A 72,089-nucleotide genomic window follows, 5' to 3' on the forward strand; every position below is an offset into this window, starting at 1 on the left:
GGCAAGCTGTGTGTGCAACAGGAGGTCTCAATGAGCCCAATTTAGGAAGGGTGAGGTATAGGGCCCACACAGAATGAGATACGATTAAGGTCTAAGTCATTCACTACACTTGGTCACTTCCGCGGTCTTCAGAGAATATATGGCAGGGCTATAGCGTATCTGGTATATGGGTCATAATCAACAGAATGAGTCAGCAGGGTTGAGCCACCTTGTGTCTAAAACAGTGATGTTTAGTAAGATTGTAGTATTTGTCCACTGTTGTAGTTAGAGGATGTGAGGTTAAGCCACTAGATGGCGTATGATGCTTGCATAAATGAGTTGTTATAGTAAATTTAAAACAGCCATGTGCGCCAGCAAATGGTAAACGGACAAATGCAAACTTCGTTATCTCTCCAAATTCCTCTATCTCACTCCCTCCCTTTAAGTTAGCAAGGAAAAAACAAAGGGGGAAGAGGCATACAGTGCTACTAAGTCGCACCCAACACAGTGGTATATATATGAGGCAAGTCTCTAGGCAGGTGATGTGTGCATTTAACTCCAATGATGCAAAAAAGAAAAAACAAACAAGCTGTTGGCAGGGTTATTAAAATGGTCAAAATTAGCAGATCAGTCCCATCTCCTTAGCTCCTGAGTGTTTACCTATCTTCAGTAGTTTGTGTTTGAGACAAGGTAGCCTGCAGTGTATTATGTGCGTACTCACAATTATCCTCTGGCCCCGAGGCCCGCAAAACTTGGGAGTAAAGTTCTGAGCCCTAGGGCTATTCACCTCCGCCTGCGGTGCCCGTCTGTATTCAATTCAGGAAGGATTGATGTAGCCCAGGGGAGAGGAGCTCTCTGCTGCACTTCCAAAGGCCGAGGTGTCAGGATAATTGAGCAGGGATCAGGAACCAGACAGCTCTGTGACCCCCGCAGTGATGGCGTCTGTTCGCGCCCTTTTCTTTTTTCTTTAAATTTACCCCCGGGGACCAGGACCGGATGACAAGTCCTGCGTGTGGGAGATCAGCCAAGGCACTAATAGTCAGCCCGGCAAGAAAAGAAGTCACGGGGAGTGGAATATCAGCAGCGGAGACACTTATTAGAGCTGTGTGTATGCGGAGCTCTTTACCGCTGCTGCTACTCGGTCGTCCCGCCCACCGGAAGTCCAGAAAATGACAAATGTTTAGACATCCTCATGTTTATTTACTTTGTTTGTATTGGTATGACACAAAAAAGTGGACAAAAAAAAGCCAAATATGACATATTCCACACAAAACTCCAAAAATGGACTGGACAAAATTATTGGCACCCTCAATGTAATATTTGGTAGCTTACCCCTTGGAAAAAATATCTTAAATCAAATGCTTCCTGTAATCATCAATGAGTTTCTTACACCTCTCTACTGGAATTTTGAACCACTCTTCTTTCGCCAACTGCTCCAGGTCTCTCATATTGGAAGCGTTCCTTTTCCTAACTGCTGTTTTAAGATCTCTCCACAGGTGCTCTATGGGATTGAGATCTGGACTCATTGCTGACCAGTTCAGTACTCTCCAGCACTTTGTCTTAAACCATTTCTTGGTGCTTTTTGATGTGTGCTTTGGGTCATTGTCCTGCTGTGAGACCCATGACCTCTGACGGAGACCCAACTTTCTGACACTGGGCCCTACATTGCATCACTGAATTCTTTGGTAGTCTTCAGATTTCATAATACCATGCACAGCCAAGCCATCCTGTGCCTGAAGCAGCAAAGCAACCCCAAAACACCAGTGAACCTCCACCATGTTTTACTGTAGGGATTGTATTATTTTCTTTAAAAAAATAACAGTAGAATTATGGGCTTTAACAAAAAAAGCTGTAATTTTGTTTCATCTGTCCAAAATGATTTTGGCTTCCTCAGGTAAGTTTTGGCAAACTCCAATCTGGCTTTTTTATGTTTCTGTGTCAGCAGTGCGGCCCTTCTGGGTCTGATACCATAGCGTCCCTTTTCATTTCGATTGCAATGTATAGTGCGAGCTGACATATTTGTACCCTGTGCCTGAAAGGTCAACTTTGTCTGGAAGTTGATTAAGGTTCTTTATCCACCATTTGAACAATTGTTCATTGCAATCTTTGATCATTTTTTCTCTTTCATCCATGTCCAGGGAGATTAGCTACAGTGCCATGGGCTGTAAACTTTTTTACAATGATGCACACAGTGGACACAGGAACATTAAGATCTCTGGAGATGGACTTGTAACCTTAAGATTGTCAATACTTTTCCACAATTTTTGTTCTCAAATCCTTAGACAATTATTTGCTATTTCTCTTCACCATGCTCAGTGTGGCACACAGAGAGAGACAACAGAAAGGTTGAGTAAATTTGTCACCATTTTAACTGGTTGTCGGTGTGATTTCCATATTGTCTGCACTTGTTAATTGATACAGGTGAGTTACATTTTTGTCCAGTCCGTTTTTGGAGTTTTGTGTGGAATGTGTCAGATTTGTTTTTTTGTTCTCCACTTTTTTGTGTCATACCAATACAAACAAAAGAAAAAAACATGAGAATGCCTAAACAATTGTAATTGCAACAATTTTCTGGGCAAAGTGGTGCATTATTTGACAGAAATGCAGGGGTGCCAATATTTTTGGCCATGACTGTATGTATACAGTATATTTATTTATATATATATAGATTATTATATATAGGTATAGATATATATATATTTATATGTTCAGGAATATCTATCTTTGAATACATAGACCATATTCTGCTATGTGCAGAGCACTGGAATTGAAATATTTACAGCAAATACACACTATAACAATTTATTAAAAATGAATATTGCATAAACATAAACGTTTTTTCAATTCGCACACACACATACCTCTTTCTCTCTCTGTCTCTCTCTCTGTGTATATATATATATATATATATATATATATATATATATATATAAATATATATAAAATCATTAAAATTATGGGGGGAGATAGAAATCTGAAATTAAAATCCTCCATGTCTCAAAAATTAAATTCTGGGAAAAAGCAAGTGGGGGATCTTGCCTAGATGTGCTAATTTCCTATGCAAATATTTACATTGATATATATATATATATGAATTAGTATTTATGTGTTAAATACATACGTACACATATATAAACAGACACACACACACATATATATATCTATAAATATATATATATATATATATATATATATATATATATATATATATATATATATATATATATATATATATATATATATATATACAATGTCATAGATAGGATTGCACAATCAAACCTTCAGTACTGCCAAGGTGCACCGCTGACATCAAATCCAAGTACTTCCAAAAAGCAGGCACTCACTGGACTTTTCTTAAAACATATAAATTTATTTCAAAAGGTTAAAAGACAAACGTTTCGGCACTGCATTGTCAATGTCATAACAAAAACGAACAAACAATTGATTTTGGGGTGTGGAGCTGCACTCTGTTCGTTTTTGTTATGACATTGACAAAGGCACAATGCAGTGCCGAAACGTTTGTCTTTTAACCTTTTGAAATAAATTGATATGTTTTAAGAAAAGTTCAGTGAGTGCCTGCTTTTTGGAAGTACTTATATATATATATATATATATATATATATATATATATATTTACAGATTAAGCCTGACTAGCACAAGCCCCTGCATTAAACTCCTTATTGCTCAGGCGCAAATGTTTAAGCTCCACTCGTAAGATGGACTTATATGTGGAATGTTAAGGAAAAACCCAGACTAACAAATTAAAAATTTGCAAAACATAATTTGGAAAAAAAACAATCTAAAAAAAACACAATACTGTTATAACTGGTCTCTCTGGTAATGTGGTTCAAATATTAGACAAAGACAAAAACTTAATGAAGGAACATTTATTATGAACAAAAGGAGAAATATTAATTAATTATTAGTTAACCCTCCTTTTGTCATGCATTGACTATTGCAATCTACTGCTAAATGGCATACCCAAACAAGGCCTCTCCTTCATCTAATCTATTATGAAGTCTCTGATCTACATCCGCTGCTCCGCTTTGCCAGTCTCTACACTGGCTCCTCTTAAACTCCACAATACAATTTAAAATATTATTCCTAACTTACAAGGCACTCAACAGCCTCACTTCCAACTATATTTCCTCTCTCATCTCTGACCTACATCTGTCCACTCCTATTATCTATACGTACCACTACCGCCTTCAAGACTTCTCATGTGCTGCTCCTGTCCTCTTGAACTCTCTACCCCACTCCATAAGACTGTTTACCAACCTTGTGTAGCTTCAGATGCTCCTTGAAAATACATCTCTCCTCTGTTTTTCATACTAATCAAAATAATTATTGAACTGCCTTGACTCACTGCTGCAACTACAATCCATATGACAAGCTACCCCAAATCTTATGTCTATGCACCCTCAACCTGTAGACTGTAAGCTCTCAAGAGCAGGGCCCTCATCCTCCAGTACTAGTTGTTTAGTCTGTTATGTTTTGTAACTTATCACAAATCCTTGTCATTGTATACTTCTACCTCTGTGCTCAGTGCTACAAAAAAATTGCAGCTCTATACAAATAAATGATAATAATAAAAAGAGTCATAGTGCATTTGTCAGGTTTTTGACCAGGCCCCTACCAAAATGGGCAAGGAAGGTAGCCACCCCTTTTTTTATAGCCATAAACCACTTTGCAAACCCTGGCTGAAGTTATAATTGTATTATGTATATCCAGTACATATTCCATTATAAGCATTCCCATTGTGAAATCATGAGGATTATTTTGATACCAAACATGAAATGTCTGTCATATTTGATGACCCAGTATCACAAAAGTGATAAAAATGTGTCTTAAAATATCCAAGTGTTTCAGCTCCAATTGATCTCAGGTCTCTGTCTTAATACAGGACATTTGTGTTGAAGTCTTGTCCCATAAAAATCACTCTCCTGAGAAGAGCGGATTGCATCTTACATCTGGTTCTCCAGATGTGTGTAGTAGTAAAAAACATTCTTACCAAAAACCTTGCCTTTTTTATTTTTTTAGACAGCTCTGATAATAAGTTGTAAATAGCACAGGAATACAGCAGAAAAAGAAAAGAAAGGAAAATTAAACCCTGACATCCTAAAAGCATGAGGTCTTAATCACATAAGGGGAAACATCTTATAAGTTTATTGGAATGTGTCTGACCTATGCTGTTTAATTATATATGCAATGATAATAAGCACCAAAAAAAGTGTCAACACTATTGACGGTTGAAGATGACAGTCCAGGAAACAATAATAATAATAATGAAAAAAAATGTATTGAAAAATTGAATATCAGATCCTATTGGTTTAAAATCTATAAGCTGTAAATTTTATTGTCACCCTACTGATCCTTTTGGTGTTGAAGCTGCCTAGTTTAAAGGGGCAGTCTACTACAGAATTTGTATTGTTTAAAAGATAGATAATCCTTTTATTACTTATTCCCCAGTTTTACATAATCAACACTGTTATATTAATACACTTTACCTCTGTGATTACCTTGTATCTAAGCCTCTGCAGACTGCCTTCTTTCTTTGGGGCAATGCCCCAAAAAAGGCCCTTTTAAGGGCCATTGGTAGTTAATTTTAGGCTAGGGTTTTTTTTTGTTTTTTTTTTTGGGGGGGAGCTTTTTTTATTTTGAAAGGGCTATTAGATTAGGTGTAATTCTTTTTTATTTTTGATATTGTGGTGTGTTTTTTTTTCTCGTAATTTAGTGTTTTTTATTTTTTGTAACTTAGTGTTTATTTTTTTTTTTAAATTTAGTAATTTTTAATAAGCTTAAATAGTATATTTAAATAATTTGAGTAGGGTTAGGGTTTTTTTAATATGCAATTTAGTTATTTTAATTGGTAGTTTAATTTAAGAGTAGTATAATAGTTAGGGTAGGTTAATTAATAGTTTAAAAATAGTTTATTTTAATTCTACAGCTAAGTTTAAATTAATTATAAGATAAGAATGTTGTAATTTTAATTTAAAGTTAGCGGCTTGTTAGGTTTAGGGTTTAATAGCTTAATTTAGTTTATGGCGATGTGGGGGTCTGACAGTTTCGGGGTTAATAGGTTTAGTTAGTGGTAGTGCTGTGGGAGGCCAGAGGTTTAGGGGTTAATAACTTTATTTAGGTTGCAGCGGGGTCCGGAAGCGGCGGGATAGGGGGTTAATAACTTTATTTAGGTTGCAGCGGGGTCTGGGAGCGGCTGGATAGGGGTTAAACATTTTAGTATAGTGGCGGCGTTTAGTGACAGGGTGTAAATAAAGTTGGTAAAAAGCTGAATAGACGCGAGATCGATGACTGTCAGTTAACAACAGTCCGATGCTCATCGCCCTGTACTTGGTGCGCGGCTTTTTGCCGGCTTTTTTTATAAATATGGAGAGCGTATTCAGGTCTGCGGCCGCGATGTTAGGCAAGCATATTGGTGCAGTTGAATTCAACAAAGTTGATGGCTTGATAGATATCCCCCAATGGGTACAAACATACAAAATCCACGTCATCTTGCAAAGCAGGGCGAAAAGACAGCTATATATAAAATATAATACATGACAGCTATATTTTCACCTAAGCATTGATGCTAGAATTGTGCATTTAAAGGGGCAGTCAAGTCAAAATAACATTTTTATGATTCAGATAGGGCATGCAATTTAAAACAACTTTCCATTTTACATTTATAATCAAAATTGCTTTGTTCTATTGGTATTCTTTGTTGAGACTATAAGTAAATCCTCCAGCTGCTTGAATCTTTAAAAAAAAAACTTTATTTTTCACAAGACTAGACAGTGTGCCCAGATGCGCTTAGAAAAAAAACAAACCCACTCAGTAGAGCAAGGAGCGGCGGTCTGTAAAATGGTAAATTATAATAAAATATCTCTGCAATATTTAGATGTATAATGTTAGCGGGGGGATTTAAAGAGGCAGGAGGATTATGGTGGAGCAGGGTGGCTATCCAGTAAGTAGGAGCTGCGTTGTCCTGAAGTACACCACTGTTGAAGTCAGAGGCTGCAGGTCAGGAGGGGATCTGGGGGGCTATAAAACTTTCCTAGGTAAGTAAAAATGCTTAAACGGCATTTGATTATAATCCTGCTGTTGCAATATATAGTAACTGATTTTTATTTGACAAAGTATCTAAATAACACTTCCATATGAAATAACTCACACCACGGAGATATATTCCAAATGGACATACATACTTGCTATTGAATATTCCTTCAGGGAGTATATTGCCATTAATCAGTTAGTTGTAAACACAACACCAACTAACCCTTATATGTAGCTGTCTGAGCTCCACTCTGTGGATGTTGCCCGATACATGTAAGTCTGCAAGGCTGGGCAATTCACTTGGCATCTGAGTAGGTGTTGCTTCGGGAGGAGTGAGCATTCATGTGTGTGTATTCGGCACTTCTGGAAAACAACATCTTCCCACAAGCAGATCAGCAATTCTTGTCAACAGTATATAATCCAACACTGGAAAAGGGTTTAAAAAAAAAAAAAAAACCACACACATACATATATATATATATATATATATAGTAACAAACAGCAAACCGCTTTCCTGCAAAGCACTTGCCTTCTCAGTGTCAGATGGAGTGCTGCTGTTTTGAATGGAACAAACTGGAATTGATGGATGAGAGGCTCAGCTCACCACAAGCCTTTACAGATGCACTGAACGTTAACACAGTGGGGGGTAGTTATCATCGTGTCAACTTTTCTGCCTTCGCCGGCCCAATACGCCCGCCTAAGCTTGCCTACCTTCGCCGCCGCGGACCTGAAAAAATACGCCTAAGTTATCAAATAAAGCTGTCAAAAATCTGCGGGGCGATGAGCAGCGGACTGTGAGAGTTATCACTCATCCTATCTTGCTGCTCTTCGGCTGTTTGACAGCTTTCTTGCTAGCCTGTCACTAAGCACTCACACTAAACTACACTGTTCTACTCCCTATACCGGCACCCCCGGAGCCCCCCGCAACTAAATAAAGTTACTAACCCCTAAACCGCCGCTCCTAGACCCCTCCACAAGTCTTATAAATGTATTAACCCCTTAACCGCCACTCCCGGACACCGCTGCCACCTACATTATACCTAGTAACCCCTATCCTGCCCCCCTATACCGTCACCCTCTATAATAAAGTTATTAACCCCTATCCTGCTGATCCCGCACCTCGGCGCAAATAAATAAATAGTTTAACCCCAGAACCGCCGCTCCCTGAACCCGCCACAACCTATATTAAATTTATTAACCCCTATCCTGCCCCCCCTACACCGTCGCCACCTATAATACATTTATTAACCCCTATCCTGCCCCCCACTACACCGCCGCCACTGTAATAAAATTATTAACCCCTAAACCTAAGTCTAACACTAACCCTAACACCCCCTAACTTAAATATTAATTAAATAAATCTAAATATATTTCTATTATGAACTAAAATTAATCCTATTTAAAACTAAATACTTACCTTTAAAATAAACCCTAATATAGCTACAATATAAATAATAATTATATTGTAGCTATCTTAGGATTTATTTTTATTTTACAGGTACCTTTCAATTTATTTTAACTAGGTACAATAGCTATTAAATAGTTATTAACTATTTAATAGCTTACCTAGCTAAAATAAAGAGAAATGTACCTGTAAACTAAAAACTAACCTAAGTTACAATTACACCTAACACTACACTATACTTTAATAAATTATTCCTATTTAAAACTAAATACTTACCTGTAAAATAAACCCCTAACTTAAATATTAATTAAATAAATCTAAATATATTTCTATTATGAACTAAATTAATCCTATTTAAAACTAAATACTTACCTTTAAAATAAACCCTAATATAGCTACAATATAATTAATAATTACATTGTAGCTATTTTAGGATTTATATTTATTTTACAGGTAACTGTATTTATTTTAGCTAGTTTGAATACTTATTAAATAGTTATTAACTATTTAATAACTACCTAGCTAAAAGAAATACAAAATTACCTGTAAAATAAATCCTAACCTAAGTTACAATTTAACCTAACACTACACTATCATTAAATAAATTAAATAAATTAACTACAAATAACTACAATTAAATACATTTACATAAACTAACTAAAGTACAAAAAATAAAAAAAGCTAAGTTACAAAAAATAAAAAAATAAGTTACAAACATTTAAAAAAATATTACAACAATTTTAAGCTACTTACACCTAATCTAAGCCCCCTAATAAAATAACAAACCCCCCCAAAATAAAAAAAATGCCCTACCCTATTCTACATTAAAAAAGTTCAAAGCTCTTTTACCTTACCAGCCCTTAAAAGGGCCTTTTGTGGGGGCATGCCCCAAAGAGTTCAGCTCTTTTGCCTGTAAAAGAAAAATACAACACCCCCCAACATTAAAACCCACCACCCACATACCCCTAATCTAACCCAAACCCCCCTTAAAATAACCTAACACTAATCCCCTGAAGATCATCCTACCTTTAGTCGTCTTCAGTCAGCCGAGCCACCGATGGAACTGAAGAGGACATCCAGACCGGCAGAAGTGATCATCCAAGGGGCGCTGAAGAAATCTTCCATCTGATGAAGTGATCCTCCAAGCGGCGCTGAAGAAATCTTCCATCCGGGTGAGGTCATCTTCCAAGAGGCGCTGAAGAAGTCTTCTATCCGGGCAAGGTCATCTTCGAAGCCGGGTCTTGAATCTTCATCCCACCGACGCGGAACATCCTTCTTTCCCGACGGACTACCGACGAATGAAGTCTCCTTTAAGGGACGTCATCCAAGATGGCGTCCCTTCAATTCTGATTGGCTGATAGGATTCTATCAGCCAATCGGAATTAAGGTAGGAAAATTCTGATTGGCTGATGGAATCAGCCAATCAGATTCAAGTTCAATCCGATTGGCTGATCCAATCAGCCAATCAGATTGAGTTCACATTCTATTGGCTGTTCCGATCAGCCAATAGAATGCAAGCTCAATCTGATTGGCTGATTGGATCAGCCAATCGGATTGAACTTGAATCTGATTGGCTGATTCCATCAGCCAATCAGATTTTTCCTACCTTAATTCCGATTGGCTGATAGAATCCTATCAGCCAATCGGAATTGAAGGGACGCCATCTTGGATGACGTCCCTTAAAGGAGCCTTCATTCGTCGGTAGTCCGTCGGGAAAGAAGGATGTTCCGCGTCGGCGGGATAAAGATTCAAGACCCGGCTTCGAAGATGACCTTGCCCGGATAGAAGACTTCTTCAGCGCCTCTTGGAAGATGACCTCGCCCGGATGGAAGATTTCTTCAGCGCCGCTTGGAGGATCACTTCATCGGATGGAAGATTTCTTCAGTGCCCCTTGGATGATCACTTCTGCCGGTCCGGATGTCCCCTTCAGTTCCATCGGTGGCTCGGCTGAGTGAAGACGACTAAAGGTAGGATGATCTTCAGGGGATTAGTGTTAGGTTATTTTAAGGGGGGTTTGGGTTAGATTAGGGGTATGTGGGTGGTGGGTTTTAATGTTGGGGGAGGTTTTATTTTTCTTTTACAGGCAAAAGAGCTGAACTCTTTGGGGCATGCCCCCACAAAAGGCCCTTTTAAGGGCTGGTAAGGTAAAAGAGCTTTGAACTTTTTTTAATGTAGAATAGGGTAGGGCATTTTTTTATTTTGGGGGGGTTTGTTATTTTATTAGGGGGCTTAGATTAGGTCTAAGTATCTTAAAATTGTTGTAATATTTTTTTAAATGTTTGTAATTTATTTTTTTTATTTTTTGTAACTTAGCTTTTTTTATTTTTTGTACTTTAGTTAGTTTATGTAATTTTATTTAATTGTAGTTATTTGTAGGTAGTTTATTTAATTTATTTAATGATAGTGTAGTGTTAGGTTTAATTGTAATTTAGGTTAGGATTTATTTTACAGGTAATTTTGTATTTCTTTTAGCTAGGTAGTTATTAAATAGTTAATAACTATTTAATAACTATTCTAATTAGCTAAAATAAATACAAAGTTACCTGTAAAATAAATATAAATCCTAAGATAGCTACAATGTAATTATTAATTATATTGTAGCTATCTTAGGGTTTATTTTACAGGTAAGTATTTAGTTTTAAATAGGAATAATTTATTTAAGTATAGTGTAGTGTTAGGTGTAATTGTAACTTAGGTTAGTTTTTAGTTTACAGGTAAATTTATCTTTATTTTAGCTAGGTAGCTATTAAATAGTTAATAACTATTTAATAGCTATTGTACCTAGTTAAAATAAATTGAAAGGTACCTGTAAAATAAAAATAAATCCTAAGATAGCTACAATATAATTATTATTTATATTGTAGCTATATTAGGGTTTATTTTAAAGGTAAGTATTTAGTTTAGCGGCGGTTTAGGGGTTAATACACTTATTATAGTTGCGGTGGGCTCCAGGAGCGGCGGTATAGGGGTTAATTGGTATAGAGTAGCTTGCGGTGGGCTCCGGGAGCGGCGATTTAGGGGGTAATAACTTTATTTAGTTGCGGCGGTGTAGGGGGGGGCAGATTAGGGGTGTTTAGACTCGGGGTACATGTTAGGGTGTTAGGTGTAGACAGCTCCCATAGAAATCAATGGGATGTCTGGCAGCAGCGAACTTGTACTTTCGCTATGGTCAGACTCCCATTGATTCCTATGGGATCCGCCGCCTCCAGGGTGGCGGTTTGAAAACCAGGTACGCTGGGCCGTAAAAGTGCCGAGCGTACCTGCTAGTCATTTGATAACTAGCAAAAGTAGTCAGATTGTGCCGCACTTGTGTGCGGAACATCTGGAGTGACGTAAGAATCGATCTGTGTCGGACTGAGTCCGGCGGATCGAAGTTTACGTCACAAAATTCAACTTTTGCCGGTCTCTAGCCTTTGATAACTAAGGCGAATCAGCCTCGCCACAAATACGCTGCGGAATTCCAGCGTATTTGAGGTTGACGGCTTGATAACTACCCCCCAGTGATTCTACAGAGGTCAGGGGTGAGAGAACAATGATACTAAACTCAGTAGCTGAACTCTTTCTAGTACTTTAATCAGCTCCTACAAAACAAACATAAATTAGGTACTAAAAAGTAACTGGAAGTTTATAAAGTCGAATATCAAAGAAAGACATACCCTTTCTGATAGCAGAGGTATACAGGGTAAAGTTAATGTAAGCCAGACAGTCTGGGTCAAGGCCTCATAGGTAAAAGCAGCACAAAAACATTAAACAAATGGAGAGTCCACAAATAAGCTCAAGACATACCAAGTCAGTCCAAACAATGGGTTAATACAGAAGCACAGTCAGGGGAAGTAAAAATGAAATCAGAATATCTAAATAGTAGTAATTTGCCAGAGCAGAGGTAAACTCATGATAACCACATGCTACAAATACAGAGCTAATATAGACTACTGCAATTAAGGCCTAATTTGTTTTCTAGGCCTTCTTAAAGGTACAGTATGCCAGAGGCGTATCTAGAAACCACAGGGTCCAGGTGCAAGAATCTAAGAAGGCCCCCCTCAAAAAAAAGGTGAATTTTGTTAACATTTAACACAGAAGCATTTTTGTGAATTTACATGTCTGCAAAAGGAGGTACCCTGTGTCCACAGTCTGTGAGATGGTCTAACCCCCTATTACTGTATATAGTGACACTGTTTAACCCACCAGTACTGTATATAGTGAGTTAGTGATACAGTCTGTAATCTGTCGGTGAGGTGGCTGGCCTGACCCTACCCGCCCTAGTACTTTATAAAGTGACCACAGTAGTCTGACATGGTCCAGCCCCCCTGTACTGTATATAGATGTACTGTATAGTGACACTGTTTTCCCCCCATGCTGTAGTAACAAGGTTTGTAATTTGCTGGTTCCACAAACATACACACACACACACATACATGCATAAATACACACACAGTCACATACATACATATATACTCACACATAAACACCAATGGGTAAAACAGAAACACTAAACCCTGTAGTCAGAGACAGAGACACTAGTGAAGCATCATGTCACACTCACATGATATCAGTGCAGGCAGTGGCAGATCAACATTTTGTATTGAAAAAAAAAATTATTTATTTTTTGGAAGCTGGGTCCTCACCCTTGGAGGCCCGGTCGCAGTTGTGACTTGTGCAACCACTGTAGTTTTGCCCCTGAGTACACCTAACTGCTACAGGGACTCTTTTAACCAAGTTCCTGTTATATATGTAAGGTCTCTTCAATGTGCACTCTCACTATCAACAATCGTTAAGTTACCAGGGTGCCAGAATGTAGAATATATCCAATAATTTAGACGGCACTGGATTTTATGTGAAGCAAAACATAATGCTCTTTATTGTAGTCATGTTTATGGGAGGGGGTTAAGGAGTTTGAGCTTATGTATTGAGGTGACAGTCCTATGATAAGCACAAAAAAGGGGCCAGTGGTATGGGCTTATTTATGGTACTACCCCTTTTAGGCATGGTTGCGACAACAGACAGACAATGCAAGTTTTATTGAACAGGAAACTGGAAACAGGATTAAGCAGCAGTAATGCCCACACTGGAACTGGGTCAAAAGTTGTGCCCAATCTAAGGACAATAATCGGAGTGGCCACTTGAGAGCCAAAGACAGGAGTGCCCACTTAAGGGCCGAAGTCAGGAAGACTGAAGCAGCATACATAGGCTTGGCAGACACCCTCTGCTGGGCTTGGGTACTGGAGCAGGATACCAGTGCTTTGCAGATGCCCTCTGCAGGGTGTGGGTATTGGAGCAGGATAGCGGTGCTTGGAAGATGCACTCTGCAGGGCTAGGGTACTGGAAAAGAATACCGGTGCTTGGCAGGTGCCCTCTTCAGGGCTGAAGACAGGAAGATTTGAACAGGATACTGATGCTTGGCACACACCCTCTTCAGACCCAAGACAAATCCTCACCAGTCTCACAAAGTGGTCTGACCCTCTCTATTCCAATGAGTAGTAATGTGTCTGCCATAGGAAATAATAGGGATAACAGTTTTAGTAAAAGTCTGAGAACAGTTATCTCTAATCTCGGCGGGTAGGGTTGTATTTAAAGTATATTTAAACAACATAGACTGTTTTTACTAAAACAAAAAATGGTTTCTGTGTAGTAACATTTTAAATATTGCATATGTAAATAAAGTTTCACTGTACATTCACTAGATTTCTCACACAGTGCTTTAAAAATGAAAAACCTGTTGCAATGTTTTCCCATTAAAATACAAGTTACTGCCATGAAACGTCTATGAAACTCTCATGATTGCCAGTCGATTATTATAAGTATAATACTACGTTCAGAGCAGTAAATACATTTAAAAAACAAACTAGAAAGTCTTGGCTACTATAACATTTTAACATCTTGAACATGAAATCTTCTTCCTAAAAAAAGCAAAATACACAATTTTTAAAATCTTGACAGGACTTAAAGGGACAGGTAACTTCAAAATATTCTTTCACGATTTGGATAGAACATACAATGTTAAACAACTTTACAATTTACTTCTGTTATCAAATTTGATTAATTCCCTTATTATCCTTTGCTGAAGGAACAGCATTGCACTACTGGCATCTAGATGACCACATCTAGTCATCCAATCACAAGAGACAAATGTGTGCAGGCACCAATTAGCAGCTAGCTCTATTGTAAGATATGTGTGTATTCTTTTTCAACAAGGCGTACCCAGAGAACAAAGCACATTTGAAAATAGAAGTGAGTTTTAAAAGTGTCTTAAAATTACATGTTCTATCGGAATCATGCAAATTTATTTTTGACTTTCCTATCCCTTTAAAATACATACAGTGAGTGCAGAATTATTAGGCAAATTAGTATTTTGACCACATCATCCTCTTTATGCATGTTGTCTTACTCCAAGCTGTATAGACTCGAAAGCCTACTACCAATTAAGCATATTAGGTGATTTGCATCTCTGTAATGAGAAGGGGTGTGGTCTAATGACATCAACACCCTATATCAGGTGTGCATAATTATTAGGCAACTTCCTTTCCTTTGGCAAAATGGGTCAAAAGAAGGACTTGACAGGCTCAGAAAAGTAAAAAATAGTGAGATATCTTGCAGAGGGATGCAGCACTCTTAAAATTGCAAAGCTTCTGAAGCGTGATCATCGAACAATCAAGCGTTTCATTCAAAATAGTCAACAGGGTCGCAAGAAGCGTGTGGAAAAACCAAGGCGCAAAATAACTGCCCATAAACTGAGAAAAGTCAAGCTTGCAGCTGCCGAAATGCCACTTGCCACCAGTTTGGCCATATTTCAGAGCTGCAACATCACTGGAGTGCCCAAATGCACAAGGTGTGCAATACTCAGAGACATGGCCAAGGTAAGAAAGGCTGAAAGACGACCACCACTGAACAAGACACACAAGCTGAAACGTTAAGACTGGGCCAAGAAATATCTCAAGACTGATTTTTCTAAGGTTTTATGGACTGATGAAATGAGAGTGAGTCTTGATGGGCCAGATGGATGGGCCCGTGGCTGGATTGGTAAAGGGCAGAGAGCTCCAGTCCGACTCAGACGCCAGCAAGGTGGAGGTGGAGTACTGGTTTTGGCTGGTATCATCAAAGATGAGCTTGTGGGGCCTTTTCTTGTTGAGGATGGAGTCAAGCTCAACTCCCAGTCCTACTGCCAGTTTCTGGAAGACACCTTCTTCAAGCAGTGGTACAGGAAGAAGTCTGCATCCTTCAAGAAAAACATGATTTTCATGCAGGACAATGCTCCATCACACGCGTCCAAGTACTCCACAGCGTGGCTGGCAAGAAAGGGTATAAAAGAAGAAAATCTAATGACATGGCCTCCTTGTTCACCTGATCTGAACCCCATTGAGAACCTGTGGTCCATCATCAAATGTGAGATTTACAAGGAGGGAAAACAGTACACCTCTCTGAACAGTGTCTGGGAGGCTGTGGTTGCTGCTGCACGCAATGTTGATGGTGAACAGATCAAAACACTGACAGAATCCATGGATGGCAGGCTTTTGAGTGTCCTTGCAAAGAAAGGTGGCTATATTGGTCACTGATTTGTTTTTGTTTTGTTTTTGAATGTCAGAAATGTATATTTGTGAATGTTGAGATGTTATATTGGTTTCACTGGTAAAAATAAATAATTGAAATGGGTATATATTTGTTTTTTGTTAAGTTGCCTAATAATTATGCACAGTAATAGTCACCTGCACACACAGATATCCCCCTAAAATAGCTAAAACTAAAAACAAACTAAAAACTACTTCCAAAAATATTCAGCTTTGATATTAATGAGTTTTTTGGGTTCATTGAGAACATGGTTGTTGTTCAATAATAAAATTAATCCTCAAAAATACAACTTGCCTAATAATTCTGCACTCCCTGTAGAATAGCACACAATCTGTTATAATAACTTGGAAAAAAATTGTGCTTCTGAAAACCTGAAGTAAAGTGCTAGGGCTAGTATATAAGTATACCAAAATACATGTATAATATGTTTAAATTAAGTATTCCACAAATACTCCCACACACACACATATATATATTATGTAAAAAAAATGTTTTTATTAATAAAAATGTTTTAAGAGTGATTTACTGAGATTAGAGATATGAGCCCCTAATTATGAAAGTCTGGCGGACCTGATCCGACAGTGCGGATCAGGTCCGCCAGATCTCCCTGAATACGGCGAGCAATATGCTCGCCGTATTCAGTATTGCACCAGCAGCCCCCTGCGCAGCCCCCTACGCCGCCCCCTGATCATTGTTTAGACCCTAACATTAAAGACCATTGAATACAGTAGAATAGAGTAAAATAGCTTAGTCAATACAAGCATCATAAAAAGACAATGCAATAACACATACATTGGTTTTCAGATAAGCAGTAGTATATTTTTTTTCTTGGAAATGCTATGCTTCCTTCCCCTGTCCCCTGTGTCATGTGACAGCCATCATCCAATCACACACTCAACTAAGTATATACTATAAAATCTTGCTCATGCTTAATAGGTGCTTGTATCTCAGAAAGTGTAAATTTAAAAAGACACAATTTGCTTATGGAAGTAAATTGGAATGTTTTAAAAATTACATGTGCTATATAAATATTGACTTTAATATCTGCTTAATATACATTTTAGGTTGTTATGAAATACAAAATTATTGGGTGTAGAGAATTGTTTAAACATAGCAATTCAAATTAAATTTTAGCTTTAAATCATAAAAATAAATTGGGCAAATTAGTTATATCTGACATCAAAATGTAATGTATGCCCCATATGAGATACTTTGCAATAAAAATATGCTTTTATATATAAAATAATACATATTTCAAATCAAATTAAAATAATACAATAATAGAGATACTGAAAAGCATGCTGTTAAAATAGAATTCCTAAGATAAATATCTTGGAACTTTCCTGGATGCAGGTGCTTGGGAAGATTTATACTTAGCATTCTTAAAATACTTTTTCCACCAAAGAGAGATTATGTTGCTCTCCTTTTTATGTGCCAATACTAACCATTAGCATTTGGCTTTCAGCCATGTCTGTCTACTTTGTAACATATTCTGCCACCAAGGGAAAGGTCATTATGCATATGCTTAACTTTTATAATGGCTCCAACGTAATTAGAACAAGTTTTTCTGCAGATGGTGTTCTGGCTGTCATCGGGTACCTACGTAGAAATAGATTCTCTATGATAGATTCTTTGACAAGCTGGTTAGGCTGGAAGCTACATTAAGTTGTACCATGATGAACAACTATGATGCTATTGAACATAATGTAACTGAGAATAGCTAATCCTGCAATAGCCGCTGAAAGATGACTATATTTTTCTCTCTCCACTAAATATTCTCAGTTTTCTGAATCTGGTCCAGTGTAACAAACCACACAATTCTCCCTGCTGGCATTAACTTTGATTTTACTCTTAAGCTCAAAAAGTGTAATAAAATGGTATGTTTACTTGGGGAACTTTAGAAAATAACATCAGATTAGAACCACTTTAGAATCTGAAATTAATATTTCTCAACTTCAATCCCAAAGTCCCTTTAGAAGGTTAAAATTTAAAGGGGCATACTCTTTTTGGAGCTACTTGGTGCCACTATAATAGAGAGGGAAAATGCACTGTACACATTTTAAACATTTATATAACACACACACACACAACACACACACTCATTCATGCATATACAGGGAGTGCAAAATTATTAGGCAAATGAGTATTTTGACCACATCATCCTCTTTATGCATGTTGTCTTACTCCAAGCTGTATAGGCTCGAAAGCCTACTACCAATTAAGCATATTAGGTGATGTGCATCTCTGTAATGAGAAGGGGTGTGGTCTAATGACATCAACACCCTATATCAGGTGTGCATAATTATTAGGCAACTTCCTTTCCTTTGGCAAAATGGGTCAAAAGAAGGACTTGACAGGCTCAGAAAAGTAAAAAATAGTGAGATATCTTGCAGAGGGATGCAGCACTCTTAAAATTGCAAAGCTTCTGAAGCGTGATCATCGAACAATCAAGCGTTTCATTCAAAATAGTCAACAGGGTCGCAAGAAGCGTGTGGAAAAACCAAGGCGCAAAATAACTGCCCATGAACCGAGAAAAGTCAAGCTTGCAGCTGCCAAGATGCCACTTGCCACCAGTTTGGCCATATTTCAGATCTGCAACATCACTGGAGTGCCCAAAAGCACAAGGTGTGCAATACTCAGAGACATGGCCAAGGTAAGAAAGGCTGAAAGACGACCACCACTGGACAAGACACACAAGCTGAAACGTCAAGACTGGGCCAAGAAATATCTCAAGACTGATTTTTCTAAGGTTTTATGGACTGATGAAATGAGAGTGAGTCTTGATGGGCCAGATGGATGGGCCCGTGGCTGGATTGGTAAAGGGCAGAGAGCTCCAGTCCGACTCAGACGCCAGCAAGGTGGAGGTGGAGTACTGGTTTGGGCTGGTATCATCAAAGATGAGCTTGTGGGGCCTTTTCGGGTTAAGGATGGAGTCAAGCTCAACTCCCAGTCCTACTGCCAGTTTCTGGAAGACACCTTCTTCAAGCAGTGGTACAGGAAGAAGTCTGCATCCTTCAAGAAAAACATGATTTTCATGCAGGACAATGCTCCATCACACGTGTCCAAGTACTCCACAGCGTGGCTGGCAAGAAAGGGTATAAAAGAAGAAAATCTAATGACATGGCCTCCTTGTTCACCTGATCTGAACCCCATTGAGAACCTGTGGTCCATCATCAAATGTGAGATTTACAAGGAGGGAAAACAGTACACCTCTCTGAACAGTGTCTGGGAGGCTGTGGTTGCTGCTGCACGCAATGTTGATGGTGAACAGATCAAAACACTGACAGAATCCATGGATGGCAGGCTTTTGAGTGTCCTTGCAAAGAAAGGTGGCTATATTGGTCACTGATTTGTTTTTGTTTTGTTTTTGAATGTCAGAAATGTATATTTGTGAATGTTGAGATGTTATATTGGTTTCACTGGTAAAAATAAATAATTGAAATGGGTATATATTTGTTTTTTGTTAAGTTGCCTAATAATTATGCACAGTAATAGTCCCCTGCACACACAGATATCCCCCTAAAATAGCTATAACTAAAAACAAACTAAAAACTACTTCCAAAACTATTCAGCTTTGATATTAATGAGTTTTTTGGGTTCATTGAGAACATGGTTGTTGTTCAATAATAAAATTAATCCTCAAAAATACAACTTGCCTAATAATTCTGCACTCCCTGTATATTTATATATGTTTTACTACATTTTCTTGTGGTCAAATTACACAATCTGGTTAATGAAAGAACGTAAAAGAAGACAAAGGCACCAAAATGCCCCATACCTGGTCCAAAGAGTGCGCATAAACATCCTGTACAAGCTCTCCTAATTGAGTAATTGAGAAACATGGAGTGCTGAAAGGCAATGCGCTCACATCAATGAACAAAAATATTCACACACTCACAAATGTAAAGGCATTTCAATGTATGGCATAATCATTGACTCATGATTACATCATGATTGATGAACTACATTTGATTTGCTAATAGAGGTATCTTTTGCTAGTGTTTGGTTTTTTTTATTTTGAAAACCAGGTTGTATAAGTTCTCAATTCTTATTAGTGAGTACAGGGACTTTTATTATTAAGCCTCAATCTGGTTAATTTGACTCACCAATTGCAATTGTGTTTGATGGGGTCAGTTTTAAAGCCATGGCTTATACCACAGTAGTGATTTTTTGCTGGGAGTTTCACTCCGATGTTTTCCTCTCTGATGACAGGGGTGATTCTGTTTGCGTCAAAGAAAACAAGTGATGGCTCACAAAGGTGGTGTCATGCTCATAGGAGCAGTTTCAGAAGTTTGGAGTTCATTTGTGGAGGTGTCGGACATAGGGCTGTCTTATGCACTAAAAGGGGCCAGTAAGATGGACTGCTTAATAGAACTACCCCCTTTAGGCATAGCTAAAGGCACAGACAGTCAATGCAAGTTTATTGTACAGGACATTTAAGGATCGGATACTGGAAGTAGGATAGGTGAGCAGGTGCACCCACTCCAGAGCTGGAATCAGAGGTAATGCCCATGATAGGGCCAAGAACAGGAATGCCCACTCTAAGGCAGAGACTGGTGTGCCTACTAGAGGATGAGGACAGGAATACCCATTTGAGGCTGAAGACTGGAATGCCCACTTCAGACCAAAGATTAGAATGACCACTTGGATAGGTGAGCAGGTGCACCCACTCCAGAGCTGGAATCAGAGGTAATGCCCACGATAGGGCCAAGAACAGGAATGCCCACTCTAAGGCAGAGACTGGTGTGCCCACTAGAGGATGAGGACAGGAATACCCATTTGAGGTTGAAGACTGGAATGCCCACTTCAGGCCAAAGATTAGAATGATCACTTGAGGCTGAAGACAGGTATGCCCACTTGAGGCCGAAGACTGGAAAGTGCAAAAGTGCATTACAGAGTTTAAGTACAACAACTGGATACTGAAATGTGGTACCCTCTGCAGGGCTTAGAAGCAGGAACAGGAGACTGGTACTTGGCAGATACCCTCTTCAGAGCTAGGGTACAGGAATTGCATACAGGAACTTGACAGAGAAACTTTGCAGAGCTTGGGTGCAGTAACTGGAGACTGGCACTTGACAGATACCCTCTGCCGAGCTTAATTGCAGTAGCTGGAGACTAGCACTTGGTAGACACTCGCTGCAGAGCTTGGATGCAGTAGCTGGATACTAGAACTTGGCAAGCACCCTCTGCAGGGCTAGGCACTGAAACAGGATATAAGTGCTTGGTAGGCGCCCTCTGCAGGACTTGGATACAGGAGTAGGATACCAGAGAAGGCAGGATGGTGACTTCAAATCTTGTCTACCCCTTCATAGCCATACTGCAGAAGCCATATTAAATACCTGGATGTTTTTCTGACCTTTGTATATAGCTTATATCAACATTCACAGACATATGACTATGAAGCATGATTGTGTATTTCGTTAGTCTCTCATAACGATCAGATATTGCCAGCACTTGGAAACAGCCATGCAGCGACTGATTACCCAGTTTCAGACATTAGATCTTAACTATTTGAGGATGGCAAGGCATCGCGATTTACAGCTGCAACAGTTAACAGCCACCTTCCCCCTCTCAAGGGTGCAAGCTTTACTGAAGAATTATGATTACCAGTGGCAGGAATAACTCCACTAGGCTGCTACAGTGAGGAAACATCCTTAGCTTTATGGAGAATCTGGCAAAACACCAACAGTTGATGACAATATTAAGCCCCTGTATGTCTGACCAATCAATAGTTAGCTTTCATTTAATTCCATTGTCTGATTTTAATTTGAAAATGCAAATCAGCCAATAGGAATGCAAGGGTACCTCTATTTGAAAGGGGTACCTCGCATTCCAAAGTCAGTGTGCGGCTAGTGATCGCTTGAAGAGGACCTTTGTGTTCAAGCTCTGAAGAAGGCCAACGTTGATGCCACCGGAATGATGATAGGAAGATGGACCACCACTGGGATGAAGAAGGACCAACCCTGGGATGAAGATTGAGTGCTGCCATCATCATCTTTGGTGAGTACCTTCTTAGAGTTTAGTGTTAGGTTGTCTTTTTGGGGGTGTTTTTTTAAGATTAGGTTTTTTTGTTTTTTTTTCCTGGGCAGCAAAAGAGCTAAATGCCCTTTTTTTTGGGAGGGGGTGTTAATGTTAGAGGGATAAAGTTATATTTTTTAAGAAAAAAGCTCTTGATCACTTTAGGGCACTGGTTTTCAAACCTTCCCTCAGGTCTCTCTAACAGACTACATTTTGAGGATATCTGAACAGGAGCACAGGTGAAATAATCGGCTGATTAGTAAACATGGTTATTTTACCTGCACTCACTCAAGGTAATCCTGGAAACCTGGCCTGTTGGGGAGGCCTGAGGACAGGTTTGAAAACCAGTGCTTTATGGCAATGACCTACAAAAGGCCCTTTTAAGGGTTATTTGTAGCTTAGATTTTTTTTATTTATTGATTTATTTATTTTGGGGTAATAGAATAGGCATAACTCTTTTTATTTTTGGTAATTTCTTTGTTATTTTTTGTAATCTGAGTTTTTTTTAGTAATGTTAGGAGTCTTTTTTAAAGTAATGTATTTCTTTAACAGTAATGTTAGTTTTTATCTTTATTTTAAAAAGGTAAGATGATTTCACAAGTAAGTTTTTTTTTTTTTTTAAAGGTAGTTAGTTTTTTTTTGGTAAAGGTAGGGTTAGTCTATTTTAGGTTAACTTAGGTTAGGGGGTTTTGATTTTTTTTTTTAAATAATATTTTATTGAGGTTTTGTATAAGTGTATATACACATAAATAAATTACACATTCTTCGTAGAACACAATACAATGGTAAGTAAGTAATATAATAGGTAAGAGTCAAAGTAAATGGCATAGGATGAGCTTCTGAAACCTCAGTTTTATATATTTTATAGCTTTCATAGATTAATTAGCCGGTCTCATGTGGACCTTTTGATAAAGGGCAGACTGGTAGATTATGTTAGTCATATCAAAGACCCCATAGTGCCCAATAACACAAGGGGGTTATAAGTTTTTATCAGAGGGTGAACAGCGCTTGAGATAATGTAAAATAAGTGGAAAATAGAGTAATATATAAGTGGACAGTATATAAAAATAAAAAATAGAAATATAGTTAACTGTCAAATTTTAAGTTGAGTGTAGCCCACCAGGGACTCATGTTAGCATATATGGGGGGGGGGAGAATTTTAATGTTGAGTAGTATAGTATACTTGCTGCGGCTTCTCATTAATGATATTAGGTGTAGTTATGTTAATCATATCAGCTACCCTATTGGGTCTAATGGCTTTTAGTAGAAGTGTAAGTATGGTCTTGTATAGTAACAGTGAAATACATACTTGCATTATGCTGAATTTAGTTTTTCAATGGATGAGTGCCATTTAAAATAAAGCAATATTAAAGGGTTATATATTAATAATATACACAGTCTCACATGTACTAAGAAATAGTATGTAATCTGTAATAATAACATATAGGGTCTCAACAACATGGTAAAGTAGCACCCTATTTTCTGAGTAGGACCTATATTGGAAATAAATATATAAAAATAGTACTCCCTTTATAACTTAACCTAGTGCTGAGAAAATAAAGCAAAATAGTTTCATCTTGTCTATATTGGTTAAGCATTGACTGAATAAATTATCAACATATATCATTACTCAGAGGTTATGAAAAAATAATTAGCCACACAGTTGGGCAACTTGTGTTAGGTTCTTGAGGCATATCATCCTGATACGGTGTAGTATATCCATAGAGCTATTAGTAAAGCCAACTTCTGTCAATAATGCTGTTAAGTATCTTATACCTGTAGTCAGTGTTCAGTACATAAATGAGTGTGCTTATTTATAGGGGAAAGTGATAAGACGCAATGCCCTTGCATGGAAGCCTATTGATCAAATTGTGTTATGTATTGGCAGTCTGTATCTCTTTACAATGTGATGTTGTAACTGTTTATAGGAATCACCTCTAAAATTATTAACCCGTTCCCCCGGCAAACCGGGGAGGGGTACTGTACATTATGAGCCTAAGCTCCTTAAAACAATAGCTGTAATGGGGCAATGAGGCTTCCTGCGTGAAAGCGTAAGACACAATAACAATCAAAGATGACATTTCACAATTATTGATGAAAGTGGATATTTTGCTTAAAGTAAACCACCACAGCTAATTTATATAAAGGGGACACTGAAAGAAATGTACAGATTGTGTTAGATCTTAATACAAAAACAATCCTTGCACAAAATGACAAAGAAACAATGCTCTCCTTAAAGTTAGACCGCTGCCTTCTTGCAGCCTCTCCCAAAAGACTAAAAAATACGAATCCTTGATAAAATACAGATGGTGCAGGTCTCGAAGGAATTACTTCAATAATGTAGATATCTCTACCAAATTAAAGGAGAAGGGCTTGACGCTGATTTATTAGCTCTTTTTTTGGCAGTTCTAGTATATCATACAGTGAGAACAAGATGTTTCCCTTCACTTAAACATGTCTTTGAGTTCTAGTAGCTTATAGATAGTTGCTTATGGATATTAATATAAAATTGCCTAATATTTTATGAGAAACATAATAGTTTGTGAAGCCTAGAATATTGAAAGTGTGCCTACCTATCATCTTAACTCCTTTAGATGCCTTCATTGGAATCTATAGTCCTTGTTTAGGATAACCCAGTTTAGTTAAAATGAAAAAAATCCCAATAATGCAGATTTACCTCTTGTAGACAATTAACTACTTATATGTATAAAAAGACAGAAGTGCTTTACCAGGAACAAACAACAGCTCAGTATCTTGTTCAATAGTGAGTTACCACCTAGGAGCAGCCTCTTTTAGACCTGTTGTGAAAACTTTCCAGAAGTATATCAGTCTGATCCCGCCGAGTAAGGTATATGGCTGCATCTTACTGACGAGGCCCACATAAGGCAGAAATAATCATCTGGGGTTGTCATGTTCCTTGTTCAGAGGAGAATTACCTGGTATTTCGGGACTGGACTGACCTTACTTGGCTGGATCAGACTGATATACTTCAGGAAAGTTTTTCCTCTGTGAAAAGTACAACAGGGCTAAAAGAGGCTGCTCCTAGGTTGTAACTCGCCATATAACAATCTACTGAGCTGTTGTTCGTTCCTGGTAGAGCGCTTCTCTCTTTGTATGCATTTGTATTATGACCCTGGGGAGGTCTCCCTAAGGGTGATAGGGGAAACCAGATGTGGACTCCTTGCCCAGTGTGCTTAAAAGAATATGGCTGCACCTCACTGACGAGGCCTACAGAAGGCTGAAACGACCATCTTGGGTTGTCATGTTCCTTGTTCAGAGGAAGATTGTCTGGTATGTCAGGGCTGGACTGCCCTTACTTGGCGGGATCAGACTGATATTCTTCAGGAAAGTTTTCCTCAGTGAAAAGCACAACTGGGCTAAAAGAAGCTGCTCCTTTGTGGTAACTCGCCATAGGTGTGTGGCAATATCTAGATCCTGGTCTACCTCTGAGGTCAAGAGTCTCTGACTAATTAGCCTTCCTTCTATATCAGTCCTAGGGTCAGGTACCATAATGCAGATATTGTCATCCTAGGTTCCTCATATTATTCAAGAAACCTGTAGCGTGAGGCAGCAACAGGCAGTGCTGAGTGACAGTAGGGAACATGAACAGCTCTGTCTTTGCTTACTATTGCTGGTACTTACAGTTTGAATATTTTTTTTTTATTCAACAGTGCTAGATATCCAATTATCCTGTTCACTAGCTTTGTTGTACCATATTGTGAATGAAGCTACTGCACTCTAAGGGGCATATTTATGATTGTGCGAGCAGACATGATCCGATATAGCGGATCATGTCCGCTGCACATCGATAAATGCTGACAGCATATGCTGTTGGCATTTATCATTGCACCAGCAGTTCTTGTGAACTGCTGGTGCAATGCTGCCCCCTGCAGATTCGTTTCCAATCGGCCACTAGCAGGGGGTGTTAATCATCCCGATCTTATTCGATCGGGTTGATTTCTGTCCACCGCCTCAGAGCAGACATATAGGTTATGGAGCAGTTGTCGTTAGACCGCTGCTTCATAACGTCTGTTACATGGGGAGTCAAGCTCCGTACGGAGCTTGATAAATATGCCCCTAAAGGTCTGTCTTCTGGTTGCTTGAATAGTATTGCTATACACACTGTTGCCACACCTGCTGAACCTACTTCCTTATGCCCTTATGGTAAGGGACCAAGTTGCAACTAAGGCAATCAAGATAAAGAGGTAAATTAGAAATTAGATTATTTATTCTTTTTTTAATTGCCCACGCTAGTTATATAATAAAAGTTTGACTTCAGTTGCACAGTTTTCCTTATAATGAGGGAATATATTTTTACCCAGTGTGAACGTTGCAAAACTGGTGAGATGGAAATAACCATTTCTCGACTGACACAGCAAACCTTTGTATCTATCTCTCCCACCCCACTGCAAGGATGATTACAATTGCTGCCTCTTGCTTATAACATTTTTGTGTACCCATTATTGCAGTATAGAAATTCTCAGTACTTGTTGTGGTATCAGGGTTAAAAGTAGCTCTTGTTCTGGTTATGTTGGGACCCGATGTGCAGAGGTAGAGGCAAGGGCCTCTAGTTATGAAGGTCTGTCGGACCTGATCTGACAGTGCAGATCAGGTCCGATAGACCTCGCTGAATACGGCGAGCAATACGCTCGCCGTATTCAGCATTGCCCCGCCGCCCCCTGCAGATTCGTGGCCAATAGGCCGCCAGCAGGGGGTGTCAATCAACCCGATCGTACTCGATCGGGTTGATTTCCGGCGATGTCTGTCCGCCTGCTCAGAGCAGGCGGACAGGTTATGGAGCAGCGGTCTTTGTGACCGCTGCTTCATAACTGCTGTTTCTGGTGAGTCTGATGACTCGCCAGAAACACGGGGCATCAAGCTCCATTCGGAGCTTGATACATATGCCCCAAGGGGTTCTTGCAGGTAGAAACACAGATCAGGTTAGGATCAAACCAGAATTATGTTCAAACAGCAACAGAACAGGTAAAGTATAGACAAAAGAACATTACAGATAACCAAGCCAGGGGTCAATGTCATTAATCAGTCTAATCAGAAAACACAGCAGGTAAGATCAAGGCTAAAGAGCAGTCAAAATAGCTAAGGCAGGAGTCAAGGATCCAAAGAAAATTAAGGTACAAGGGATAACAGCAAATACAGAATGCAGGAAACACAGACACCAAGTGCCGCAATGTCCATTTGCTGATTAAAGTGAATTGCAGGGATTTATTGGGAATGACTCCTCCTTTGGGAGTGCTTCAGCAGAATGAGATGGAATACATTGTATAGATCTTTTGTAAATAATTGGACCTATATCTTTATTAGCTTGCAGTACCTGCCTTTTGCCACATAGGTTACTGGCACTCACGCTCACTTTTCCTTTAGCATACTGCTGTGCTTTAGGCCTCAAAGGACTGGATTAATGGAAAAGCAGGAAGAGATACAGCTGATGACAGAGAGGTTAGGATTGCCACCTCAGCCATGTTTTCCTGGACACTTATGAGTTACACATGCTGCAGGGAGTGCAGGGAGAAACATGTATTGTGTTTCTGGACAGCACTATTCATATTCCTCCCTGCACACCCTGCAGTATGTGTAACTTATGTGTTCTTTATTTTAAGGGACGGGTGGCAACCCTAAGAGAGGTTGAGAGGAGAGAACCTTCAGAGTGAGATACTGGCACACTGGACAGACTGCATAAAGTTGGACAAGATACAGATCTCACACAGGGCACGGTTGACTTAACCAATCTTTTTTCAGCACAGGTTGCCGTAGGTACAATATTCTCTTTCCGCGAATGTTTGTGGTTATACCATGGGATGGGGTTTCAACAGGCACAAGCAGTTATTTCAAATGAAAAATTAAAGGTAAATTAGCTATTTTTTAACAATTAAATACACCCAAGTATATAAAATGGATCATTGGGGTAAAAATAAAGTTTATGGTACACTGCATTTTAATTAAACAAGTTGGAGCTGTAAAAAATAGCTTCTTCTATAGTACCTAGAGGATGAAGATTTTCATCAACCGTATTTGCTTACATGATTATTTAAGTTAATATCTCAAATGTCCCCTTTCTCTTGTTTTACTTGTGTTTTATTCTTTTTATCTCTGCCTTTTCTTTTTTTTCCCCTTCATATTTTTCTTATATTAACCTCTTTGTTGTCCTAACTTCTTTTCATATCACTCATCATCCCTTTTCTTGTCTCTCTTCAGAGAGCAACAGATAACTTCAAACATTTCATCATCCATCCAAAATATTTTTGCTTAGAAATGCTTATTTTAGAGGGTGATCTTTCTTTTAATTGCCTTGTTTAGCTAATTGCACGTTTTATCAGCATTTAACTGTTAGGGGCATAGTTTTATTCCAAATCTATTAAAATCTGTTGGCAGTCTAGCAAGTGAACATAGTTTACACAATAAAAAAAAGACCTTCATTGGCTTGGAAATGCATTCTGCATAACATAGCTAATCTTGAATATGTTTAAAGTAATCAGAAAATCTGTTCCTGCAGTGCATGAACTAGTATTTCAAAGGATTATTGCACCTAACCATAATTCTGACATTCAGGCGGAAAGCTTGGAAAACAATGAATAGAGAACTTGTGGATTTATACGATGAAAGTATTTTTCACTACATAAGGAAAAAAGTCATAAACCAAAAGAGATTGTGAAGTATGATGAAAACTGATGTACGACAAAACAGGAAATTTCCTAATGCTGTAACTGGACTGGAATTTAGTATGCAGTTACCGCAAGTGACCTATGGTATTAGAGCTTCCACTATTACGCACATTCAGAATTAGTCTAAGTAGAGCTTACAGAAAATTGTTCTGAACCAGGTTATTTCAAATAATCATTTGTGACAACTTTCTACAGTGTGATTATTTCATTCTATCTGCTTAAGTAGTTTAATTCTTTAAAGTATTATGCATGCGCATTACCATTTAAATAAAATCTAGCATGTTAAACATACAGGAACTTGAAAATTAATCTGAATTACAAAATCATGTTTTGTTTAAAGTGTAAACAGGAGATTAAATAAATTAATTATTATTATTATTATTAATATACTTTATTTATAAAGCAGCAACATATTCAGCAGCGCTGTACAAATGATACAAAACTTGTAAGAGACTAGGCAAAATTTGACAAACAAATACAGGAGGAATTGAGGGCGCTATTCCCGTGGCAACTTACAATTTAAAAGGGTAGGAGGGTGAGAAAAAGCAAGTGAGGACTGCAAGGGTAAGAATGATGTTAATACAGAGTTAGATGAGGGCAATTATTAGGTAAGTGGAATGCATTTGTCACTGAGTTGGGTGGTAGGCTTCCTTGAACAAAAATGTATTTAGGTAGCATTTAAAGGAAGGCAGAATAGGGGAAAGTCAGGAGATTATTAGAGCAGAGAGCCCTAGAGAGGTGCGCTTGTGTTTAGCTAAATACAAGTCTGCAGGTAACGGCAGTGCTCTTGATAGAAGTAGGTGTAGAGATAAGTCCTGTAGAAAACAGAAGCAGAGAGGCGCCAAATAGGTACAGTCAGAGGGCGCTGTGGCATTAGTCTCATTGCTTACAGTATATTTTTTTTCTGCAGTTTTCTATGGTCTTCTGTTACACTGAAGTTTAGCAGTGTGAGGTCAGGTGTCAGTTTCTCACCAACTGTAGACCCTGGATACAGTCGATTTGCTAGCAAGTGCCATTACATCCCTCCAAATCATCACTGAATTTGCAGGATAGTCCAGAAATTAAAGATCATTGCGATTGGAGCGGATCGTATGGCCGTCTGACTTCCTGCATTCACACCTGTGGCGTATTGGCGTGTCTGTCGGATGACTCGTAACAGTTCCAATCTGCTGTGTTTGGCACTCCGGTTGTGCCGCTGCCCCGTGAGTAGGTCCTTTTAGGGGGGTTTCCTCTGTTGTGCGGTACCTTTATCACACCAGATGGTACAGTTCTATTTGGCGCCTCTCTGCTTCTGTTTTCTACAGGACTTATCTACACAATATTAACTTGCTTTATTTTGCAGCTTGTATTTTACGCAGACCTGTCACTTCCCAAACATGGGAAAGCGACAGGTCTGCGTAAAATATTGTATTGGCCTTAGAACTCCAAAATGTCCCACAATTTTGCAGGACTGTATCAAATTGTAAGATTCCATCTGTCCTGAATTGTGATCTCTATGATTTTGTCCCTCCTTTATCTGTGTAGGCCTCACTTGTGTCCCTGTTCCATAAATAAAGAAAAGAACTTGACTTTGACCGGTCTGCCTAATTTCTGACCCATATAGTTCAGCCATGTCAGTAGACTACCAATACTCTAGACCAGTGTTTCCCAAACCTAGTCCTCAGGACCCTTACTCACCCTTCAGATGATTATTTCACCTGTGCTCTAGTTAAGATATAATGAATATCTGGCATTAGTAAGGGTCCTGAGGACTGGGTTTGGGAAACACAGTCCTAGACCCTAGTCTGCTTGATCCTTAGGCATTCATCAAACAATTTTAGAAATACATTTAAATTTGTTTTTAGAGACCAATTCTCATTTGTGTGTAACTCTAAGTAAAATAAAACCTAAGATGGGAACACCCCTATATATTGTAGAAAATAGTATATCTTCAATACAGTTTCTGGTTTCTTAGGAGTAAGGTCTATAATCCTCTAGCAATAGAAAAATTGTGGTTGAGTCAGAGATTTAAATTGATTCTAAACTGTAATGTTAAAACACCAGAATTCAAGTACATTCTCAGAAGAATCAGATTACCTAACTTGCATGTGGTCCAAAAGATTAGACTGCAAACATTAGGGGCACAATCCATTGCATCTGGCTCGATTTATGTTCGGAATTGCATAACAAAACAAAGGTTAAATACTATATAACGGCTTTCGAACAAAATATATTTATGAAATTACTTTGAATAGTTTCCATTTCTCAATAATCATTTTCAGATGATTTAGAGGATTTTTGCAGACTTTGAATAGTTATTTCTACCATAACTAGGAACAGAAAAAGGGAAAGTTATGCTTGATTCAGAAATAGCATTTGTCGGGGAAAAAAATGTCAGTGCTCATGATCATGATTAATTTAAATAGAAAACCATAGTGATATAATAAGAGAGAGCTCTATCAAATTACATTCTGCTTAAAATCAATCATTATAGTGAGGATGCGACTCATATTTACATAAAAGTGCTTTGCAAGTAATATATCTTGCCAGAAACCTTTGCCTGTATTAGAAGACATTCTATAGCCTTTGAAACCCACAGGGTAACAAGACCTTAAAAAATGTTTTATGCTTCAAAAAGAATGGTAAAGCAAAATGCGGCTAACATTACTCTTTATAATCTTCATTTCTTTGTTCTGTTTTTAACTAAAATGTAGGTTATGTTGAAGCTGATCTAGTTTAAAGGGGCATGTTTCTCATAATCTTATATTGCTGCAATTAAAGGGATAGTCTACTTGAAAATGTTTATTGTGTAAAGATGGATAATCACTTATTATTACCCATTTCCAAGCTTTCCATAACCAACACTGTTATATTAATATACTTTTTAAATCTGTGGTTACCTTGTATTTAAACCTCTGCAGATAACACCATTATCTTAGTGCTATTTACTAACTTACATTTTAGCCAATCGGTGCTGGTTCATGCATAATTTCACAGGAGTGAGCACAGTGTTATCTATATGGCATGCACAAACTAGCACTGTCTTGCAGTAAAAAGCTAATGCTATTAAATCACTGGTTTTAAAACTGTCCTCGGGTCTCCCCAACAGGCCATGTTTTCTGGCAGAATTTCTGGATTACCTTGGATGGGAGCAGGTGAAATAACTATGTTTACTAATCAGCTGATTATTTCACCAGTGCCCCTGTTTAGATATCCTCAAAATTTGGCCTGTTAGGGAGGTCTGAGGGCAGGTTTGAAAACCAGTGATTTAGATAAAAGCGGCCTGCAGGGGCTTAGAAACAGACAGAGATTTAGAGTTTTAGACGTTATAAAGTACATTAATATAACAATGTTGGTTGTGCAAAGCTGGGGAGTGGGTAGTATAGGCGTTATCTATCTTTTTAAACAATAACAAAATCAAATAGACTGTCACTTTAAGAAGATTTAGGTCTGTTTTCTTCTGTTAAGAGAAAAATTCTGCAGCAACTCTAGACTAGACACTATGGGGCCTATGTATCAAAGGTCTTGCGGACCTGATCCGACAGTGCGGATCAGGTCCGCAAGACCTCTCTGAATGCGGAGACCAATACGCTCTCTGTATTCAGCAACGCCGTCCCCTGCAGACTCGCGGCCAATGGGCAAAAAGCAGGGAGGTGTCAATCAATCTGATCGTACTCGATCAGGTTGAATTATGGCGATTCCTCTCCGCCTGCTCTTTAGACCGCTGCTTCATAACTGCAGTTTCTGGCGAGTCTGAAGACTCGCCAGAAACACGGGCCCACAATCTCCATAGAGAGCTTGATAAATGGGCCTCTATGCTTTTTGCAATTCTGATACTGATGGCAAAGCAAAGCGATAACATTCTCAATGTTATTTGTGATTGGTGAGCAATCAAACTCATGTCAACAAATAATTATATTTATTTAAAGGAACATTTTAATGTAAAATGTTTTATTTCCTTTTGTTATTTTTATTTATTTATTTATTTTGTTAAATAGTTTCCCTTCTCTTATTGTGTGGGTAACTCCTTCAAAAGAGTTAAAGAGACACTAAACCCAAACATTTTCTTTCATGATTCAGACAGAGAATACAATTTTAAACAACATTCCAATTTACTTCTATTATCTAGTTTGCTTCATTATTTAGATATCCTTTGTTGAAGAAATAGCAATGCACATGGATGAGCCAATCATATGGGGCATCTATGTACAGCAACCAATCAGCAGCTACTGAGCATATCTAGATATGCTTTCCAGCACAGTATATAAAGAGAATAAAGCAAATTAGATAATAGAAGTAAATTAGAAAGTTGTTTAAAATTGCTTGCTCTTTCTAAATCATAAAAGAAAAAATGTGGGTTTCATGTCCCTTTAAGTAGCCAAAATTGCACTCTTTGAACATAATCAACATAACCATTCAAAGCCAGTGATTGGAGCATACACATGTATGCCTGATTCCCACTAACTGTATCCTCATTGGATGTGGTACAGGAGCACAACTTTGCAGCAGTTAAACACATAATAAAAGGAGTATGTTAAAAATGGCATGCTCTAACAAAATAGAAGTTTTTTTTTTTACACTATAATGTTTTTCCACAGCTATATCAATTTTTTTGTGTAATAAAAACATCAAGGGTCGGAATACGAGTGGTGCGTTATCAGTTACGCACAAGTGAAAAGGGGTTTATCGATGGTGTTTTCACGCATTGGGTTAATGCTCGTATTACAAATTGAAAGTAAACTCAATTTCTTGAGTTCAATTCCAATATACGCTAGAATGATTACCGCATCCTCAGAGCTCTGGTTACTGTTTCACAAAATAAAAAAGTGTCACAAAACACATCAATAATACATTTAAAAGTACAGTTACGGGGGCGGAGTTGACTGCCAGAGTGAGAGGACGTGTTACCTGAGAGCTCCTCTCTTTTTTGCCTAAAACTACCTAAAATCAAAGCTAAAAACCCATATCTACAAGATAAATAGTAGATTTCCTGCTCCTAAGACAGTCTGGGACATCAGAGAGATCTAACTGAGGATTTCGTGCAACTTTATCTGACTAGTGAGCGGAGCTGGCGTGTTGCGCATTTCATTTTGCTATCCGGAGCAGCTAATCTAAGTGAGCTCTTCACACCACTGAGGACTAGTTTTGTGGCTCAACCTCACTCCGGAGGGTCGGGGCTCCGCTCCGGAGTGCTAGGACACCATCTATCTACAACCAGCATCGTGACCACCAGAAGCTAGAGGTACTTCAGTTGCCGAATATTTCGGCGATCACCTACATCCCTGACCACGACTTACCGGATCAACCCACAATCCTCAGTGCTGACCATTGACCGGAGATTCTGGCTGAGCTCGGCGATCGGTGGTGACACGATACAACCGCAAGTAAGGCCCGTTAGCCCACAGGTGCGCCATTTCAATCCTGGCGCGAACATCCGCCATTTCTCCACACCTCAGGGAGAAAAACCGAAAAGTATTTAACCGGCACTGGCCCAGGAATATCAATAACTACTGATCCTCAGAACTACATGGTGGGTAAGGCCTTTATATAACCACTGTACATTGGCAATATTAATAATCCCAGTACTAAGCTTATTGTGCTCCCTCATCAGACTTTGAGGCCTGCAAGTGGCTAACGGGGACAGCTATTTCTCTTACTACCACCAGAATACATAAGAGTGGCTTGAGCTTCATATTATAACACAGCAACTTAAGGCTTTCACACTTTACCAATTATTGCTAGAGACTGTGCTTAAGTGATACTGACAGGATATAATTTCATCAGTTTTCCTATAAATTGAGGAGAAGAAAGTACAGGCAGATTGAGGAGGCGGCTGCTGCAAAGCTTATCTGCCCCATGTGGGATTCTAAAACAGCAATGATTGTGAAATATACTGACAAGAACATACACATACCCTCCTTTTAGTGATATCTAACATCACAATTGATTTATACAAAACAAAAAAGACTGTCTTTTGCCTTTGAACTGCAGTATTCCATGTTATCAGGATTGCACCAAAAAAAAAAAAAAAAAAAAAAGCTGCAGAAATAAACTGTGCAAGTGAGGATCTACAATCAAGCTCATATTTAAAGGGGTACCTCATCATAATTGCTGAAGTCCAAATAGTATATTAATAAAGGCAATAGTGGATCATATTCCCCGTGTTATTTACTACAGTTAATGATATAATAATATCTACTATCAGATAACAAGACTCTCTTCTCCCTCTCCTGTTGGCTCACATACCCACGGGTCATACCCGCTCTCCTTTTCCCCTGCTGGAGGTCCGCTGATACTGTTGTGCGCTTGAGATTTTGATCTCTCTCCCCCCTTTCCCGCCGGCCCTCTTGCCTGCGGGTCATAACCCAAATACCCTGACCCACATCGCCCTGCAGGGGCAACTCCCTGGGAGAGAGATTAGACACTTCGAAGCAAGGCTGCAGATCATCCCATGTTACCATAACAACTGAGACCCTGCTGTCCACTTGCAGCATACTCCTTTTTACTAAGAGGCTCTAAGACACATTAACATGTAAGTCCCTTAGCAACAGCCCACGACCCCGCCAACCCATGATCACCTAACCAACATACTAGAAGTAAACGGATTCCCGCTAAAGCAGCCACACAGCAACGAAACAGCTTAAGGCCACACTTAAGAGCCCAGGCCTATAATGTCTCAACTCCATAAAAGAAAGCAAAAACCACACGCCACCCCTAAAAGAACGGTCGTTGACCATTTCCAGCACCCGACCAGAATGACTCATGCACGATCCGAGGATGATGGTTCTGATACTGGGAGCCTGTCAGACACCCAACCTGGCAAAACCTTAACAAAAAGAGTTTCCAGATTACCATCCATAGAAGGTGCCCCTAACAATCTGATGGACTCTATCACAACACTACTAGCAAGCCACCATGATTCCCTGTCAAGAAAATTCGACAAATCCCATGCTGACCTTAAAAAGGATATAGGCAGCATTGGAGAGCGAACAGATGCGCTGGAGCGCAGGCAGGAAGACCTTGCAGTGGATCATACCAATCTTCTGAGTTACTCCCAATGCTTGGCTGGTCAAATAACAGACCTAGAATTAAAGCTAGCGGACCTGGAAGACAGGTCACGCCGCAATAACATTCGAATTAAAGGTATCCCAGAGACTGTCCAACCACAGGATCTAGATGCTTACCTGCAAGACCTGTTCAAAGCAACACTGGGCGCTGACCTGGGCAATGAAACCCTAATTGACAGAGCACATAGAGCGGTCAGACCCAGATCTGCAGATGAGGGGAAGCCCCGTGATGTAATAGCCAAGCTTCACTATTACACATTCCGAGAAAAGATCATCCGAGTTCTTGCAAGAGAAAAGTCATTACCAGAAAAGTATGCTGATCTACCGATTTACCCTGACCTCTCCCCGCACACACTCCAAATTCGTAGACACTACCATCCGTATACCAAGATTCTCAGAGATAAGGGCCTTAAATATAGATGGGGCTACCCAGTTCGACTGTTCATCACCAAAGACAGCCAACAATACCTCGCAACGACGCCACAACAGGCCAGAGAACTTTTACTGAAATGGGAATTGCTCCCACGAGACGTAGGAGACCGTGATCCTGGCCCTGCTGAGAACAGCGGACTTAGGGCCTCTGCACCAACCTGGAGACCGCTGCCACAACGGCCGACACCCACTTCCAAAAGACCCCTAGACTCAAGGGACTTATCCTTAGCTGAAGATACATAGGGAATCCGTTTACAGCTTTATTAATACAGTTTTGCATCGATCCAGAGACTTTTGTGGGCTTCTCCCACGCACGCTTTCTAAAAGGAACCTAAAGCCACAGATGAAGATGGGTGAGACATCCAGATTTCATGCTAACTTAAACTATGTACTTTCACATTTCCATAGTTTTGTAGTTGAACTGATAACCTCACTGGGTACTATGGTTTAAATACAAGTTGTACTTGCTCTCCCTGTTAACGATCTAACCATAGAACATTCAATATACACAATATATACATTGATAGTGCCCAATCTAATCAGACATGATTACCCCTATGTTTATTGTTGATTGAATGAAGGATAAACTGTAATGTCTCACCCTAGTTATGTTATTTCCCTAAGTATGTTCCTCATATTGCTTTGAAATGTTTGCTCTGTCTACTTAACAACAGGATACGCTGACAGAGATCTGACCAGCTGACTCCGCACTACATCTTCTGGCTTTCCTCCTGACCCTTACACCCTACTAGCCTACACTCGACTTACCCCTAAATGACAATATACTTACACCCGATTATAGGTGACACAAGTTACAATATGGCTACTAGAGGAAGTAAGACCAGAGTATATACATAAGTTAACTAGAACCACAACCCCCGACCTTATACAGAAGCAGCTCACTAACACAGACTTAGCTACCTATCACTCTTCCATCCCTGTAAGGCCGTTCACCCAACCAGAAAATCATGTCCCCTCCTTGATTAGGTCCTACACGATAAGCCAGGTACTTCTACAGCCCTAATTGACAGATATCTACTACCTTTTATTAAGATGTCACTTGGCCAGATGACAGAGCACATTCCCCCTCTGGTTTGATAGTTTTATTATATGTTCTTGTCTAATACTGTTTAACATGTTGTATATCTATTTAAGTATGTTACGTTATATTTATGTTGTATTCTAAACGCAGTATTGTTATTGGGTTCGGCGGAGGTAACGGCTGACCTCTGCACCTCTCCGCCCCACAAAAATAGTTGTGCCCCCCTGATAGACATCAGGAGAGACACTCATTGCGAAAGTGATTCTTGACACTTTTTTCTCCCTCAACCTTTCATTACTCTTTCATAAGAATAATATTTAGGACACCCGATTTCTAGACTATAGCAGGCACCACAGCTTGACAGACTACCGTTCCGGCCTCCTCGATAGCAGCCCCCACATTCCCTTCCACTCAGGTTGTACCCCTTCCTCTATCCCTAAACTGACCTAGCAATGGCACCGATCAGAATAGCTACTCTCAATGCGCAGGGACTCAATTCCCCTACGAAGAGGAAACTCTTGCAAAATTATATCCGTACACACAAGATCCACATTCTGTTCCTCCAGGAGACACATTGGTCAGGAGAAACTAATACCATTAAGGGCACGCGACATTACCCTATCTGTGAAATCGCTTCTAATAACACAGGGAAGACACGAGGAGTGGCAATTCTACTCAGTAGAGATCTAACCTACACATTAGAGCACATTGAGAAAGATTCAGAAGGTAGATTCCTCATACTAATCTGTAAACTTAATGGCGTCCAATACACCCTAGCCTCAGTATACGCACCAAATACAAAGCAGATCCCCTTTGTAAGGCAGGTCCTAGCCAGGATAGACCAACTAAAGAGAGGCCACCTAATCATTGGGGGAGACCTCAACATGGTGTGGGACCCACATAGAGATAAGAGATCCCCCCTCATCACTCACTCAGATAGAAATACTTCGTCAACCTCCAATGCCTTCAGAAAACTCATGTTCCAACATTGTCTATACGATGCATGGAGGTGCCTAGCCCCTACTGTTATAGATTTCACACACTATTCCAAAGCACACAATTCCTCTTCGAGGATCGACTTTGTTATATGTGACTCCTGGTCCCTTGATAAGATGACAAATCCGACTATCCAACCATGCACATGGTCAGACCATGATATGGTCTATTTAGACTTCTCTGAATTACAGACCTTGACTAGTAGACCCCCTTGGAAACTCCCTGACCAACTATTGACTGAGAGAGAGCTACCCTCACTTCTCAGGGAATTAACTGACTTCCTGACACACAATGACACAGGCTCCACTACCCTAGACATGGTCTGGGCAGCCCTTAAGGCATTCTTAAGAGGATATTTCATCAAGACGTTAGCTCACCGTCGTAAGACAGGATACCAGCCCTTAGCCAAGCTCTTTGGAGAGCTTTATTCTTTAGAGGCTACTAACATATCATGCCCCGAATCCCTATTAGCCCAACAGATAGGCCGCATTAGAGATGAAATTGCCAGAAGAGAAACCTTGCGAGTGCAGGACAGTTTACATAGACTTAAGCAGCTATATTATTACAAAGGCAATAGGGCAGACAGGCTGTTAGCCAATAAACTCAGAAAGCGCACACAGCAGAGCAGGATAGCCTCTATCACAACTCAGAAGGGACCGGTCCACTCCCCCAAAGCAATAGGAGTAGCCTTCGCAGAATATTACTCCTCCCTCTATAACATCGCGTCAGCTGAGCTGACGACTAAAGCCACTCCAGATGACATCCGTCAGTTTCTGGAGGGACTAGACCTACCTATACTGACAGCTGATGCCAAGGCCGCACTAGCAAAGCAGTTTACATTAAGGGAGGTCAGCATGGCCATAGCTGATCTGGCACCCCACAAAGCCCCGGGACCAGATGGCTTCACTGTCGCCTTCTATCAAGCCCTTAGCTCCTCACTCTCTCCATTTCTGCTTCGTCTCTTCAATAGAGTGGCCCAACGCGGTGAATTCCTCCCAGAATTCTTGGAGGCTAACATCACTACGATCCACAAAGATGGCAAGGACCCATCGCTATGCTCTAGCTATAGGCCCATCTCCCTCATAAATGTTGACGCCAAGATCTACGCCAAGATCCTTGCCAACAGACTAAACACACACCTACAGACACTAATACATTTAGATCAAGTAGGTTTTGTCCTCAATAGACAAGGCTCTGATAATACGCGCCGTCTCCTGAACATATATTCAGAGGTAGCGGACCTAGGCCTACCCATGCTCACTCTGTCACTCGACGCTGAAAAAGCGTTTGACAGAGTGAGATGGGACTATCTGACTCAGACCCTGATGGCATTTGGGATCCCTGATGCTTATATCAAAGCTACCATGGCGCTTTACTCATCCCCCACAGCTGTGGTGAGAGGCTTGGGTTTCTGCTCCCCCACGATACGGATCACGAACGGGACAAGACAGGGGTGTCCCCTGTCCCCCCTCCTGTTCGTACTGGCAATCGAACCGCTAGGCGCAGCCATTAGGAAGTGCCCTGAAATACAGGGACTCCAGCTCCATGACACCATTCAGAAACTAGCTCTATTCGCGGACGACCTTACGGTCTTCCTCACGGAGCCCCTAGATTCTCTCCCTTCATTGTTCCACCTACTGCAGAAATTTGGCGAACTCTCATATTACAAAATAAATGTTAGTAAAACTGAGGTATATTCCCTCAATCTCCCTTTGGAAGAGGAACGCAACATTCGGCTCCTTTATCCTTTCAATTGGTCCAGAACGGGCATTAAACATCTAGGCATATTTCTATCTCATTCCAAACGGATCATTATAAGAGAAAACTATGAGAAATTACTAAAGGAGATCACACTCGAATTGAATACCAATAGGTATGGCGAGATCTCATGGTTTGGCAGAATAGCGGCTCTCAAAATGATGGTCCTGCCTAGACTCACATACGCGTTCCGATGTATTCCTATCCCAATTCCAGTATCTTTGATCCGGAAGTTCCAGACTCTCTTTAATGCCTACACTTGGCATAACAAGAGACCACGAGTCGCAGCCCACATACTGCAAGCTCCCATAGAGAGAGGAGGTGCGGGCCTTCCTAACGTGAGGAAATACCATGAGGCAGCAATGGTCACCCATGCTTCAGCGTGGGGTAACGACCTTCCAGAGACCAGATGGAAGGAGCTAGAACGGGCATCCCTGCCGGCACTGATGGAACTGGAGGACCTTCTGTGGTTCCCTCCACATTGGCGGACAAAAATTTGCATCCCTAATAACATAGTTAAGGAGTGCCAGGAGACCTGGCTGAAATTGAGACATAACAGACTCATAGCCCCACACCCCTCACCCACACATTCTATTAGAGGCCTCCTTATGGGTTTGCCTGATATCCCTGTCAACTCCTGGTCTACCACGGAAGTGAACTCTCTAGCAGACTTCTATGATAATAAGAAGTTGAAAACCCATACGGCCATGTTGGCTCTACCCTCTGTAACCCCGAGGCTCCATTTTACACTTCTTCGCCTTCGAGCGTTAATGCGTTCTTGGGGCTTTTTAGAAGATGCGCTGAGAGACCCTACCCTATGGGAATTACGCTGGAAGGCTAACCTTCAACTCCACAAGCCTCTCTCGGTACACTACCAGTGCCTACTGGGAGACCCTGTCCCCTCCAAAACTATCCACATGGAGGCCTGGGAGAAAGACCTACAACTCAACTGCCCACTAGAGGCTTGGGAGGAAGCAATTAGTATCACCAAAAAGGCCACCCATTGTGTCACCCTATATGAGCTTTATTTTAAGCTACTTACAAGATGGCATTTAGTACCTACTAAACTGCAGAAGCTCTACCCTGATCACTCCCCCATGTGCTGGCGAGAGTGTGGAGAGAGGGGCTCCCCGACACATATTTGGTGGTCATGCCCAAAACTGTCAGGTCTCTGGAAAAGGGTGGAAGCCCTATGTAAGGACCTTGAGCTGGTGGAAACAGTCAGCCCGGCCTTGGCGATACTACATTTGGGAGTGGACCTGCTCCCTAGAGCTAAACGAAACCTACTAATATACATCCTCATCTCCACCAAACTACTTGTAGCCAGAAATTGGAAGAAAAGCCAGCCCCCCAGATGGCAGGGAGTAGTAGACTGTATGAATTACATCAGAAGTATGGAAAATTATGTATATGGAGAACGCAAAACACTGACTGATTTCTGCCTTATCTGGGAACCATGGGACACTCTTATGTCCCATAATGTACGCAACTAGACTACCTGACATTTGACACTGCCACCATACCTTTACAACCATTCCCCCACATCCTGCTATACGAGGAGACCGGATACGGGACACCCAAGGGAGCTGGCGACGGTGTTACTATGGCCTCCCTTGACCCCCACAAGATGCGTGGTGCAATAAACTAAACCCCCATACATGCTCATCCCAGCTGCGCCTGCAATATTCCCCTATCACATAGTCCTAACAATCCTATATGCTAACCCAAAAGCCGTCCCAGTTGTATATTCACTAAAAAGAGCCACTAAGCTCCACATTGTCTAGTAAGATCCTAACTGACGGCCTCTGTAAAAACGAGGTACGTGTACCAATTGAGGCGGTAATACGCCCCATGTTATGTAGTTTATGTACTGTGATATATTGTTATTTACTTTGTTATGATGCATAAGCTGTATGCCTTGTGATTTACCTCAATAAAAACTATTTAAAAAAAAAAAAAAAAAAAAAAAAAAAAAAGTACAGTTACACTCATAATAACACTGTCTAATAAAAAGCATTTAAAAAAGAATATTGCACCAAAAAGTTATAAAGGCTCAAAGATATGAGGGGTCCGAATTATCAAGCTCTGAATGGAGCTTGATGCCCTTGATTCGCCTTCAGGCAAAAAGACAGGCAAAGATACATACATATACAGTACATGTCTAAATATGTATGTGTGTGTGTGTGTGTGTATATATATATATATATACTGTATATGTTTATATGTGTGTAAATAGATATTTTTGTATTTCTATGTTTATGTATGTATTTACAGACATATAAACACATAAATGCATATATACACACATAAAGACACACATATATATATATATATATATATATATATATATATATATATATATATATATATATATATATATATATATGTACAATTGAGCCCTTTGCAGTCAAGTAGATGAAAACATAAAAAAAATTAATATTCCAATGTTATATACATAGGGTAATATGTTCTAAGTATTTTTAAATAGATATTCCTATATATATCTGTATATATCTATTCCCATATATAATCATGTATATATACAGGTATAGATATAAATTGTATCAAAATACCATCATATATATATATATATAAATAAATACTTATTTATGAAGAAATAGAACATACTCTTCTATTTGATACATTATCAAGCATGCAATATTCAAGTTAAGTTCTGCCTTTTATGCGCATTGGTTTAGCATTGGTTTAGCACTCGAGCAGCAGCATTATATCTTGCTCCAATCTGGTCCAATATCAGAATAACCAGGAATAACAAATGAAATATTACACTTTTTTAATGTGTTTTTGTTTGTTAAAGGGACTGTAAATACATTGAGAATGCACTTGAGATTGTAATATAAAAGGTTTCATTATGCATAGTACAACAGATTTGCAATATATTTATTTTGCCCTGCTTTTACTGTACTTTAAGTTTTTAAAATGTGGTTTTTCCTTTTCTAAGAGCTCACAAGCCTAACCCTGCAACATATCTGTCTCTAATTAAATTCAGCCAGTGCAAGATTAGCCCACCAGGATGCCAGGAAATGTCCCGGTTGGCCGCAGTCGGTGCAGGGCTATATCCTGGCCAGAAGTACAGAGGGATCCTCCTAGCAAGAACACTGAGTGAGCCTTATGTGCAGCATAGCACATCTATTAAAGGACACTCCACTCCTGAAATTTGAAAATTAATGGGCCGGGGAGGGCAGGGGTGCTGGAACGGATGGGAGGGGTTGGCTGGGCTGGGGGGCTGGGCTGGTCTTGAAGAATTTCCAGGGAAGGTCTGATTTCCCAGTCCGGCCCCGAATTCAGCAAAATGTGAATATAAGAACTGCAAAACAAAGCATATTTTTCTAACATAATGACTGCGGCTTGCTGTGCCTTTCACATTTACCTAATATGTTAATTTATTGCACAGCAAATATTATATAATATAATATAATTACAAAGTGTTTACTGTCCTTTAAAAGTAAGCAGCATAATTAAAGAAAAGCATCAAAACAGTTGCTTTAAATTTGTATTCTCTATAAAATTAATGGCTAGATTACAAGTGGATCACTAATTTATTGTGCGCACGTTGATGAGCAAATTCGCTATAGCAATTAGCGCTCAGAAAATTAACCAGAGATTTAAAAAAAAAGTGCCCCAAATGCCCTCAAAATAAAGGGTATTTTATTTTTTTGTGAAAAAATGTAGCTTTTTTATCATAATAAACTACTGCACTCTGAAGTTATTAGGGGTTAAAAGTGGCGAGTGTGGGGTGTTAGAAAAACGGCACTGAAAAGTGCCTTTACATTGGGGTCTATGGAAACTGTGTGTTCCCAGTAAATACATATGTATATGCTTATATATATATATATTTATGTTTTAACTAGGCGATAAGCCTGCCCAGAGGACAGTCTATTTACTTTTTAAGCTACAGATGTAGCAACACCCTAGTTGGTAAGTCTGCTTTTATATAAATATTTAAAGGGACACTGAACCCAAAAATTTTGTTTTTTAATTCAGAAAGAGCATGCAATTTAAGCAACTTTCTAATTTACTCCTATTATCAATTTTTCTTTGTTCTCTTGCTATCTTTATTCGAAAAAGAAGGCATCTATGCTTTTTGGGTTCAGTACTCTGGACAGCAATTTTTTATTGCTGGATGAATTTATCCACCAATCAGCAAGAACAACCCAGGTTGTTCACCAAAAATGGGCCGGCATCTAAACTTACATTATTGCATTTTAAATAAAGATACCAAGAGAATGAAGAAAATTTGATAATAGGAGTAAATTAGAAAGTTGCTTAAAATGTCTTGCTCAATCTGAATCATGAAAGAAAAATTTTGGGTACAGTGTCCCTTTAAGCTACAGGACTGCTGTCATAAATATATAACAAAAATATTTTATATATATAATAAGCTACAGGTATAGCAACACCCTCTTTGATCACACTTATTTTATAAAAATATTTAAGCTACAGGTGTAACGACACCAAATTTATCCAAATTTGCTGCTCTTTGTCTACTTTGAGTATATTTCTTTGTAGACCACCTTTTGTTTTGTAAAACAGGCACCACTTCCTGTTAATAAGTAGCCTTGTTTTTGTCCATCTATGACTTTAACTTTTACATCAGCAGAGCTTTTTACTCGAGAGAAAGCAACATACAGCTGACCATGGCTGAAAACAGGTTCAGGCAAATAGATGCCAACGCTATCTAAAGTTTGACCTTGAGACTTGTTAATAGTCATAGTGAATGCCAATTTAACTGGAAATTGTCTTCTTTGTAATATAAAAGGAAGTTCTGTATTACTTGGGGCTAAGTCTATTCGAGGAATAAAGACATTTTGCCCTTCAGCGGTACCTGTTAGTACTTGAGCAATGAATACATTTTGCCGCAAAACTTTCAAAACCAATCTGGTGCGGTTACAGAGACCTCTCTTAGTATTAAGGTTACGCAAAAGCATAATAATACTGCCAATTTTAAGATTGAGTTTATGAACTGGTATTCCAGAAGGATCCAATTCATTTAAAAACTCAGCTGGATAATTAACCCTGTATTCCTGTGATTCATCATCAATAGAATCAGTGGTTAAATAAATAGAGGTTTCACCTGCTAACAAACTAATTGATCTTCATTGATCTTGTCAAAATTAGTGATGTTGCGAACTTAAAATTTTCCGCTCGCAAACGGCGAACGCGAACTTCCGCAAATGTTCGCGAACGGGCGAACCGGGCGAACCGCCATTGACTTCAAAAGGCAGGCGAATTTTAAAACCCACAGGGACTCTTTCTGTCCTCAATAGTGATGGAAAAGTTGTTTCAAGGGTACTAACATCTGGACTGTGGCATGCCGGAGGGGGATCCATGGCAAAACTCCCACGAAAAATTACATAGTTGATGCAGAGTCTGGTTTTAATCCATAAAGGGCATAAATCACCTAACATTCCTAAATTGTTTGGAATAACGTGCTTTAAAACATCAGGTATGATGTTGTATAGATCAGGTAGTGTAAGGGTTATGCCCGCTTCACAGTGACAGACCAAACTCCCCGTTTAACGCACCGCAAACAACTGCAAACAGTCCATTTGCACAACCGCAAACTCCCCATTTGTACAAGGTTGGATACCAAGCTAGCCATGTCCCGTTCCTTGTCCTCACTGATGTCATTGAAGGTCTCTTCCTCCACCCAGCCACGTACAACACCAAGCGTCCCTGAAAGGTGACAACAAGCCATCTGGGACTCCTGCTGTGTTTGGTCTTCCACCTCCTCAAAGCCACCTTTCTCCTCTGACTCCTCTTCTTCAGACTCCTCACTCTGCGTTGCCTCTCTCTGCATTATTATAAGGTGTGTTAAGTAGTACTATTCCTATCAGTTTAATCCCTGTTCCGTCCCTTATCAGGGGACGTGTATATGGCATGGATTTTAGGAACCGGGAGATGGAAAAAGATGCTTGGTCGGTCCTCCTACTTCAAATTTGGGGCACTGTGCGTGCAATCGTTGAACTTCAATATTTATTAAAAGTTTAACAATAAAATAAATTATGGGACATCTCCCTATAAAACACAGTCAACTAAATAATCATGTGTGGCATCCACAATACGTGTTACAAGTTAGTATCCAAAAATGAGGGGAAAAAAGTGTTTAGCAATGTCCGTTATATCAGATGAATTAATATGTTTCAAAACCAAGAAATAGTTACACAGTCTTTAAATGTATACCACCAATAATGAGTACTTCAGAAGATTGTTACAAAATACCACTACAATGGTAATTCAGTTGTTCTATGAACAAACACGGACTCTCTCAGAGCGGTTGGGATTCCTTTCAAAGCAAAGCGACTTTTCCAAATAATCACAGTTTTTTCAACATTTACTAAAAGGATAATACCTGTATCACTATGGAAGTTCTGGACTGGTAAGCAGGTACTTTACCCTTTCATGTAGCGGGTATATTACCCTATCTTGTGGTAAGGTACTTCTGCTCCTACTCGGAGTCTCTGTCCAAAAGAGTAATTCCATGTGACTGATAGCGTCTGACGTCACGGGTTGTCCTCCGTCTCGGTAGGGCAGACAGATGATGATTTCTGGAAACAGTTAGCCGCTCCCAGCTGACATATGAAATTGATAACAAGAAACTTGAAACCTCCACTTAGTGCTATGCACGCAGGGAAAGGGTAGTGTTGAGTATGTTTTCACCCTCCAGAATCCAACTCAGATTTTCAAAGGTGGTTGAAAAAATATGTTAATAACCCGGGTTATGTTAAAAAGTCCATAGACTATAAAAAGACAAAAAATGTATAAAAAGACAATAGTTGTATATTGCCCAACTACAATCACTGTGCCACACAAACTCCGCTTCCGCCCTTCTCTGGGCTTTATCAAGATGTTTGTGGCATGAGTGAGTTCCCTTATAAATGGTGTCCTTGTCTACAATTGGTGGAGACATAATTGGCACTTGTTAGATCCACTTTCTTTAAGGTGGAATTAGCTCTTTCTCTTTAAGGTGGTATGCATGATTTCAGTTGCAACTTTAGACATTAGCATTTTTTAGGTAGTATACATTTGGCATATTAATGCATCTAGCATTTTAATTTACATAAATATAACTTTGAGTATACATTGGTTTCCAGTGATTATGATTTCAAAAATATATAAAAAGAACTATCCTGTTAATAAATATGAACTATTGAACATTATATTAAACCCTGTGTAATTTTTTTTTTTATTACAATAAAGGTGATGCTGTATATTGACACCTAGGCCTCTAGTTATCAAGCTCCGGACGTACCTGCCTTTGCCGGCCCCAATATGCTCGCCTAAGCTCGCCTCACATCGCCGCCGCGGACCTGAATACGTTTGCCAAAGTTATCAAAAAAGCTGTCAAAAAGCCGCGCACCAAGTACGGGGCGATGAGCAGCTGACTGTGATAGTTAATCAATCATCCGATCTCGCTGCTCTTCGGCTTTTTGACAGCTTTATTTATAAGCTGTCACTAAGCACCCACACTAACTATACTGTTCTATCCTCTATACCGGCACCCCCGGAGCCCCCCGCGACTAAATAAAGTTATTAACCCCTAAACCGCCGCTCCTAGACCCCGCCGCAACTATAATAAATATAATAACCCCTAAACCGCCGCTCCCGGACCCCGCCGCCACCTACATAATACCTATTACCCCTATCTTGCCCCCCCTATACCGCCGCCACCTATAATAAATTTATTAACCCCTATCCTGCGGATCCCGGACCCCACCGCAACTAAATAAATTGTTTAACCCCTAAACCGCCGCTCCCGGACCACGCCGCCACCTATATTAAACTTATTAACCCCTAATCTGCCCCCCCTACACCACCACAACCTATAATAAAATTATTAACCCCTAAAAATAAGTCTACACTAACCCTAACACCCCCCTAACTTTAATATTAATTAAATAAATCCAAATAAATATTACTCTTATTAAATTAGTTATTCCTATTTAAAAATAAATACTTACCTATAAAATAAACCCTAAGGCCTAGATTTGGAGTTCGGCGGTAGCCGTCAAAACCAGCGTTAGAGGCTCCTAACGCTGGTTTTGGCCGCCCGCTGGTATTTGGAGTCAGTGATTAAAGGGTCTAACGCTCACTTTTCAGCCGCGACTTTTCCATACCGCAGATCCCCCTACGCCATTTGCGTAGCCTATCTTTTCAATGGGATCTTCCTAACGCCGGTATTTAGAGTCGTTTCTGCAGTGAGCGTTAGAGCTCTAACGACAAGATTCCAGCCGCCTGAAAATAGCAGGAGTTAAGAGCTTTCTGGCTAACGCCGGTTTATAAAGCTCTTAACTACTGTACCCTAAAGTACACTAACACCCATAAACTACCTATGTACCCCTAAACCGAGGTCCCCCCACATCGCCGCCACTCGATTAAAATTTTTAACCCCTAATCTGCCGACCGCCACCTACGTTATACTTATGTACCCCTAATCTGCTGCCCCTAACACCGCCGACCCCTGTATTATATCTATTAACCCCTAACTTGCCCCCCACAACGTCGCCGCAAGCTACTTAAAATAATTAACCCCTAATCTTCCGACCGCAAATCGCCGCCACCTACGTTATCCCTATGTACCCCTAATCTGCTACCCCTAACATCGCCGACCCCTATGTTATATTTATTAACCCCTAATCTGCCCCCCTCAACGTCGCCGACACCTACCTACACTTATTAACCCCTAATCTGCCGAGCGGACCTGAGCGCTACTATAATAAAGTTATTAACCCCTAATCCGCCTCACTAACCCTATCATAAATAGTATTAACCCCTAATCTGCCCTCCCTAACATCGCCGACACCTACCTTCAATTATTAACCCCTAATCTGCCGACCGGAGCTCACCGCTATTCTAATAAATGTATTAACCCCTAAAGCTAAGTCTAACCCTAACACTAACACCCCCCTAAGTTAAATATAATTTTTATCTAACGAAATAAATTAACTCTTATTAAATAAATAATTCCTATTTAAAGCTAAATACTTACCTGTAAAATACATCCTAATATAGCTATAATATAATTATAATTTATATTGTAGCTATATTAGGATTAATATTTATTTTACAGGCAACTTTGTAATTATTTTAACCAGGTACAATAGCTATTAAATAGTTAAGAACTATTTAATAGTTACCTAGTTAAAATAATAACAAATTTACCTGTAAAATAAATCCTAACCTAAGATATAATTAAACCTAACACTACCCTATCAATAAAATAATTAAATAAACTACCTACAATTACCTACAATTAACCTAACACTACACTATCAATAAATTAATTAAACACAATTGCTACAAATAAATACAATTAAATAAACTATCTAAAGTACAAAAAATAAAAAAGAACTAAGTTACAGAAAATAATAAAATATTTACAAACATAAGAAAAATATTACAACAATTTTAAACTAATTACACCTACTCTAAGCCCCCTAATAAAATAACAAAGCCCCCCAAAATAAAAAATTCCCTACCCTATTCTAAAATACAAATATTACAAGCTCTTTTACCTTACCAGCCCTGAACAGGGCCCTTTGCGGGGCATGCCCCAAGAATTTCAGCTCTTTTGCCTGTAAAAAAAAACATACAATACCCCCCCCCCAACATTACAACCCACCACCCACATACCCCTAATCTAACCCAAACCCCCCTTAAATAAACCTAACACTACCCCCCTGATGATCTTCCTACCTTGTCTTCACCATGCCAGGTTCACCGATCCGTCCTGGCTCCAAGATCTTCATCCAACCCAAGCGGGGGCTAGACATCCACTGAAGAAGTCCAGAAGAGGCTCCAAAGTCTTCCTCCTATCCGGCAAGAAGAGGACATCCGGACCGGCAAACATCTTCTCCAAGCGGCATCTTCTATCTTCTTCCATCCGATGACGACCGGCTCCATCTTGAAGACCTCCAGCGCGGATCCATCCTCTTCTTCCGACGACTAGACGACGAATGACGGTTCCTTTAAGGGACGTCATCCAAGATGGCGTCCCTCGAATTCCGATTGGCTGATAGGATTCTATCAGCCAATCGGAATTAAGGTAGGAATTTTCTGATTGGCTGATGGAATCAGCCAATCAGAATATAGTTCAATCCGATTGGCTGATCCAATCAGCCAATCAGATTGAGCTCGCATTCTATTGGCTGATCGGAACAGCCAATAGAATGCGAGCTCAATCTGATTGGCTGATTGGATCAGCCAATCGGATTGAACTATATTCTGATTGGCTGATTCCATCAGCCAATCAGAAAATTCCTACCTTAATTCCGATTGGCTGATAGAATCCTATCAGCCAATCGGAATTCGAGGGACGCCATCTTGGATGACGTCCCTTAAAGGAACCGTCATTCGTCGTCTAGTCGTCGGAAGAAGAGGATGGATCCGCGCTGGAGGTCTTCAAGATGGAGCCGGTCGTCATCGGATGGAAGAAGATAGAAGATGCCGCTTGGAGAAGATGTTTGCCGGTCCGGATGTCCTCTTCTTGCCGGATAGGAGGAAGACTTTGGAGCCTCTTCTGGACTTCTTCAGTGGATGTCTAGCCCCCGCTTGGGTTGGATGAAGATCTTGGAGCCAGGACGGATCGGTGAACCTGGCATGGTGAAGACAAGGTAGGAAGATCATCAGGGGGGTAGTGTTAGGTTTATTTAAGGGGGGTTTGGGTTAGATTAGGGGTATGTGGGTGGTGGGTTGTAATGTTGGGGGGGGGTATTGTATGTTTTTTTTTACAGGCAAAAGAGCTTAAATTCTTGGGGCATGCCCCGCAAAGGGCCCTGTTCAGGGCTGGTAAGGTAAAAGAGCTTGTAATATTTGTATTTTAGAATAGGGTAGGGAATTTTTTATTTTGGGGGGCTTTGTTATTTTATTAGGGGGCTTAGAGTAGGTGTAATTAGTTTAAAATTGTTGTAATATTTTTCTTATGTTTGTAAATATTTTATTATTTTCTGTAACTTAGTTCTTTTTTATTTTTTGTACTTTAGATAGTTTATTTAATTGTATTTATTTGTAGCAATTGTGTTTAATTAATTTATTGATAGTGTAGTGTTAGGTTAATTGTAGGTAATTGTAGGTAGTTTATTTAATTATTTTATTGATAGGGTAGTGTTAGGTTTAATTATATCTTAGGTTAGGATTTATTTTACAGGTAAATTTGTTATTATTTTAACTAGGTAACTATTAAATAGTTCTTAACTATTTAATAGCTATTGTACCTGGTTAAAATAATTACAAAGTTGCCTGTAAAATAAATATTAATCCTAAAATAGCTATAATATAATTATAATTTATATTGTAGCTATATTAGGATTTATTTTACAGGTAAGTATTTAGCTTTAAATAGGAATCATTTATTTAATAAGAGTTAATTTATTTCGTTAGATAAAAATTATATTTAACTTAGGGGGGTGTTAGTGTTAGGGTTAGACTTAGCTTTAGGGGTTAATACATTTATTAGAATAGCGGTGAGCTCCGGTCGGCAGATTAGGGGTTAATAATTGAAGGTAGGTGTCGGCGATGTTAGGGAGGGCAGATTAGGGGTTAATAAATATAACATAGGGGTCGGCGATGTTAGGGCAGCAGATTAGGGGTACATAGGGATAACGTAGGTGGCGGCGGTTTACGGAGCGGCAGATTAGGGGTTAAAAGTGTAATGCAGGGGTCAGCGATAGCGGGGGCGGCAGATTAGGGCTTAATAAGTGTAAGGTTAGGGGTGTTTAGACTCGGGGTACATGTTAGAGTGTTAGGTGCAGACGTAGGAAGTGTTTCCCCATAGGAAACAATGGGGCTGCGTTAAGAGCTGAACGCTGCTTTTTTGCAGGTGTTAGGTTTTTTTTCAGCTCAAACTGCCCCATTGTTTCCTATGGGAGAATCGTGCACGAGCACGTTTTTGATGCCGGCCGCGTCCGTAAGCAACTCTGGTATCGAGAGTTGCATTTGCGGTAAATATGCTCTACGCTCCTTTTTTGGAGCCTAACGCAGCATTTGTTTGAACTCTCGATACCAGAGTTAAATTTATGGTGCGGCCAGAAAAAAACCCGCGGAGCGTTAACAGCCCTTTTACCGCCGAACTCCAAATCTAGGCCTATGATAGCTACAATATAACTAATAATTATATTGTAGCTATTTTAGGATTTATATTTATTTTACAGGCAACTTTGTATTTATTTTAACTAGGTACAATAGTTATTAAATAGTTATTATTAGCTAAAAGAAATACAAAATTACCTGTAAAATAAATCCTAACCTAAGTTACAATTAAATCTAACACTACACTATCATTAAATAAATTAAATACAATTAAATAAACTAACTAAAGTACACAAAAAAACAAACACTAAATTACAGAAAATAAAAAAAGATTACAAGAATTTTAAACTAATTACACCTAATCTAAGCCCCCTAATAAAATAATAATAATAAAAAAATAATAAAATTCCCTACCCTATACTACATTACAAAGTAACCAGCTCTTTTACCAGCCCTTAAAAGGGCTTTTTGCGGGGCATGCCCCAAAGTAATCAGCTCTTTTGCCTGTAAAAAAAATACAACCCCCCCCAACATTAAAACCCACCACCTACATACCCCTACTCTAACCCAAACCCCCCTTAAATAAACCTAACACTACCCCCCTGAAGATCTCCCTACCTTGAGTCGTGTTCACCCAGCCGGGCCGAAGTCATCATCCAAGGGGCGCTGAAGATGTCTTCCATCCGATAGAAGTCTTCATCCAAGGGGCGCTGAAGAGGTCTTCCATCCGATAGAAGTCTTCATCCAGGCGGTGTCTTCAATCTTCATCCGGAGCGGAGTGGAGCCATCTTCAAAGCAGCCGACGCAGAGCCATCCTCTTCCACCAACGCCTACTCGCCGAATGAATATTCCTTTAAGTGACGTCATCCAAGATGGCGTCCCTCGAATTCCAATTGGCTGATAGGATTCTATCAGCCAATCGGAATTAAGGTAGGAAAAATCTGTCGCCGGAAGAAGAGGATGGATCTGCATCGGCTGCTTCAAGATGGTCCCGCTCCGCGCGGGAAGGATGAAGATAAAAGACGCCGCATTATTGAACATGTCTACCGGTCCGGATGTCCTCTTCTTGCCGGATAGGATGAAGACTTCGGAGCCTCTTCTGGACCTCTTCTTGCCGGATAGGATGAAGACTTCTGAGCCTCTTCTGGATGGATTGGTGATACCCAGCGTGGTGAAGATAAGGTAGGGAGATCTTCAGGGGCTTAGTGTTTTTTAAGGGGGGTATGGGTTAGATTAGGGGTATGTGGGTGGTGGGTTGTAATGTTGGGGGGGGGTATTGTATGTTTTTTTTACAGGCAAAAGAGCTGAATTCTTTGGGGCATGCCCCGCAAAAGGCCCTTTTAAGGGCTGGTAAGGTAAAAGAGCTGTAAACTTTTTATTTTAGAATAGGGTAGGGCGTTTTTTTATTTTGGGGGCTTTGTTATTTTTTAGGGGGCTTAGAGTAGGTGTAATTAGTTTAAAATTCTTGTAATCTTTTTTTATTTTTTGTAATTTAGTGTTTTTTTTTTTTTGTAATTTAGTTTAGTTGATTTTATTGTAGATAATTGTAGGTAGTTTATTTAATTAATTTATTGATAGTGTAGTGTTAGGTTTAATTGTAACTTAGGTTAGGATTTATTTTACAGGTAATTTTGTAATTATTTTAACTAGGTAGCTATTAAATAGTTCTTAACTATTTAATAGCTATTGTACCTAGTTAAAATAAATACAAAGTTGCCTGTAAAATAAATATAAATCCTAAAATAGCTACAATATAATTATTATTTATATTGTAGCTATATTAGGGTTTATTTTACAGGTAAGTATTTAGATTTAAATAGGATTAATTTATTTAATAATATTTATTTTATTTCGTTAGATTTAAATTATATTTAACTTAGGGGGGTGTTAGGGTTAGGGTTAGACTTAGCTTTAGGGGTTAATAAATTTATTAGAGTAGCGGCGAGGTCCAGTCGGCAGATTAGGGGTTAATACTTGAAGTTAGGTGTTGCAGATGTTAGGGAGGGCAGATTAGGGGTTAATACTATTTATTATAGGGTTTTTGAGGCGGGAGTGAGGCGGTTTAGGGGTTAATACATTTATTATAGTGGTGGCGAGGTCCGGTCGGCAGATTAGGGGTTAATAAGTGTAGGTAAGGTAGCGGCGACGTTGGGGGGGCAGATTAGGGGGTAATAAATATTATATAGGGGTCGGCGATGTTAGGGGCAGCAGATTAGGGGTACATAGGGATAATGTAGGTTGCGGCGGTGTGCGGTCAGCAGATTAGGGGTTAATACTTGAAGTTAGGTGTTGCAGATGTTAGGGAGGGCAGATTAGGGGTTAATACTATTTATTATAGGGTTTTTGAGGCGGGAGTGAGGCGGTTTAGGGGTTAATACATTTATTATAGTGGTGGCGAGGTCCGGTCGGCAGATTAGGGGTTAATAAGTGTAGGTAAGGTAGCGGCGACGTTGGGGGGGCAGATTAGGGGGTAATAAATATTATATAGGGGTCGGCGATGTTAGGGGCAGCAGATTAGGGGTACATAGGGATAATGTAGGTTGCGGCGGTGTGCGGTCGGCAAATTAGGGGTTAAAATTTTTTATTAGAGTGGCGCCGATGTGGGGGGACCTCGGTTTAGGGGTACATAGGTAGTTTATGTGTGTTAGTGTACTTTAGAGCACAGTAGTTAAGAGCTTTATGAACCGGCGTTAGCCCAGAAAGCTCTTAACTCCTTGCTTTTTTATGCGGCTGGAGTCTTGTCGTAGAGGGTCTACCGCTCACTTCAGCCAAGACTCTAAATACCAGCGTTCGAAAGATCCCATTGAAAAGAAAGGATATGCAATTGACGTAAGGGGATCTGCGGTATGGAAAAGTCGCAGCTGGAAAGTGAGCGTTAGACCCTTTCCTGACTGTCTCTAAATACCAGCGGGAGGCCAAAAGCAGCATTAGGACCCCCTAACGCTGGTTTGGACGGCTAACACAGAACTCTAAATCTAGGCGTTATTGTTTTGCGATGTGGGGCTTGAGAGTTTAGGTGTTTGTTAATACTTTGTGTGGAAGGTTATTTTTTTTTGTTATACTTCGTGCGGGCGAGTACGTGTTTTTATTTTTATTTCTTGCGGGCGGTTATGTGTTTTTTAGGTTTTTCATACGGGCGGTTGCGTGTTTTTTAAGGCTTGGGGTTTGCCTACGCTGCATTCAGGTGGATTCTTTTGGCTGCGCTCAGACATTCTTTTGACTGGCTCTCGCAGCCAACATTCCTTTGAGGATGTGTGCGCAACTGGCGATGGCGACGGACACGTTACAAACGTGATTATAGTATAGATATGTGTATATACAAATATTAACACATACATATACAGTATACGTATATGTATATATTCATATACATATATATTTAAAATTGCTGCCCATCACTGCGTGACTTACCCCCTTCGCTGTGCTAGGTTCTCATGCCATATCTGACGGCATGAGAGTTAGGCTCCCATTGGAGCCTATGGAATCACGCTATATTGAGTGCAAAGCTTCCATGCAATGCTAATGCGTGCGCTGGTATTACAGGTGGAGCGCAAATATTATGCAATTTTGCACTCCACTTGTAATCTGGCACTGAGCTTTGTTAAACAATATGATGATTGTCCAAAAATGTTTTGAGATGGTTAAAGTAGATGATTCCAACACATAACCTAGTGCAGTTTTAGAGATCTTGGGGTCGATCCGATATAAAGCGTCGCCCGCAAAAGCCGGCGACGCCAATATTTACGCTGATTTGGTATCCTATATACGGCGTAACCTAGAAGTTACGTGCGTATATTTCTGCCGTCGCCCGCAGTTTTTTGGGCCATAGGCAGGTATACCAAACCAGCGCAGTTTGGTATCCAATATGCAGCGTAAGGACTTACGTGGCGAAAATGGAGAAAACTTACTCCATTTTCACCTCGCCACAAAAAGCAGCCGTAAGAAGCCTTACGCTGACTATTGGAGCCCCGTAACTCCCTAAACTAACTAGAAAATAAACCTAACACCTAACGCATGCGCAATGTCTATCTCCCTGTCAACCGCGATCTTCTAAAAATAAACCTAACACCTAACGCATGCGCAATGTCTATCTACCTGTCAACCGCGATCCCCCCCCCCCGAAATCCCTAATAAAGTTATTAACCCCTAAACCGCCGCTCCCGGACCCCGCCGCCATCTACATAAACTAACCCCCTACTGTGAGCCTCTAAAACCGCCGCCATCTATCTTATCTATCCCCTAATCTGACCCCTTACACCGCCGCCACCTATATAAAAATTATTAACCCCTAATCTAATCCCCCTATACCGCCGCCAGCTATATTAATATTATTAACCCCTAATGTAAGCCCCTTACACCGCCGCCATCTCTATTAAAATGATTAACCCCTAATTTAATCTACCTACCCCGCCGCCAGCTATATTATCTATATTAACCCTAAGTATATTATAGTTAATATAGGTATTACATTATATATATTAACTATATTAACCCTAATTATATTAGGGTTAATATAGTTAATATAGTTACTATAGTATTTATATTAACTATATTAACTCTATCTAACCCTAACTAAATTTATGTTAAATTAATCTAATTCATTTATAAACTAAAATATTCCTATTTAAATCTAAATACTTACCTATAAAATAAACCCTAAGATAGCTACAATATAATTAATAATTACATTGTAGCTATGTTAGGGTTAATATTTATTTTACAGGTAAATTGTTAATTATTTTAACTAGGTATAATAGATATTAAATAGTTATTAACTATTTAATATCTACCTAGTTAAAATAATTACCCAATTACCTGTAAAATAAATCCTAACCTAAGTTACAAATACACCTACACTATCAATAAATTTAATAAACTACAAACATCTATCTAAAAATACAATTAAATTAACTAAACTAAATTACAAAAAAAAACAAACACTAAATTACAAAAAATAAAAAAAAGATTACAAGATATTTAAGCTAATTACACCTATTCTAAGCCCCCTAATAAAATAATAAACCCCCAAAATAAAAAAAATTCCCTGCCCTATTCTAAATTCAACAAATTTCAAAGCTCTTTACCTTACCAGCCCTTAAAAGGGCCTTTTGTGGGGCATGCCCCAAAGAATTCAGCTCTTTTGCATACAACAAATACAATACCCCCCCCATTACAACCCACCACCCACATACCCCTATTCTAAACCCACCCAAACCCCCCTTAAAAAAGCCTAACACTACCCCCCTGAAGATCTCCCTACCTTGTCTTCACCACACCGGGCCGAACTCCTGATCCGATCCGGGCGATGTCTTCCTCCAAGCGGCAAAGAAGAATTCTTCCTCCGGCGATGTCATCCTCCAAGCGGCAAAGAAGAATTCTTCCTCCGGCGACGTCTTCCTCCAAGCGGCAGCAAAGTCTTCATTCTTCCGGGCGGCATCTTCAATCTTCTTTCTTCGCTCCGCCGCCGCGGAGCATCCATCCCGGCTGACTGCTGAACTTGGAATGAGGTACCTTTAAATGACGTCATCCAAGATGGCGTCTGCCGAATTCCGATTGGCTGATAGGATTCTATCAGCCAACCGGAATTAAGTTAAAAAAATCTGATTGGCTGATTGAATCAGCCAATTAGATTCAAGTTCAATCCGATTGGCTGATCCAATCAGCCAATCAGATTGAGCTCGCATTCTATTGGCTGTTCCGATCAGCCAATAGAATGCGAGCTCAATCTGATTGGCTGATTGGATCAGCCAATCGGATTGAACTTGAATCTGATTGGCTGATTTAATCAGCCAATCAGATTTTTTTAACTTAATTCCGATTGGCTGATAGAATCCTATCAGCCAATCGGAATTCGGCGGACGCCATCTTGGATGACGTCATTTAAAGGTACCTCATTCCAAGTTCAGCAGTCAGCCGGGATGGATGCTCCGCGGCGGCGGAGCGAAGAAAGAAGATTGAAGATGACGCCGGAAGAATGAAGACTTTGCTGCCGCTTGGAGGAAGACGTCGCCGGAGGAAGAATTCTTCTTTGCCGCTTGGAGGATGACATCGCCGGAGGAAGAATTCTTCTTTGCCGCTTGGAGGAAGACATCGCCCGGATCGGATCAGGAGTTCGGCCCGGTGTGGTGAAGACAAGGTAGGGAGATCTTCAGGGGGGTAGTGTTAGGCTTTTTTAAGGGGGGTTTGGGTGGGTTTAGAATAGGGGTATGTGGGTGGTGGGTTGTAATGGGGGGGGGGTATTGTATTTGTTGTATGCAAAAGAGCTGAATTCTTTGGGGCATGCCCCACAAAAGGCCCTTTTAAGGGCTGGTAAGGTAAAGAGCTTTGAAATTTGTTGAATTTAGAATAGGGCAGGGAATTTTTTTTATTTTGGGGGTTTATTATTTTATTAGGGGGCTTAGAATAGGTGTAATTAGCTTAAATATCTTGTAATCTTTTTTTTTATTTTTTTAATTTAGTGTTTGTTTTTTTTTGTAATTTAGTTTAGTTAATTTAATTGTATTTTTAGATAGATGTTTGTAGTTTATTAAATTTATTGATAGTGTAGGTGTATTTGTAACTTAGGTTAGGATTTATTTTACAGGTAATTGGGTAATTATTTTAACTAGGTAGATATTAAATAGTTAATAACTATTTAATATCTATTATACCTAGTTAAAATAATTAACAATTTACCTGTAAAATAAATATTAACCCTAACATAGCTACAATGTAATTATTAATTATATTGTAGCTATCTTAGGGTTTATTTTATAGGTAAGTATTTAGATTTAAATAGGAATATTTTAGTTTATAAATGAATTAGATTAATTTAATATAAATTTAGTTAGGGTTAGATAGAGTTAATATAGTTAATATAAATACTATAGTAACTATATTAACTATATTAACCCTAATATAATTAGGGTTAATATAGTTAATATATATAATGTAATACCTATATTAACTATAATATACTTAGGGTTAATATAGATAATATAGCTGGCGGCGGGGTAGGTAGATTAAATTAGGGGTTAATCATTTTAATAGAGATGGCGGCGGTGTAAGGGGCTTACATTAGGGGTTAATAATTTTAATATAGATGGCGGCGGTGTTAGGGGCTCACTTTAGGGGGTTATAGATATAATATAGCTGGCGGCGGGGTACGGGAGCGGCGGTTTAGTGGTTAATAACTTTATTAGGTTGCGGCGGGGTACGGGAGCGGCGGTTTAGGGGTTAATAGCTTTTTTATTGTTAGGCTAGTGAGGGGGGATATCGGATAGAGGGTTAGACAGTGCAGGCTATGTTAGGGAGGCGTGTTAGACTTGTCGGGCTATGTTAGGGAGGCGTGTTAGACAGTGCGGGCTATGTTAGGGAGGCGTGTTAGACTTGTCGGGCTATGTTAGGGAGGCGTGTTAGACAGTGCGGGCTATGTTAGGGAGGCGTGTTAGACTTGTCGGGCTATGTTAGGGAGGCGTGTTAGACTTGTCGGGCTATGTTAGGGAGGCGTGTTAGACAGTGCGGGTGTTTTAAACTTTAGTCAGGTTTTATAGGCGCCGGCAGTTTCTAACGTGGCGCAAGTCACTGGCGACGCCAGAAATTTGTACTTACGCAGATTTCTGGACATCGCTGGTTTGTGAGACTTACGGCACGTTAGCATCTGACGGCGACCTATATGGGATGGCTCGAGTTGCGAGCTGAAACTGCGGGCGACGCCGGTTCCCTCGCTTGCGCCGCAAACTGCGATCGATATCGGATCGCGCCCCTTATCTTCAGGACTAGGATAATTGTGGAACCACATTGTGGCTTTAATACTATTTGTTGCCTAGAAGAAAAATGGTTGATACAAACATTTTATTAATATTTGTATCAATATTTGTAATTTATTATTAATATTTCTTTTTATGCATTTCAATGAGTTTGAGGCATCTTTTCCCGGAAAGCAAAATATTGAATCAATGTTTTAACAATTGGATGAATGAATACATTAATGAATAAAGTAAGTGATTTGTAGTATTATTCCTTTGTAGATAAAAGGAATTATCTTAATTAATATTAGGATATATTATAATATTATTTCTTATAACTTATTACTTATTTGTCCCCATTTCCTTTAAATTTATGATTAGTTAGAAGTAGAATCAAAAGCTCTTTTGTGAAATGGGTTTATCCTGCTCTTGAGTATTGCTGAAACACATTAAGATGAGCACCATTATTCTTCAAGAGAGATTTTAATCCTTGTGATTTTACAATTTCATCTCTGAAATTTATCTTCTGAAAACTGGCAATTTACTCCCTGTGAGTTTTTACAATTTTGGTGCCAAACGTGTTTGTTAGATGCACTATTGTTATTTCTAATTCACAGCACAGCATATAGATGTAGATAAGAAGTGAATTTTGAACTCCCGCCAGACCAGCGCCACCAAGAAGAAATATTAATCATTGAACCTTTAGTAGTAGAATCAGGGCTGCTTCAAGTGCAGTGTCCAGCAAACAATTTATTTTCCATAGGTGTTCGCATGGGTTGTGCCTAATGTACACAGTAACCATATATTAATATTACCACACATCTGCAGTGTGAACAGTCCAACCAGTTTTTCACATTTGCTTTAATCATTGCACACAGTGATCAAAAAAATCGGTACTTTAAATGTTATATTATTAAAGTAATTAATTTTAATACATCTCTCCTATTACTTTCAGTGACAAGTAATTTTAGATGTAAACATTGTATCTCTAGACAAGCGTTAAAGGGACATTAAACACTAACACCTAGATTACAAGTTTTGCGCTATAGTGGGTGCAAAACGAACACAGCAAAAGTTGCATTATTTCACCCTCTATATTGCTGATATTACAAGTTTTTAAAAAGATGCCTTGTGCGTGCAATATGATGGCGATAAGCTCCATACGTCACACAATTCAAGGGCTGAGAATACATGCTAGTAAACCTCTGGCCTCCCATGTCACAGCCACTAAATAAATCTATTAACCCCTGAACCGCCAGCCCCCCACATCGCAAAAAACTAAATTAAACTATTAACCCTTAAACCTAACAACCCCCTAACTTTAAATTAAAATTACAATATCCCTATCTTAAAATAAATAAAAACTTACCTGTGAAATTAAAAAAAAAATAAGTTTAAACTAACAATTAACCTAACATAACTATTAGACTAAAATTAAAATAACTACAATTAAATAAACTAAATTACACATTAAAAAAACCCCTAAGACTACTAAAAATAAATAAATCTAAAATTACGAAAAATAAAAAATACTAAATTACAAAAAATAACAAACACTAAATTACAAAAAATAGCAAACACTAAATTACGAAAAATAACAAACAAAATTAGCCAAAATAAAAACAATTACACCTAATCTTAAAAATAAAAAAGCCCCCTAAAAAAAAATATCTAAAATTACGAAAAATAAAAAATACTAAATTACAAAAAATAACAAACACTAAATTACAAAAAATAGCAAACACTAAATAACGAAAAATAAGAAACAAAATGATCCAAAATAAAAACATTTACACCTAATCTAATAGCCCTAGAAAAATTAAAAGCCCCCCAAAATAAAAAAACCTAGCCTACAATAAAATAGCAATAACCCTTAAAATGGCCTTTTGTAGGGCATTGCCCTAAAGAAATCAGCTCTTTTCCCTGTAATAAAATACAAAGACCCCCCAACAGTAAAACCCACCACCCAAACAACCCCCCAAAATAAAAAATCTAACTCTAAAAAAATCCTAAACTACCCATTGCCCTGAAAATGGCATTTGTATGGGCATTGCCCTTAAAAGGGTATTTAGCTCTTTTACATTGTCCTGAAAACGGCATTTGTATGGGCAGTGACCTTAAAAGGGCATTTAGCTCTTTTAAGAAAGCCCAAACCCTAATCTAAAAAAATAACACCTAAAAAGAACAAAAAACCTAACACTAACCCCCGACGATCCACTTACAGTTTTGAAGTTCGGACATCCAGGTCGTGAGAAGTCTTCATCCAGGCGACGATGTCTTCATCCATCTAGGCGGCATCTTTTATCTTCATCCAGGCGTCGCGCAGCTGGTCCATCCTTTAAGAAATCTGGCGTGGAGTATCCTTTTCACATGGTCACAGCCATACACTGAATCTTTAATGCAAGGGAGCCTTTTCAAAATGGTGTCCCTTGCATTCCTATTGGCTGACTTGAATAACCAATAGAATTTCAGTAGCTCTCATCCTATTGGCTGATTTGAATTTCAAAAATCAAATCAGCCAATAGGAATGCAAGGGACACCATTTTGAAAAGTTTCCCTTGCATTGAAGATTCAGTGTACTGCAGTGAACGTATCAAGAGGACACTCCGTGCCAGATGTCTTGAAGGATGGACCCGCTCTGCACCACCGGGATGAAGATAGAAGACGCCACCAGGATGAAGATAGAAGATTCTATCTGGAGAAAGATAAAAGACGCCGCCAGGATGTCTGGACTTCAAAAACTGTAAGTGGATCGTCGGGGTTTAGTGTTAATTTTTTTTTTTACTTTTTTGGGGTGTTTTTTTTTTTAGATATGGGTTTGGGCTTTCTTAAAAGAGACTTCTGCCCATCTGGAGGACCACTTCTTCCGGCTTGGATGAAGACTTCTCCCGGGTTTGTTGAGGACTTCTTGCCGCTTGGATGAAGACTTCTTCCGGCTTCGTTGAGGATGGATGTCTGGTCTTCAAAACTGTAAGTGGATCTTCGGGGGTTAGTGTTTTTAAGAGTTTATTGGGTGGGTTTTATTTTTAGGTTAGGGTTTGGGCACTGAAAAAGAGCTAAATGCCCTTTTAAGGGCAATGCCCATACAAATTTATGGGCATTCGATTTTTTTAGAGTTAGGTTTTTTTATTTTGGGGGGTTGGTTGGGTGTTGGGTTTTACTGTTGGGGGGTCTTTGTATTTTTTTACAGAGAAAAGAGCTGATTTCTTTAGGGCAATGCCCTACAAAAGGCCATTTTAAGGGCTATTGGTATTTTATTGTAGGCTAGGTTTTTTTATTTTGGGGGTGCTTTTAATTTTTCTAGGGCTATTAGATTAGGTGTAAATGTTTTTATTTTGGATCATTTTGTTTCTTATTTTTCGTTATTTAGTGTATGTTATTTTTTGTAATTTGGTGTTTGTTATTTTTTGTAATTTAGTATTTTTAATTTTTTTATAATTTTAGAATTATTTTTTTTAGCAGTGTTATTTTTTTTTTATGTGTAATTTAGTTTATTTAATTGATAGTTATTTTCATTTTAGTATAATAATTGTTAGGTTAATTGTTAGTTTAAACAGGTTTTTTTAATTTCACAGGTAAGTTTTTATTTATTTGAACATATGGATATTGTAATTTTAATTTAAATTTAGGGGGTTGTTAGGTTTAGGGGTTAATAGTTTAATTTAGTTTTTTTTGTGATGTGGAGGCCTGGTAGTTTAGGGGTTAATAGGTTTATTTAGTGGCAGTGATGTGGGAGGCCAGAGGTTAAGGAGTTAATAACTTTATTTAGTGGTGGCGATGTCGGGGAGCAGCGGAATAGGGGTTAATAGCTTTATTATATTGTGGGCCATGTTGAGGTGCGGGGAATAGGGGTTAATAACTTTAGTATAGTGGGGACAATATTGGGGAGCGGCAGAATAGGGGTTAATAGGTAGTTTATGGGTGTTAGTGTACTTTGTAACAGTTTAGTTATGAGTTTTGCATAACAGTTTTGTTGGGCAAAACTCATAACTGCTGGTCTCAGATAGCGGAACGGATCGTGTTAGTATAGACTGGAACGCAAGCATTTTAGCCTCACAGCACAACCTGTAATGCCAGCGCTATGGATATCCCACGCAAATTTTTTTATTTTTTTGAGTGTGGGATTGATGTTGCGTTACAGGCTAAAATGCTTGCGGTACAGCTATACCGACAAGACTTGTAATAGCTGTGTTCCGTTTTTTACGCTGAAATGGCCATTTTTTTCAGCGTTAAAACCAGAACAAAAAAACTCGTAATCTAGGTGTAAATAAATGCTGGATAGAATGATGCATTTAATGGAAAGATAAGTCTGAGAATAACATCTAAATGTATTTTTTTAAAGTTTCATTATTTGTTTAAATATTGACAAAATAAGTGTAAAGTTTTAATGTCTATAAAACAATGGGAGCTGCCATGTTGTAACTTAGGTTACCTTCTCTAATGTGGCCAATTAGGGACAGCTATAAAAAGGTCACTAGAGTGTGCAGGCTGTGTGGAATATAACAGTGTTCTGCACTTCCATTTCTAACAGGAACTGAAATGCTCACAATTTCAGAATGGAATTACAGGAGAAGCGGACAAAATATATATTGGGTTTTTTGTATATACAATTTATCATTTTATATTACCATCTCAAGTTTTTAATGTCCCTTTAAGTCTAAAACTGTAATCACATTTGATAAAATGTTAATTAAGAATTTGGGAGAATTTAAGCAGAATAAAAAGCAAGGTAATTAAAAATATGTTTAGAAAACACAAAAAAGTGTCTTCTGGAGGAGTAGTAGATGGTTTGGGTCAGATTACAAGTGGTGCACATTATTTAGTGTTTTTGTTCGAGCGTTAAAAATGTTATTGTGTGGGAAACACATTCGGCCAAATTACGAGTTTTGCGTTATGAGGGGTGCGGCGCTAACTTGCACGTTATTTTCACTGCACACTTCCCTACAGCGCTGGTATTACAGGTTTTCAAAAACCCGGCGTTATCAGGCAAAATGTGAGTGTAGAGCAAAATTGAGTTCCATACCGCACTTCAATACCAGCGTTACTGAAAGCCGCAATGAGCTGGTTTTACGTGCTCGTGAACGATTTCCCCATAGACATCAATGGGGAGAACCGGCTGAAAAAAAGTCTAACACCTGCAAAAAAGCAGCGTAAAGCTCTGTAACGCAGCCCCATTGATTCCTATTGGGAAACAAAATTTATGTTTGCACCTAACACACTAACATGAACGCGAGTCTTAACACCCCTAATCTTACACTTATTAACCCCTAATCTGCCGCCCCCAACATCGTCGACACCTACATTATATTTATTAACCCCTAATCTGCCGCTCCGGATATCGCCACCACTATAATAAACATATTAACCCCTAAACCGCCACACTCCCACATCACAAACACTAGTTAAATATTATTAACCCCTAATCTTCTGCCCATAACATCGCCGCCACCTACCTAATTTATTAACCCCTAATCCTAACCCTAACACCCCCTAACTTAAATATAATTAAAATAAATCTTAATAAAACCTACTATCATTACCTAAATAATTCCTATTTAAAACTAAATACTTACCTATAAAATAAACCCTAAGCTAGCTACAATATAACTAATAGTTACATTGTAGCTAGCTTTTATTATTTTATAGGCAAGTTTGTATTTATTTTAACTAGGTAGAATAGTTACTAAATAGTTATTAAATATTTACTAACCACCTAGCTAAAATAAATACAAATTTACCTGTAAAATAAAAGCTAACCTGTCTTACTCTAACATCTAAACTTACATTACAATTAAATAAATTACCCAAATAAAATACAATTACCTAAATTACAAAAAAAAAAAACAACACTAAATTAAACAACATAAAAAAGACATTATCAGATATTTAAATTAATTACACCTAATCTAATAGCCCTATCAAATAAAAAAGGCCCCCCAAAATAAAAAAAAAAACCTAGCCTAAACTAAACTACCAATAGCCCTTAAAAGGGCCTTTTGCGGGGCATTGCCCCAAAGAAATCAGCTCTTTTACCTGTAAAAAAAAAAAAATACAAACAACCCCCAACAGTAAAACCCACCACCCATGCAACCAACCCCCCAAATAAAATCCTAACTAAAAAAACCTAAGCTCCCCATTGCCCTGAAAATGGCATTTGGATGGGCATTGCCCTTAAAAGGGCATTTAGCTCTTTTTCAGTGCCCAAACCCTAACCTAAAAATAAAACACACCCAATAAACCCTTAAAAAAACCTAACACTAACCCCCAAAGATCCACTTACAGTTTTGAAGACCAGACATCCATCCTCAACGTAGCCGGGAGAAGTCTTCATCCAAGTGGCAAGAAGTCCTCAACGAAGCCGGGAGAAGTCTTCATCCAAGCCGGCAGAAGTGGTCCTCCAGACGGGCAGAAGTCTTCATCCAGACGGCTGGATGGATGAAGATAGAAGATGGATTGGCTATTCCAATCAGCCAATAGAATGCAAGCTCAATCCTATTGGCTGATTGGATCAGCCAATAGGATTGAAGCTCAATCCTATTGGATGATTGCATCAGCCAATAGGATTTTTTCACCTTTAATTCCGATTAGCTGATAGAATTCTATCAGCCAATTGGAATTCAAGGGACGCCATCTTGGATGACGTCACTTAAAGGAACCTTCATTCTGGAAGAAGTCGTCGGAAGAAGAGGATGCTCCGCGCCGGATGTCTTGAAGATCGAGCCGCTCCGCGCCGGATGGATGAAGATAGAAGATGCCGTCTGGATGAAGACTTCTGCCCGTCTGGAGGACCACTTCTGCCGGCTTGGATAAAGACTTCTCCCGGCTTCATTGAGGACTTATTGCCGCTTAGATGAAGACTTCTCCTGGCTTTGTTGAGGATGGATGTCCGGTCTTCAAAACTGTAAGTGGATCTTCGGGGGTTAGTGTTAGGTTTTTTTAAGGGTTTATTGGGTGGGTTTTATTTTTAGGTTAGAGTTTGGGCACTGAAAAAGAGCTAAATGCCCTTATAAGGGCAATGCCCATCCAATTGCCCTTTTCAGGGCAATGGGGAGCTTAGGTTTTTTAGTTAGGATTTTATTTGGGGGGTTGGTTGTGTGGGTGGTGGGTTTTACTGTTGGGGGTGTTTGTATTTTTTTTACAGGTTAAAGAACTGATTTCTTTGGGCCAATGCCCCGCAAAAGGCCCTTTTAAGGGCTATTGGTAGTTTAGTTTTTATTTTGATAGGGCTATTAGATTAGGTGTAATTAGTTTAAATATCTGATAATGTCTTTTTTTATTTTGTGTAATTTAGTGGGGTTTTTTTTTGTAATTTAGGTAATTGTATTTTATTTAGGTAATTTATTTAATTGTAGTGTAAGGTTAGGTGTTAGTGTAAGACAGGTTAGGTTTTATTTTACAGCTAAATTTGTATTTATTTTAGCAAGGTAGTTAGAAAATAGTTAATAACTATTTAGTAACTATTCTACCTAGTTAAAATAAATAAAAACTTGCCTGTAAAATAAAAATAAACTCTAAGCTAGATACAATGTAACTATTAGTTATATTGTAGCTATCTTAGGGTTTATTTTATAGGTATTTAGTTTTAAATAGGAATTATTTAGGTAATGATAGTAAGTTTTATTTAGATTTATTTTAATTATATTTAAGTTAGGGGGTGTTAGGCTTAGGTTTAGGGGTTAATCACTTTAGTATAGTGGCGGCGATGTTGGGGCAGCAGATTAGGGGTTAATAACTGTACTGTAGGTTGCAGCGATGTTAGGGACAGCAGATTAGGGGTTAATATTATTTAACTAGTGTTTGCGATGCGGGAGTGCGGCGGTTTAGGGGTTAATATGTTTATTCTAGTAGCGGTGATGTCCGGAGCGGCAGATTAGGGGTTAATAAATGTAGGTAGGTGGCTGCATTGTTAGGGGCAGCAGATTAGGGGTTAATAATATTTAACTAGTGTTTGCGATGCGGGAGTGCGGCGGTTTAGGGGTTAATATGTTTATTATAGTGGCGGCGATGTCAGGAGCGGCAGATTAGGGGTTAATAAATTTATTTTAGTGTTTGCAATGCGGGAGGTCCTTGGTTTAGGGATTAATAGGTACTTTATGGGTGTTTGTGTACTTTTTAGCACTTTAGTTTGCGGGATAGGCTGTACCGCTCACTTTTTGGCCTCCCAGAAAAAGCTTGTAATAGCGGCGCTATGGAAGTCCCATTGAAAAAAGACTTTACGCAAATTGCGTAAGTTAATTTGCATTACGGCCAAAAAAATGTGCAGTACAACTTTTTTGACAAGACTCGTAGTAGCAGCGGTAGTGAAAAAGCAGCGTTAACCCATAATGCTGCTTTTTCACTCATAACACAAAACTCGTAATCTATTCTAACCATTTGCTATTACTTCTTATGTATTAAAAAGAACATCTTACAAACACTAATAGATGCAAACTTTATCTAACTTCAACAGATACTAAACCCAAAATTTTTCTTTAATGATTCAGATAGATCAGGCATATTTAAGTAGCTTTCTAATGTACTCCTATTATCAATTTTGCTAAATTATCTTGTTATCTTTATTTAAAAAGCAGGAAGGTAAAGTTTAGGAGCTGGCGGCCCATTTAAGGTTCAGCACCCTGGATAGTGCTTGCTTATTGGTGGCTACATTTAGCCACCAATAAGCAAGTGTAACCCAGGTTCTAAAAATGTGCAGGCTCCTAAGCTTTACATTCCTGCTTTTTATATAAAGATGGCAAGAGAACAAAGCAAAATTGATAATAGGAGTAAATTGGAAAGTAGCTTAACTTTGCTTGCTCTATCTGAATCATTAAAGAAAAAAATGTATGTTTAGTATCCCTTTAAACTAAAGCAAACATGGAAAAAACATCAAAACTAATAAGAGAAGAAAACAGAGGCGCTACCATGGCCTAGTACCATCAGAGCAGAAATATGTGAATACAAGTAGAGATATATACTCACAAACATAAAGCACCCAAACGGTGCTAATGAGGCAGGCTGGAGCTTCACAGTAGTCCAGCTCACTGTTAGCCCTCAACAGGGATCCGGTAAGAGTTCCTTAGAAGGCCTGTGTTGCGATGCCTAGAAGGGATAAAAGGCAAACCAACATGGCCCAATAACATTTGAGCAAGAGGAGGATGTAACCATAAGATTGTACTTACAGAATACAAAGCACCTCCAGGTGCAGTAACAGCGTCAGCAAGCTGGAACCTCAAAGTCGCCCAGTAGACTATACACAAATATAATCTCCAGCTTCCAGCAACGAGAGATTGTACAAGGACAGGTAGTGCAAAATTGCACCACAGCTTGGTAATTAGGTCAAATACCAAAAAAGCAAGTGTATATAAAAGTTTAAAAATCTTTAATAACACAGCGACGCGTTTCTCAGCCTCCTATGGGCTGTTTCATCAGGCTATAATAAAACATTAAGAAATACACTTGTTATATAACAAAATAAAAAACTTATAAGTTTTCTGATAGGACAGTTAATTAGGATCTACACCAATGTGTGCTCAGCAACAATTAATTACTATGGTAACCATAATTGACATAGGAATGAACAGGTGGATACAAACATGCAGATCATTAACAAGAAACATCCTTGGTATAGCAACCATACAACAATTCGTAACTATAGTAACCACAATTAGACATAAAAACAAATGGGTTAATACATGCAAATCGTTGTGCAAAAAATCTCATTGACACATAAAAAAGGGACTAATAAAAAACAAAAGACCATGTTTACCAGTCTCAATAAAAAAATATAAAAATAAATATATGCATAGGCCACCTACATCAAATATAAAAACGTTGGTCCCCCACAATACATAAGACATCTTATACCCATAAATAATGTGTTAAAAGGGCATCTTTGGTCTCTATATACAGCTCACAATACTATACTGTGTTGTTCACATTTATTTAGCATGACCCACACAAGGTTGTGTCTTCAATTACAGTTTAAACAAAGGTTCCTTATGAATTTATTTTTATCATTTGAATATACATATCAACACATTATTTATGGGTATAAGATGTCTTATGTATTGCTCAAACGTTATTGGGCCATGTTGGTTTGCCTTTTATCCCTTCCAGACATTGCACCACAGGCCTTCTAAGGCAGTGGTTCTCAACCAAAGTGACCTCAAGGCCCGGTAAATTTTAGCTGGACATGTCCAGGGCCCGGTAGTTTTATTTATATATATATATATATATATATATATATATATATATATATATATATATATATATATATATATAGTAAGCAGCAGAGATTTGCCCTATCAGTAACTAAGCAGTTCAATGTGGGTTTAGTGGGGGCCCTGGAGTGTGGGGGTCCTGCCGAGGGTCTGTCGCTGTGAGGGACATGGAGTGTGAGGTCTGGCCCTGAAGGTTGGGGGCCCTTTCTTTAGCCCTTAATGTTGGGGTTCCTGGCTGTTGAGGTTGATGGGCCTGTTGGGGTTAGGGCGGGGAGGCTACCATGTTCATTTGCATAAATTTGAATACATTTGGGTCAGTGTGAGACAGTTTTCCTGGGGCCTTGATTGGTCTCTGTCTGCCCCTTGTGTGAGTGGGGCAAGAGTGTGCAGTGGGGGCATGAAAGGTCAGGGCCCACCAGCAGGGCTATCACGGCCCGGTATTGGGCCACGGCCCGGCTGTTGAGAAACCAGGTTCTAAGGAACTCTTACCGGATGTTGAGGGCTAACAGTGAGCTGGACTACTGTGAAGCTCTAGCCTGCCTCATTAGCCCCGTTTGGGTGCTTTATGTTTGTGAGTATATATCTCTACTTGTATTCACATATTTCTGCTCTGATGGTACTAGGCAATTGTGGCGCCTCTGTTTTTTTCTCTTCCTAGTTTCTGACCATCAGGATGACTGTCCTTTGACAGAGTGCTGCCGCCTTCTTTGGGACTTTTCTGTTTGATGGACATTTATATATCATTATAGATTGTTAAATATATTGTTACTGTTGTTTTATTATTTGTCACTGTTGCACTTTTCTATCAATTCAATTGTCCAAATATAGTTGGATTTTATATTATATATGCTTCATTTGTAAATGGGAGGCGCACCCTAAAGGGCCTTTTGTGTACACCATTCTCTATACTATTAACAAAACTAATAAACCTAATTAAACAAGGCAAGCATTTATATACTATTATGCTTATGTTTAATTTATTGTAAATATGTTAGGTGATAGAGATATATAGGCCTAGATTATGAGTGGAGAGCAATATTTGCACTCCACTCAGTGATACCAGCGCACGTAAATGTGTGCTGGTAATACAAGTTAGGCGGAATGTGAACGCGACCTTGCATTTGCATTGCCTGGAAGCCTTGTGCTCACAAGAGCACGATTTCATGGGTTCCAATATGAGCCTCCTTCTCATGTTGTGAGTCACGACAATGCACCTAGCGCTCTGCAGGGGGTAATTTGCGCAGTGTTGGGCAGTAAAATGAATACATATATGTATATGAATGTATACATATTAACACATAAATATATATGTACATATGTATTCATGTAAAAACACAGTCCCCACCCACATCTTTTTAAAGGCTCTTTCAGTGCTGTTTTTTTTTTTAAACACCCCAAATCACCTTTCTTTAACCTCTTATAACTGCTTCGTGCAGTTTAAAAAAAAAAAAAAAAAATGCCCATATTGTTTTATTTATGTCAAAGTACTGTCCACTTTATTTGGGGGGCAATTGGGGCACAGTTTTTTTCATTAACCAGAGGTCTGACCTGCAGTTAATTGCGCTAAGTGCAAAGTGAAACCGCGAGCATTAACCATCCCATTGTAATAGCTGGTTATTCAACATGCGCCCGTAAACGGGCAAATCTACCAATTTACAGACGCACATTAAAAAAGCATTCCACTCATAATTTAGCCCATAATGATTAATACCCTAGTCTAGGGAATGTATGGTATTCTATGTGTATAAAGGCAAAACCAGAGAGGTGGAAATTTTAGGCTGACATTTTTATTTGTAATATTAGTCTGCTTCTTTGGTATTTAAAGGGACACTAAACCCAACATTTTACTTTCAGGGTTCAGGTAGAGAATACAATTTTAAACAACATTCTAATGTACTTCTATTATCTAATTTGGTTCATTCTTTATATATCCTTTGTTGAATAAATAGTGATGCACATGGGTGAGCCAATCACATGAGGCATCTACGTGCAGCCACCAATCAGCAGTTACTGAGCCTATCTAGATATGCTATTCAGCAAAGTAAATCAAGAGACTGAAGGAAATTAGATAATAGACGTAAATTAGAAAGTTGTTTAAAATTGTATGTTCTTTCTAAATCATGAAAGAAAAAATTTGGGTTTCATC

Source organism: Bombina bombina, chromosome 1 (genome assembly GCF_027579735.1).
Source record: "Bombina bombina isolate aBomBom1 chromosome 1, aBomBom1.pri, whole genome shotgun sequence".
NCBI lineage: Eukaryota > Metazoa > Chordata > Amphibia > Anura > Bombinatoridae > Bombina > Bombina bombina.